This window comes from Zea mays, chromosome 8 (assembly GCF_902167145.1).
Source record: "Zea mays cultivar B73 chromosome 8, Zm-B73-REFERENCE-NAM-5.0, whole genome shotgun sequence".
In the NCBI taxonomy this organism is placed as follows: domain Eukaryota; kingdom Viridiplantae; phylum Streptophyta; class Magnoliopsida; order Poales; family Poaceae; genus Zea; species Zea mays.
Window position 1 is genome coordinate 163,845,795 of NC_050103.1, and position 71,101 is coordinate 163,916,895.

At 45.7% G+C, this 71,101-nt stretch overlaps 4 protein-coding genes across 9 annotated transcripts; 1 reads left to right on the forward strand and 3 right to left on the reverse strand.

The window, feature by feature from the left end:
* Positions 1 to 7,328: 7,328 nt before the first annotated feature.
* Positions 7,329 to 13,269, reverse strand: LOC103636274 (protein CLT1, chloroplastic). Of its 4 annotated transcripts, none has more exons than XR_004852180.1 (10): positions 12,466 to 13,260; positions 10,981 to 11,126; positions 10,629 to 10,666; positions 10,427 to 10,542; positions 9,688 to 9,787; positions 9,555 to 9,590; positions 9,388 to 9,428; positions 9,188 to 9,308; positions 8,666 to 8,791; positions 7,329 to 8,375 (listed from the first exon to the last, which is right to left on the reverse strand). XR_004852180.1 is itself a non-coding variant. In XM_008658633.3 (10 exons), the coding sequence occupies exons 1-10, from the start codon at positions 13,236 to 13,238 to the stop codon at positions 8,209 to 8,211; spliced, it is 1,674 nt and encodes a 557-aa protein (XP_008656855.1). In that variant the 5' UTR covers positions 13,239 to 13,253; the 3' UTR covers positions 7,329 to 8,208. The 4 variants fall into 4 exon arrangements, 2 of the variants coding, with proteins under 2 accessions (XP_008656855.1, XP_023156605.1); XM_008658633.3 differs by having other exon boundaries at positions 9,388 to 9,438; positions 12,466 to 13,253; XR_002749032.2 differs by lacking the exon at positions 7,329 to 8,375 and having other exon boundaries at positions 8,699 to 8,791; positions 9,143 to 9,308; positions 12,466 to 13,269.
* A 13,345-nt stretch (positions 13,270 to 26,614) lies between these two features.
* LOC100276819 (uncharacterized) lies at positions 26,615 to 27,868 on the reverse strand. Of its 3 annotated transcripts, none has more exons than XM_035961386.1 (4): positions 27,764 to 27,868; positions 27,412 to 27,625; positions 27,231 to 27,303; positions 26,615 to 27,066 (listed from the first exon to the last, which is right to left on the reverse strand). In XM_035961386.1, exons 1-4 carry the CDS (start codon positions 27,816 to 27,818, stop codon positions 26,740 to 26,742), a joined length of 669 nt encoding a protein of 222 aa, XP_035817279.1. In that variant the 5' UTR covers positions 27,819 to 27,868; the 3' UTR covers positions 26,615 to 26,739. The 3 variants fall into 3 exon arrangements, with proteins under 3 accessions (XP_035817279.1, XP_035817280.1, NP_001144000.2); XM_035961387.1 differs by having other exon boundaries at positions 27,412 to 27,645; positions 27,764 to 27,837; NM_001150528.2 differs by having other exon boundaries at positions 26,674 to 27,077; positions 27,764 to 27,842.
* Positions 27,869 to 28,732: 864 nt separating this feature from the next.
* On the reverse strand, positions 28,733 to 29,556 carry LOC103636275 (putative calcium-binding protein CML19). Its single transcript, XM_008658636.3, has one exon. The coding sequence runs from the start codon at positions 29,348 to 29,350 to the stop codon at positions 28,895 to 28,897; it is 456 nt and encodes a 151-aa protein (XP_008656858.1). The 5' UTR covers positions 29,351 to 29,556; the 3' UTR covers positions 28,733 to 28,894.
* Positions 29,557 to 60,028: 30,472 nt separating this feature from the next.
* Positions 60,029 to 61,730, forward strand: LOC103636276 (protein ASPARTIC PROTEASE IN GUARD CELL 2-like). The gene has a single exon (NM_001346844.1). It carries the CDS (start codon positions 60,094 to 60,096, stop codon positions 61,447 to 61,449), a length of 1,356 nt encoding a protein of 451 aa, NP_001333773.1. The 5' UTR covers positions 60,029 to 60,093; the 3' UTR covers positions 61,450 to 61,730.
* Positions 61,731 to 71,101: the final 9,371 nt, after the last annotated feature.

The window sequence follows — 71,101 nt, forward strand, 5'->3', positions numbered from 1 at the left end:
AGATCCAAAAATTATGACAAAAATCATGGGAGTTTTCATTGCATGCGCGCAAATTACGAACAACATAAATTAAGGAATTGTCTTTTCAATGTGTATGCAGTAAACTGATATACGAACTCTGTGTTTAAGCATAAAATCATACAGTTTTTGGCGTAAATAATACATGTGGTAGGCATAAAACACAATAATCGAAAAGAAAACTGCGCCGGATCGGAAGATGTCACGCGCGATCATCGTTGCGCGCATCTCGGACCTTCCGTGACGTCGCTCGCTCGAACATCGCGCCTCATGCGTCGCCGTCGCTACTCGCACGTCGACGGACGTCGCTTGCTCGCCGGCCTTGGAAGTGCCGCCTCTTCGGGACCTCGGGGACGCCGCCGCTTGCCCGCACAAAGGCCCTGCTGTCGCTCGCCCTCTGGATCGGGGAGCCGCCGCCACCGACCTGGGAAACGCCGCCACTACTCCGGATCGAGGAACCTCCGCCACCGCGCGTCGAGGTCATGGAGTTGCGGCCGCCGGCTGGGGGTCCACCGCCGCGCACGCTATGGGGCAACCGCCGTCGTCGCTAATGAATCGGGGTGGAGCGTAAAAAACTGAACCCTAGCACTCCGGGTCCTGTTTTATAGACGTCCGGATGTGGTCCGGCTCGACCGGATTGCACCGTCCGACCTGGGCTTCCTCTAGTTATTGGAAGCCCAGGGCTCCTAATATATAAACTATATATATATATGAAACTATACACATATGCACCTAACTTAATATCTTGATGTTGATGAATTTTGTGATATAGAGTTTATCTCGAAGAATGTTTTTGTTTAGAGTTGCAATTTGAGACCTGAACTTGATTATATGGATTATGTGATCAGGCCTTGTAATAGTGTTCAAACATGTGATATTGACTTATAATGGTGTTCAAATATGTGCTCTTGTAATATTGTTTAAATATTTGAGTATTTGTGAAATCTACACGTATTCATTCATCTTTTACGGTTGATTTGGTGACGGAGAATTTGAAGGAGTCCATAGAGGTGGAAATCCTTGCTATTCAAAATTGAATAGTAATAAATTTTCTCTCTCACAGAACCACTAAAATTCTCTTATCACGAAACCAGCCCTAAAAGTTAGTTTGGAAAGTTAAATCCTCTTTGAATTAGAGGGCCTCCAAATCTGAAGGGATTTAAGTTTTCAAACTAGCCCTAATGGGCCACTCGAACCGACCAATTCGATCCGCAAAAAAAAATCTTACAAAGCCCGACCCGATCGATACAATGAGCGAGTATGTATCACAGTTTTTAACCTGCAATAATCCATGTGTTAGACACAAGACATGATTTTTGACCCAAAAACCAATCTAACCTAAAAAAATCTCAATACAAAGCCCAAAAATCTAACCCACCCTGAAAAAACAAGACCTAAGGCTAGCTCCAGCAAGAGACCCTAAAGGGTTCTGTACTCTAAATATAGAGGATCAAATGGTCCTCTATGCTCTCCAGCAGCGTCCTCTAAACGGTCCTATAAATTTAGAGGACGCTGCTGGATTCTCTATATATAGAGTTTCTCTAAACGGTCCTCTATCTATTTGAATATTTTAAATAACCGGTTTAGCAAAACTAAAATATGTACAATACATTTGAGAGTATGACAAACACGTATGTACAAAAAATAAAAATAAAAAATGTCTCTAATATAGATATTTGAGTATAGAGGACGTGATTTAGATGATGTTGTTGGAGAGAAAGGAGATATAGAGGATAGAATCTTTTAGAGGAGACTGTAAAAGACGAATATAGAGGATGGATATAGAGGACGTTGCTGGAGACAGCCTAACACGGAGAGGCATGTGCAAACTCAACACGACCACCCAAACGACACGACCGTACCAAAAAACCCACGGTCCTACATTGATCCGATCCAACGTTTAAACAGTTCTAAGCTAAGCTAACCTAACCTAGCCCTGCCCCCATGGCCCCACCTAAACCCTTCGATGGCTACCGCAGTCCGCAGCACCAGGGGACCAAGGGATTCCTCGACGTTTCATAAAGACTAGTGGCTGGCGCGCCCCTGCGCGCGTAAGTTTTGATTGTAGGATACTTTTATATGAAGAAGGGATATAACCAAACTTGAATTATAACAATATACATGGTAAAGAAAGTTTGAAAACAACAAATTGGATCATTAACAAATATGTGGAAAAAGATATTAGTTGAACATGTCTGCAGCCACATAAGCCTTTACAAGCATAATACCTGTTTTTTCAAAAAAAAATCTTGTTTTTGCGCCACGAGGTTCAGCGGCTGTTGCTACGAAGGTTCTAGAAGCATAACAGACCTGATACATGCACAAGTAGTGAACATTGTAAAAAAGACAACAGTTATATGTTACAATGAGTTGCTCACAATTTGAGTTTAATGAGTTGTTCACAACTTGAGTTTAAAGTACAGTCAACAAAATCGCCACATGTCATATCTAGGTGCAGGCATTGAATCATTGATCTCACTGTTCCTACACAGTTGAACACTTATTTTTTAGCTTGTAAATATCGGAGAAAGAAGCTATAAAATACATTGTTAAATGTATATTATATATAAAGGAGGCAAACTATATACTGACCAGTTTCCTAGTGAAGGACATAATAGTATTGTTTGAACTCATTAGTTATTCCTTTTTTTGTCCATTGTTAGAAACGGAGTCTGATGAAATCTCAAAGAGGATGAACATCACATAAACTAACGGTTAGTGTTTTTAGAAACAATATGCCGAGTTACACTTGGTTTCAATTTGTATATAGTGAAGTATGTGTTCATATATATAGGTAACGAAACACCCTTTTTTATGGTCATTCTTAATAAATAAATTCAGATAATGAAACAAACTGCTGTTGTATTCACGTAATCTTGCTTATGTACGATACATTAGAGGTGTATGTCAATCAAATGCTACATTGTGGCCATTCTTAATTGGGATAGACAATAAAACTAATTGCTATTGTGTCCACACATATCCATATGGTAAAAAACTGAGTGCTTGAGGGCATGATATTAAAGGTCATGCTATAGTCATTGTAACTAAACAAAATTGTGGTCATTGACAGCAAGAACCTGTTGTGAAAGTAAAAGATTGTGATCTAGCATATACTAACACAATCCATATTTAAAAAAATCATATTGGCATGTAGAGATACACTATTTTGAATTTGGGCGATTCAGCTCACTTGAACTACAAAGTGGTTACCTGATGGTTCTACTAAGTATTAAGTGGCTCCCTTCCATACACTGTGATTCATTCATATATGAACTTGATCAAGAGTCGCTAAGAATATCTGGCACTCATTATCAAAATGTTTTAAATTATTGAAATCCACCATGGCAAAGGAGATTGCAGGTCTAGGAATAAGAGACCTAAATAAAGTTGGTAGAGCATTTTAACTACAGTGTCTACAGCAGGACTGGGTGGACCAAACGAAAATTTGGGCTGGAATCGACGTTCACTATTTTTTGTGTGAAGCGAACAGATCAACAGTGAAAGGACATATGCTACAATATAGGTAGAACAATGTAACAGGAAATTTAATAGTCTTGTACATGTTGATGTCTGTTCTAGGGTAGAGATAGTAGCAGTTCATGTAAGAAGAGCATGTATTCATAAAATTCGTAGAAAAAAATGAAACATTATTTCTGAACTTACCTACTGAAGAAGTGGACAGTACAATTAGAAGTTTTGAAAATGAATGGGTGCAGCTCCGCGTAAATTGTTGGTATATCCATAAATATAAAAATATATTAGTGCCCATATAATTTACTGAGTTGACATAACGATGAATATGGAACTACACATTTGACCATGCAATTTAATATGTACTTGCATAAGGGTGTACTGATGAATTTTGTAGTGTTCATAACAGCCCGTCGAGCAGAAGCTGCAATGTGAACTAATCTCAATGTTGATGAGCTGGTTGAGCGAGCTGCAAAATTAGAATTAGTATGCATTGTTAGTAAGCTACAACATTTAATCTGTGTGGATCTATATAATATGTAAGGTGAATGATGTAACATTTAGCGAGACAATCTAAATCTATTGCAGTAGTGTATGCATCAAGCAAACTCTGTAATGGTGTTAACTAAAAAATCTATTTGGGATGTTTAAATAACAACAAATGTGGATGTACATTATGGAAAACTATAACTTTCTGTGCACAACAATTAAGGTTTAATAATCTGCATTGCAACAACATCATTTGTAATTAAAAAATAATACAATAACTAAGCTTTAACAATCGACATCATAGTTGACATAAAAGCAAAACATGAGGTTAAATGTCGTCTACGGAGTTGAAATATGGGCTGCAAAATTTAACATGTGTGCAAGGGATTGCTGCTTATGACAAATAAGAATAGTGGACTATCAACGGGAATACATGTATGCAAATTTTTCTGAGCTTACCTACAGAAGAAGTGGACAGTACAATTAGAAGCTTGAAAATGAATAGGCGTAGGTCCTCGCAAATGGTTGGTTTTATCATAAATAAAAAAATATGTGGGTGCCCATATAGTCAGCTGATTTCAATATGAAAGTACACATTGGACCATGCAATTTAATATGTACTTGTTGTATAAGATTGTATTGATAAATTTTGTATTTCGGATAACGGCCCACCATACAGAAGTTGTTGCAATGTCAACCAATCACAATCTTGATGAGGTTAATGAGCGAGCTGTAAAATTACAATTAGTACATATTGTTAGTAATATGCAACATTTAATCTGTGTGGATAAATATGATATGCATGTAAGGTGAATGATGTAACAATTAGCAAGATAGTCCAAATCTATTGCAGTAACGTGGCTGATGGGCACATTGACTTTCAGTTAAATGTGGCTACCTGTTATGAACAGAGGAATGGTTTTAAAGAGAAGTTCCAGGATAAGAACTGTGCTGAAAAACTGAACTTTAGATTGAACATTCGTGATTAAAGTGCTCAAAGCATTGACTTTTCAAGTCCTGTATCATTCGCGTCAATCTCCATCCAATTCTTCTGGCTTATACAATAGAAGATGGTGCACAAATAATACTAAGAATACAAAAAAAAATTATATGTTTTGATAGTTAAGAACACAAAATATGGTTAAGCTGAACTAAACGTATCTCTATAGCTTCTGCAGTTCTGGTACAATATAATTCAGCACATGAACACATCTGAATTCAGCACATGAACACATCTGAATTCAGTAAAAAAAAGGAGGAAGAATTTATGCATACCAAAGAATTTCCTATGATGCAATACCTGGATGAGGAGGCTGGTCCATCTTGTGCGCCTTTAGTTAAGCCAGCAGATTCTAATGTTCCATTCCGGCGAAGGAAATACAGTTCACTAAGGCCATTTAGCACAATAGCAACTAAGTCAAACATATTTGGAAGTACTTCAAATTCTAATGCTGATGTTCCAGTTTGTCAGCTTGAGAGATTCACACCCATTGTACTAAATAAGAATGTGCAGCGTGTGCAAGCTGCTAAGGAATTCATAGAAAATAGTGCTGGAGCTGAAAATTTGGAAGATTTCTCTGCAGTTTGGAAGCAGACATATTATCCTCAGGATGGCAGTGAGGATCAAATCAGGGAGCTACAGGTCCCACGGGAAGTCTTTCCGCCAACAGAGAATTTGGTTGTTAAACAGCACCTTAAAAGAAAAAAGGGTCCAATTTTCAGAAGCAAAGCGTAGTAGCAGAAGAACCAAGAACAATAGAAGGATCCTGACTAAATCAAGATTCAGTCGTAAGTTTTTCTTTGTTAGTGCTCAGTATTTTGAAGGATATACTCTGATATATCTGCAAAAAATATTAGTTTCTTCTGGTAATCCTCACAGGTTATATAAAGGCCTAGAAATACAGAAGAGGTCACAAAAGATACTCAATTTACCTTGTATACGGATCTTGGAAGCCCAAGTTCATCCACCGTCCTGGTTTGACAGCGGGCAACTCAACATTAACTGAGATTATTGGAAGAATGTTAGCATCTAGATTTTGCCAAAAGCAAAGAAATATTCCACAGAGCTAAATAAAAGTCTAAAAGAAAATCAATCAAGAGCAGTGCGAAGCGATCAGTACCAATGTGAGACCGCGAAGGAACAAGGCGGTGCCAGAGGCGAAGCAGCTCACTGAGATTATTGGAAGTATTCTGAATGTTAGCGTCTAGATTTTGCCAAAGCAAAGAAATATTCCACAGAGCTAAATAAAAGTCTAAAAGAAAATCAATCAAGAGCAGTGCGAAGCGATCAGTACCAATGTGAGATCCCGAAGGAACAAGGCGGTGCCAGAGGCGAAGCAGCTCATCATACGCGAAAGCGGAGGTGGCATCGTGCCTCGGGCTGCTTGGCATGGATCATGCCTTCCTCGGCGTGGGCACCGACGGTAACCCGAGCCTGCGGCACAAGAGTAGGTGCAACGCGACGATGAGGTCGTCGGAGCTGCTCACGAGCGATGGTGGCGTGGACGTCCCACGGCAGACGCAAGCATGGCGGTCCAGAGCCTCGGTGGGGGAGATGGGGCGGGGTCGCGCGCCCTAGCTCGTCCCCGACCGAGCCCCGGCATATAGGTTGCAGATCCAGCGCGTGCTAATGTTTGAGAGGGAGAGAGGACTCCAGCCCACGACGCCACAGTGACATCGATGGTGCATCCATGTTCAGAAGGAATCGACGAGGGACGGGGAGGGCAGGATGAGGAAGAGCAGCAGAAGCCGGAGGGGAGGTGGCGCCAGAGCCCGACGAGGTGGCGGAGCGAGCATAAGAGTCTGCGAGTGTTGGTGGGGCAGGGGGCGGCTGGGATTAGCGGGGCGAGACGGCGGTGGCAGCCTGAGCCGGAGCGTGAGAGTGAGCGGAGAGGCGAGGACGAGTTGGTGGCCGGAGCATGCGGTGGCAGCGGCAGCGAGCAACACAAGGTGGGCGAGGATGCACAATAGGAGCGCGTCGTCATCCGATGCCGTGCAGGACTCAAGAAGACGCTGGGACTAGGGGTGGTAATGGATCGTGATACAAATAGTTCTTCACAAAATGTCAAGGCCCTAAATAAATTATAGTTTAAAAATGACTAGAAATAAAGCCCGATCCTAACCCGCTTCGATCCTTAAATCTTATAGTGCAAAAATTATAGCCCATTGTCAGCCCTAGCTGGGACAGAGCGAGCGAGATGGCGGTCTCCGGAGGCTTCCAGCAAAACGTCGATGCCGTATACAAACCGATAGACGTTTCATGTGCAGCGTTGATGTGGCATCGAACGACTGATATTTAGAAGACGACGTGGCGCTCTGTATAGTCAGGTTTCCATCCGGCTTTCATATAATAATAATATATAGAAATTCATATAATAGATAGAAATACGGTCCGGGTCCGCCAAAAGTACAGCTTTCTACTGGAAATGGAAGCACACATGCTTAAAAGGATAAAAAATTCAAACATGCCCAGTCACATGGACACACATGCCAAAACACCCCATCTGGCCCATATATAGCTTCCCAGCTCCGTAGGGTACAACGTTTTCTTTCTCTCACACATGGTACAACGGTCCGGGTCCGCCAAAAGTACAGCTTTCTACTGGAAATGGAAGCACACATGCTTAAAAGGATAAAAAATTCAAACATGCCCAGTCACATGGACACACATGCCAAAACACCCCATCTGGCCCATATATAGCTTCCCAGCTCCGTAGGGTACAACGTTTTCTTTCTCTCACACATGGTACAACAACTTCCTCACAACAAACATGAAAACCTAGAAAAAAAAGACAGGAGCCGGGGAGCCAGAGGAGGGCAGGGCGGTGGCGTCGACGATGAGCAAAGGAGTACTGATGATGTTGCTGGCAGCGACAGTGATCCTCCTGTGGCTGTCATTGGTGCTGCAACCGCTGATCTTTTCACTTCGTCCCTGCGGTGATGATGCTACTGCCCCCGCTGTGCATACTCTTCTCCGACCTTCACACTCAGTAACATCAAATGTCTGACTGCCAGATACTTAGTCCTCCTCTCGATCTTTATTCCCTATATATCAGTATGCTATTTCCTCGCCTTTATTGGTGGGTATACATATATATGATATGTACCATACAACATCGGAGTACATCAGTCAGGTGGCCCTGAGGAGAACTTCTGTTCTACCTTTCGAACCCAGCACCATCTTGGAATGAAGGGTGATAAATCAATGAAGAAATGGATGCTAACTAGTCATTTTTGTTGTGAAAAAGTATTTCCAAAATGTCGTGCCTGTGGTAGGCTGTACAGTAGTAAGCCAGCGGTGAGTACTGCTGCACCCGCAACAAAGCCAGGTGGCAGAGATGATGCCACACCGATATACGGCAGTGGTAGGGTGAAAGCGTAGATGGACAGCGGAACTGCACGAGAAAACCACCATTCCTGATCAGTTCATATACCATGCTACATCTTACATGCATACAATTATAAAAGGAATGTTGGTTTTCTGCTCTAAGCCAGCTTTTGAACTGTCCAAGGCTGAAGAGCTTTTCATTGTGTTCCTAATAAATGATATAATTCAACTGACTGCTGGCAGCACTAACAGGAAGCACCCAACATTGTGAAGTTAAATGAAACCAAAGCACAAAACTTGATGTGCTATCCGCTGATGTAAGTAAATTGGATGGTGCACTCAAGACAGTATGGAAACCTGAGAATGTAGAAGCCAAGGAAGATATGACTGCCGAGGAGATCTTTAGCAGGTGTAGTAATGATATATTGAATCCCATGTTAACCAACACAAATAGTAGTGGTAGTAGCGGCGCCCCTTCACAACCTGCACAGTTTAGAAGTTTATAACAATAAGTGAGATGCTTGTTCGGCATCCTTGTACGATTCCTTCTTATAAAAAAACAATTATAAGCTAATGCGGAAATTCAAATGAATCAGAATTGTGAAGGACAACTTGGTAGTAAAGAAACATCTTAACGAACATTGCTATTTTGAATCCATTGTTGTAACTACAACTATGAATTCTCACCACACTTATAAAGTTCAACTCAAACAAGCAGGTGGGTCTAGTTATTAACCACTATCAGAATGGTGGAAACTTCAGAAACTGAATATGAATGGTAAGAAAACATTAGTGATTTGTTCACTTTTAAGAAATGTCATGGTCTAAATTTACCTTACAAAGACAAAGATTTTTGAAGGACTAAAAAAGTAGCAATACCAGATATTGATCCCATATTTAAGAAGCAGGCTGCACCATCTTTAATGTACGTTGGTAACACACGGAATGGAACTCCCCATAACTTTGACAGGAAAGGAAGCAAGAGACACATAAAAAGAGCCTGAAATGGTAATTTGCTAATTATTATGGATGGATATATACTACAACCAAAGTATTAGATAATGGGATCATGTTCTTACTTGATAAGCAGAGCCGTATGAATTGACAACAAAAAGATCAACTGAGCCACACTAGAAACAAAAGAAGAAGAGTATCGAATTAAGAAAAAGGTCTGACAGAGATGAATGGCTATGAAGATTTGACAAATGGAAAGTCTACAAAATCATGGTAATTAATGGAAGTATACCTTCAGTTTCTTAGAAGCATCTAGAAATATGATTTCCTGCAAAATTAAACTTTAGTTGGATCAGGTGAAACTGATACTCTGGCAGCTAAAGCCCTGTGGTTAGGTAACTGATTTATTAAAATAGACTTGCTACCTTCAATACTGTGTCAGCAGCTTGGAGAAAGAACGATATTATCATTAGCAGTGGCCATAAAATTCCAGTACTTTTAAATGAAGCACTAGTACCAGATCCACTGCACATGGCAAAGTAAGATTCATGTTAAATCGTATTCATGTCAAGGCAAGAGATATCTGAATCAAAAGGAAGAATTCTGGTTTGACATTTGAAAATATAACTTGGCACAGCTTGCTCATGCTGCTGCTACACAGTTCCTTAATTCTCTATTATCTCGCTACAGCAGTGACAAGCAAATTAAGGTTTCTAAAACGATCCTGCGTTGAAACACTGTAAGCCATAACACAATTCCTTAACCCCAAATGCTATAGTTTCTAACCCTATTGCAATGAACAAAAAAGAAGCGTCCCAAATGTCAAAGATGATACTTTGCTGAAACATAGTATCAAAGCCTCCATCCGCAGGAGATATGGTTGAAAGATACTTTTTATAGCATGTGTGATTTCCATAATTGCAGATAGACGTTTTATTTTTCCAGCAGCAGAAATGTAGCAATTAATGAAGTATTGTGTACTGTAACACACATGCCACCAGATGGGGTATCTTCTGGATTTAACAGAAGGTTTGCTCAAGTGCCCTTTACGATGGCATCGTTGAAAAAAAGAACACAAGTTCATGGAATACAGCTGTGAAAATACATTCAGCAGCTTTGCTGGATGCTTAGAGACCCAAATGAGTTCATTAAGAGATTACTTGCCTTGCTACAGTTATTATGACACCAACGGTCACTAGAAAGCATCCTGCTATCTCATTAATTCTATAGCGCCTCTTCAAGAAAATAGCAGATAGAAGAAGCTGCCAGACAAGATAAGTCTGCAAAAAATTAATAAAGACATTAAGACAAGTGATTAGATCTGGCTAAACAAAGATTGTAATATAACACCGATAGTCTTCATAACCTGTGACAATATTGGTATTGAAGCCCCAGAAAGAACAGCTACTCCAACAAAAACAAAACAAATAAAACTGTGAGGAGAAACTTCATATAGTTCATGTCAAGTACACTTACTTTCACGAACAGACTACCTAACCAAACTCAAAAGCATCAGTACAGAAGTACAAGTGAAGGCGTGGAACTGTTAACCTCAAATTGACTACAACAATGTTCCTAGTTTTTTGTGCACATTGAGTGGCATAAGTTATTAGAAAATCTCTAAGAGCATAGAGTTAATTGTGACTAACAGGTAGGCGGATGTTGCTTCAGTCATTACATGGCCACAAAAAAGACGAATCTGGTCTTGAGAAAATTACCTCCAGCTGCCATTCCTGCTGCTGCCGCAAAAGCCTCTAAGAGTCCTACAACTAGAAAAGGTTTCTGTGGTAGAGACAGCATCTCATCGGTGACAATGCCCGCTTGATATCGAAGATACAGGATCGAGAAATAGACAACTACATATCTGCCAAAATTAGAAGATTCAGAGCATGTTGTCAGAAACCAAGAAATAGTTCAAACAGAGTTTCACAGAAAAGATAATTTCAAATAATTAGTACACGAGTAAAATGTGTGATGTTGAACTATAACGGTAATGCCGGTCGATAATTGCTCTGGTGTCATTTTCTTTGATATCACAGTACCATCGTTCCAATTGCAGAGTAACAACCACAAAACCGTTAAGGAAGTACTGGTATTGTACACAACAGAGGTCAACGGTGCAGTTCAGATATGCAGACAATTTTATGCATTTTAAATACGGTAAGGGATTAGTCAGGAAATAGAATTATCGCAGCATGAGTAATTTTGTATATTGTGGCTAGGGGTGGTAATGGATCATGATCCAAATGCACCTTCACAAAAAGTTAGGGCCCTTAAATAATTTTAATTCAAAAATGAATAGGAATAGAGCCCGAATTTAATCCGATTTGATTCTTAAAGTTTGTACTATAAAATCTAGAGGCCATTACCACCCTTAATTGCGGCTAATAAAAAACAATGCCATGTTTATGCAGACTATCAGCCTGATGGGCTGCACTCGTTCTGCTGCAGCTGCAGGCATGGTCCTACTCTACAGTACCAATACTTTGGATCGTTGAAGCTGCAGAGTATGTTGCAGCCAAATTATTCTAGTCATATTAGAAAGCTGAAATGTGAGAAATGTCAAATGGCATTGCGGAAGGGCAACGCATCCTGTTCTCAAAAGGGTTAATGTGCACATTTTAAATCTCGTTGCTTCACTTGATAAACAAAAGCATATGCCCAGATTTCTGGGTAGCGTGAACTATGAGTGTTGTTCTCTGTGCTACCGATGCATGCTTGTGCTCATTGGTTCACTAGTCGCTGATGCATAAGCATAACAATAAATCAATACAGTAAAGTTTCTGCTGCTATTTATGTACCGTATTTACATTATTTGCTTATACCCCAATTAACATGATATGAGGCCAGCTCATGAGCTATGTCTGGCACGAGGGAAAAAAAACACGGCAGCTTGCTGTCGCAGGACGGCATCCAGATTTAGCAACAACCAAAAAATCTCGCCCCGTTATTTATTCCACGAGGCACGTGGGACCCGAAATGATTCGCCATCAACAATAGCGCACGGCTTGACTTGACGGAGACGAATCTCTACTGTTGAAGCTTCCAAGCCCAAGCGAGCACTGCTCGATGCCTCGATCCGATCGGGCACAGCAGCAGCCAGCAGCACAGCGTGTGCGCCACATCTAGTACCACGACCGATCAATGCGGGCGCAAACGAAGCGAGAGGAAAGGGGGGAGGGGGGGGAGGCGCACGGACGCACCCGAACGTGGCGAACTGCGCCAGGAAGAAGGGGTACTCCCGGAGCGGCACGAGCGCGAGCTTGTAGAGGACGCGGTTCCCCGTGCCCATGGCGACGACCGCAGCGGCGGCGATGGCCACCTCCATCCCGGCGCTCCTCCCGGCGCCCGCGCTGCTGCTCCCCGCGACCCGCCCCGCCGCCGCGCACCTTGTCGCGTCCCCCCTGCCCCTTCCAGGGCTCGTCCAGGCGTGTGCCGACGCCCACGGGTCCGCCGCGATCCACCGCGCGTGCGGCCGCGCCGCTGCGGCCAGCAGCGCCTCCCTCCTCCGCAGCGGCAGCGGCAGCATCAGCGCCGCCCCGTCGGCAGCGCGCGGCGCGGGGGCGCGGACCAGCAGCGGGCGGTGCCGCGCCGCGGAGGGGCGGCACGTGACGGGGGACGGCGCCATCCTCGGCGGGGTGGGTGGGAAGAGCCGGGACGGAACCGCCTGCCTGCGCGGCGGAGTGGCGCGATCGCTGCTGATTTTTTGTATGCGCCGGTGGTGGAATGGAATGCCTATAATGAAATGGGATGGCTGAGGAGGAAGATTCCCAGCGGGGGCGGAGGCGGAGGCGGCTCGTGCTGTTCTGCTTCGCCCCTGCTGCTTGTGTTCCCGTCCCGTTCTAAGTGCTCGTTTACTTTTTTTGTTTTTGGTGGTGGGTGCAGGCGTGGCGTGGAGGGGGCGGCGCGGCAACGCGAGCTTATTGGAGGGGAAAGCTTGTTTCTCTTCTGTTTCAATTTTGGCAGACTCGTTCATGTTTGCTGTCAGGTCCTTAGAAATTTTTTATTTGCATACATGAGGCCTGTTTGGTTCGGCTTTTTCTGAGTAGCTTTTCTGAAAAGCTGGCTGTGGGAGAAAAGCTGGCTCTGGGGAAAAGCTGGTGGTTAGAATTTACGTGTTTGGTTGGCCTGCTGTGGAGAAAAACTGTTGATGAGAATCTAGGTGTTTGGATACGCGGATTCTCAGATTGCAGATTCTGTTTCAACAAACGATACACATAAACACCGAACCAACAAAAGGTCATTACATTATAATTAGTAGAGTTCATTACAACATAACTACCGTTACATGCACATATAAAACTACGACACTAATGCATTAGCTAGTGCATCTCGAAATGCACTCATATCTAACTCATCAGATGTGGTACTACTACTCTCACCTACGGGTACATCATGACCAAGGCTATTTGGTACAAGTTGATCAAAGTCTCTATCGTGTAGAGCACTGTCCCTAATGAAGTTATACAATGTCATACAAGCAATAATTATCTTCGATTGTTTCTTCAGCGAAAAAGAAGGGAGACTTAGAAGAATTCTCCACTTCATTTTCAGCACCCCAAACGATCGCTCTATAACGTTGCGTAGCGAAGAGTGTGCATAGTTGAATACTTCTTTACTACCAATAGGTTGCCTCACATTTTGCCATTCTGAAATGTGGTACTTCTAACCCTTATAAGGTGCAAGGTACCTCTTTCTATTTGGATAACCAGAATCCACAAGATAGTATTTACCTGCTCAAAACAAATATGAACTTAAATACATATGACATCAATTAATAACGTATGATACAAAAGTACATCATACTGATATACCTTCCGGTGGATGCGGGAACCTGTCTCCACAAGTTATCAAAGTATCTTGTAATACTCTAGTGTCATGCACTGAACCTGGCCAACCCGTGACAACAAATGTGAACCTCATATCGAAGTCACAAACGGCCATTACATTCTGTGATGTGTACCCGTGCCGACCAATATATTTGGCTTGCTCCGTGGCTGGGACAGACGCGGGAAAATGACTTCCATCAATTGCTCCTATGCAATCCTTGAAATGGGGCCAAAATCTTGTCTCTCGCAACCTAGGGTGAATCTCTATGAAATTTGGGTCCTTCAGCTTGATTACGTCTGAAGACATCTTATATAGTGCATTAAGGACTTCACTATACTTGCGACTAATAGTTTCCAAGGAGTGACCAAACTTATTCCTTATCTGCCTAAATGATTGTGGACCCCCACATGCCCACAAGAAAATACCTAGAGCTTCCGTTGTACTGACACCACGACTTGTGACTTCGATATAAGCACAATATATAAGACACATATTCATGTATCATACATCAAACAAAGTTCACAGATTGACATTGTTCACAAACATACAACTCTGATTATTGAAATACATGTTCAACTCGAATAATTGGAAAATTGTGCCATGCGGAAAAGATGCGTACGACATGTTTATTTTGTAACACGGCTGCACCACGACAAGACTCATAATAGTGACGACAGTTTTACACTATAACATGAACAACAACATAGTGAAAGGGAAATGTGCCTTTGGGCCATTTCTAAGTATTTTGGTGATTGAGTGCAAACACAAGTGCTTAAATGTGAAAATGTGCCCATGGTTGAACAAAGTGCAAATCACAAGTAAAGGTATGTTTCTAAGCCTTAGTACATTGGTTTTTGTGTACTAATATCTTGTCTAAGTGTTAGAAACAGGAAGAAGAAGAAAAGAAAAGAAGTGGAGAGTGGCTCTGTACAGCCAAAGGCTGTTTCGGGCTGGGGCACCGGGCGCGGAGCAAACCAGCCGCTCTCGGGTTTTTCTCCGGCGACTTCGGCTAAAATTCACCGGACTGTCCGGTGTGCACCGGACTGTCCGGTGAGCCAACGGTCGGCCGGGCCAACGGTCGGCCGCGCGATCCGCGCGCGACACGTGGCCGGGCCAACGGTCGGAAGGAGGCACCGGACTGTCCGGTGTGCACCGGACTGTCCGGTGCGCCAGATCTGCAACGGTTGGCAACGGTCGGCTACGACTGTTATGGAAACAAATCGGGCACCGGACAGTGTCCGGTGTGCACCGGACTGTCCGGTGCGCCCGACGACAGAAGGCAAGGATGGCCTTCCAGATTTGTTCTCAACGGCTCCTAGCTGCCTTGGGGCTATAAAAGGGACCCCTTGGCGCATGGAGGAGTACACCAAGCATTCCTACAACATTGCTAAGCACCAAGACATCGATTCCGCGCATTTGATTCATTGTGATAGCATCTAGAGCTCTTGTTGAGTTGTGAACTCATTGTGTTGCGTTGCGAGCTCTTGTTGCTGCTTGTGTGCGTGTTGTTGCTCTGATTTTGAGTCTTGTGTGTGTTGCTAGTTCCCTCCTTACTCCGTATTTCTTTGTGAATCTCAAGTGTAAGGGCGAGAGGCTCCAAGTTGTGGAGATTCCTCGCAAACGGGATATTGAGAAGAAAAGCATAACACTGTGGTATTCAAGTTGATCATTGGATCACTTGAAAGGAGTTGAGTGCAACTCTCGTCCGTTGGGACGCCACAACGTGGAGTAGGCAAGTTTTGTACTTGGCCGAACCACGGGATAAATCACTGTGTCTTCTCTGTGTTGAACCTCTTGTGATTATCATCTTGTGAAAGATCTTTGCTCTAGCCACTTGGCATCAACTGTGCTAACGCTTAACAAAGTTTTTGTGGCTATAAGTCTGAATTTTACAGGATCACCTATTCACCCCCCCCCCTCTAGGTGCTCTCAATTGGTATCAAAGTCGTTCTCTTCAAGAAAGGGACTAATCGCCCGAAGAGATGGATCCTAAGGGAAAGGGGATGGTGGTCGACAACAACGAGAAGGAGTCCATCTTCAACGAGCCAAAGAATGACAAGTCTACCGACTTGGGTTCAAGCCACAAGCGAAAAGATGGGAAGAAGAAGAAGACAAGGCGCATCAAGGAGATCGTCTACTACGACAGCGACGAATCCTCTTCTTCCCAAAAGGACGACGACCACAACGACTACGAGAAAAGGAAACCGGTTAATTCGAACTTTTCTTTTGACTACTCTCGTATTCCGCAAAGTTCAAATTCGCATTTGCTCCCCATTCCACTTGGCAAGCCCCCTCACTTTGATGGAGAGGACTACGGATTTTGGAGCCACAAAATGCGTACTCACTTGTTCTCTCTCCATCCTAGCATATGGGAGATTGTAGAGAGTGGAATGCAATTTGATAGCTCGGATAGCCCTATGATTATTAATGAACAAATTCATAAAAATGCACAAGCTACTACTGTTCTCTTAGCCTCTTTGTGCAGGGAAGAGTACAATAAGGTGAGCGGCTTGGACAATGCCAAGCAGATATGGGACACCCTCAAGATCTCTCACGAGGGCAACGACGTCACCATGCTCACAAAAATGGAATTGGTGGAAGGCGAACTTGGGAGATTCGCTATGATAAGGGGGGAGGAGCCAACCCAAACATACAATCGGCTCAAGACCCTTGTCAACAAGATAAGGAGCTATGGAAGCACGCGATGGACGGACCATGACGTCGTCCGCCTAATGCTAAGGTCCTTTACCGTTCTTGATCCTCACCTCGTAAACAATATTCGTGAGAATCCCAGGTACATGAAGATGACGCCCGAGGAGGTACTCGGAAAATTTGTAAGCGGGCGGATGATGATCAAGGAGGCGAGATACGTCGACGACGCTCTAAACGGTCCAATCAACGAGCCTCAACCTTTTGCTCTAAAAGCAACACGAAGCAAGGAGGCGCTACCTAGCAAGGTGGCACAAATTGAGGCGGCCGGACTTAATGATGAAGAGATGGCTCTCATCATTAAACGCTTCAAGACGGTACTAAAGGGTCACAAGGGGCAGCCAAGCAAGACCAAGACAAAGGGGAAGCGCTCATGCTTCAAGTGCGGTAAGATTGGTCATTTTATCGCTAACTGCCCCGATAATGATAGTGACCAGGAACAGGGAAATAAGAGGGAAAAGAAGAAAAATTACAAGAAGGCAAAGGGCGAGGCGCATCTAGGCAAAGAGTGGGACTCGGACTGCTCCTCTTCCGACTCCGACAATGAAGGACTCGCCGCCACCGCCTTCAACAAATCAACCCTCTTCCCAAACGAGCGTCACACATGCCTTATGGCAAGGGAGAAGAAGGTATGTACTCGGAACTCTACCTATGCTTCTTCAAGTGAGGACGAATCTAGTGATGAGGATGAAGTAGATTACTCATGTTTGTTTAAGGGCCTAGATAGAACCAAGGTAGACAAAATTAATGAATTGATTGATGCCCTGAATGAGAAGAACATACTTTTAGAAAAGCAAGAGGATTTATTGTATGAAGAACATGATAAATTTGTAGAAGCTCAAAGATCTCATGCTCTAGAAGTTAAAAGAAATGAAATGCTTTCTTGTGAATTATCTTCTTGTCATGATACAATTTCCAAATTAAGGAGCATTAATGATGATTTGAATGCTAAGTTAGAGATTGCTAGTAAATCCACCTCTTGTGTAGAAAATGTTGTAGCGTGCACTAGGTGTAAAGATATTAACATTGATGCTTATAGTGAACACCTAGCTTGCATTTCAAAATTAAATGAAGAGGTAGCTAGTCTTAATGCCCAACTTAAGACTAGCAAAAGTGATTTTGAGAAACTAAAATTTGCTAGGGATGCCTACACGGTTGGTAGACACCCCTCAATTAAGGATGGGCTTGGCTTCAAGAGGGAAGCCAAGAACTTAACAAGCCATAAGGCTCCCATTCCCGCTAAGGAAAAAGGGAAGGCACCTATGGCTACTAGTGCTAAAAAGAACCATGCCTTTTTGTATCATGATAGGAGACATGCTTATAGGAGTAACAATGCTTATGATGTTTTTGATTCTTATCACATGATTGCTTCTAGCTCTTCTTATATGCATGGTAGAAATATGTCTAGGAAAAATGCTATTCATCATGTGCCTAGAAAGACTGTTATTCATGCTCCTAGGAAAGTAGTGAATGAACCTTCAACAATTTATCATGCCTTGAATGCTTCCTTTGCAATTTGTGGAAAGGATAGAAAGGTAATTGCTAGAAAGTTAGGGGCTAAATGCAAGGGTGATAAAACTTGCATTTGGGTCCCTAAGGACATTTGTGCTAACCTTGTAGGACCCAACATGAGTTGGGTACCTAAAACCCAAGCCTAAATTTGCCTTGCAGGTTTATGCATCCGGGGGTTCAAGCTGGATTATCGACAGCGGATGCACAAACCATATGACGGGGGAGAAGAAGATGTTCACCTCCTACGTCAAAAATAAGGATTCCCAAGATTCAATTGTTTTCGGTGATGGGAATCAAGGCAAGGTAAAAGGTTTAGGTAAAATTGCAATTTCTAACGAGCACTCCATATCTAATGTGTTTTTAGTTGAGTCACTTGGATATAATTTGCTATCTGTCAGTCAATTATGTAATATGGGGTATAACTGTCTATTCACAAATGTAGATGTGTCTGTCTTTAGAAGAAGTGATGGTTCACTAGCTTTTAAGGGTGTATTAGACGGCAAACTTTATTTAGTTGATTTTGCAAAAGAAGAGGCCGGTCTAGATGCATGCTTAATAGCTAAGACTAGCATAGGCTGGCTGTGGCATCGCCGCTTAGCACATGTGGGGATGAAGAACCTCCATAAACTTCTAAAGGGAGAACACGTGATAGGTCTAACTAATGTTCAATTCGAAAAAGATAGACCTTGTGCAGCTTGTCAAGCAGGGAAACAGGTGGGAGGCTCTCATCACACCAAAAATGTGATGACGACATCAAGACCCTTGGAGATGCTGCATATGGACCTCTTCGGACCCGTCGCCTATCTGAGCATAGGAGGAAGTAAGTATGGTTTAGTTATTGTTGATGACTTTTCCCGCTTCACTTGGGTGTTCTTTTTGCAGGAAAAATCCGAAACCCAAGGGACCCTCAAACGCTTCCTCAGGAGAGCTCAAAATGAGTTTGAGCTCAAAGTGAAGAAGATAAGGAGCGACAACGGATCCGAGTTCAAGAACCTTCAAGTGGAGGAGTTTCTTGAAGAGGAAGGGATCAAGCACGAGTTCTCCGCTCCCTACACACCACAGCAAAATGGTGTGGTAGAGAGGAAGAACAGGACGCTCATCGACATGGCGAGGACGATGCTAGGAGAGTTTAAGATCCCCGAGTGCTTTTGGACGGAAGCCGTGAACACGGCTTGCCACGCCATCAACAGGGTCTACCTTCATCGTCTCCTCAAGAAGACTTCGTATGAGCTGCTAACCGGTAACAAACCCAATGTATCTTACTTTCGTGTATTTGGGAGCAAGTGCTACATTCTAGTGAAGAAAGGTAGAAATTCTAAGTTTGCTCCCAAAGCAGTAGAAGGGTTTTTGTTAGGTTATGACTCAAATACAAAGGCGTATAGAGTCTTCAACAAATCATCGGGTTTGGTTGAAGTCTCTAGCGACGTTGTATTTGATGAGACTAATGGCTCTCCAAGAGAGCAAGCTGTTGATCTTGATGATGTAGATGAAGAAGATGTTCCAACGGCCGCTATGCGCACCATGGCGATTGGTGATGTGCGACCACAGGAACACTTGGAGCAAGATCAACCTTCTTCCTCAACTATGGTGCATCCCCCAACACAAGACGATGAACAGGTTCATCAACAGGAGGCGTGTGATCAAGGGGGAGCACAAGATGATCATGTGATGGAGGAAGAAGCGCAACCGGCACCTCCAACCCAAGTTCGAGCGATGATTCAAAGGGATCATCCCGTCGACCAAATTCTGGGTGAAATTAGCAAGGGAGTAACTACTCGATCCCGATTAGTTAATTTTTGTGAGCATTACTCCTTTGTCTCTTCTATTGAGCCTTTCAGGGTAGAGGAGGCCTTGCTAGATCCGGACTGGGTGTTGGCCATGCAGGAGGAGCTCAACAACTTCAAGAGGAATGAAGTTTGGACACTGGTGCCTCGTCCGAAGCAAAATGTTGTGGGAACCAAGTGGGTGTTCCGCAACAAACAAGACGAGCACGGGGTGGTGACGAGAAACAAGGCTCGACTTGTGGCAAAAGGCTATGCCCAAGTCGCAGGTTTGGATTTCGAGGAGACTTTTGCTCCTGTGGCTAGGCTAGAATCAATTCGAATCTTGCTAGCATATGCCGCTCATCATTCTTTCAGGTTGTACCAAATGGATGTGAAGAGCGCTTTCCTCAACGGGCCAATCAAGGAGGAGGTGTACGTGGAGCAACCCCCTGGCTTCGAGGATGAACGGTACCCCGACCATGTGTGTAAGCTCTCTAAGGCGCTCTATGGACTTAAGCAAGCCCCAAGAGCATGGTATGAATGCCTTAGAGACTTTCTAATTGTTAATGCTTTCAAGGTTGGGAAAGCTGATCCAACTCTTTTTACAAAGACATGTGATGGTGATTTGTTTGTGTGCCAAATTTATGTCGATGACATAATATTTGGTTCTACTAATCAAAAGTCTTGTGAAGAGTTTAGCAGGGTGATGACGCAGAAATTCGAGATGTCGATGATGGGCGAGTTGAACTACTTCCTTGGGTTCCAAGTGAAGCAACTCAAGGACGGCACTTTCATCTCCCAAACGAAGTATACGCAAGATCTGCTAAAGCGGTTTGGGATGAAGGACGCCAAGCCCGCAAAGACTCCGATGGGAACCGACGGACACACCGACCTCAACAAAGGAGGTAAGTCCGTTGATCAAAAAGCATACCGGTCAATGATAGGGTCTTTACTTTATTTATGTGCTAGTAGACCGGGTATTATGCTTAGCGTATGCATGTGTGCTAGATTTCAATCCGATCCTAAGGAGTGTCACTTAGTGGCGGTGAAGCGGATTCTTAGATATTTGGTTGCTACGCCTTGCTTCGGGCTCTGGTATCCAAAGGGGTCTACCTTTGACTTGGTTGGATACTCAGACTCCGACTATGCTGGATGTAAGGTCGATAGGAAGAGTACATCAGGGACGTGCCAATTCTTAGGAAGGTCCCTGGTGTCGTGGAACTCTAAGAAACAAACATCCGTTGCCCTATCCACCGCTGAGGCCGAGTATGTTGCCGCAGGACAGTGTTGCGCGCAACTACTTTGGATGAGGCAAACCCTCAGGGACTTTGGCTACAATCTGAGCAAAGTCCCACTCCTATGTGACAATGAGAGTGCTATCCGCATGGCGGAAAATCCTGTTGAGCACAGCCGCACAAAGCACATAGACATCCGGCATCACTTTTTGAGAGACCACCAGCAAAAGGGAGATATCGAAGTGTTTCATGTTAGCACCGAGAACCAGCTAGCCGATATCTTTACCAAGCCTCTAGATGAGAAGACCTTTTGCAGGCTGCGTAGTGAGCTAAATGTCTTAGATTCGCGGAACTTGGATTGAATTGTAGCATACATGTGTTTATGCCTTTGATCATGTTCATTCTGCATTTTGTTGCCTACTGTGGTGCTCAAGTTGTACAAACACTCCCTGGACCTCACAAGTCCGTTGCAAAGTGATGCACATGTTTAGGGGGAGTTGTATTACAACTTGACCCTTTGAGACTAACCATATGCTTGAGTTTGCTTGATTTAGTCTCGAAGGAGTATTGAAAGGGAAAAGGTGGACTTGGACCATGAAAGACTTCCACTGCACTCCGATGAGAGGGTAACTTATTCCAAGTCCATCTCATGAACTCTAGTTGCCATTTGCTCTTAATTGAAGATTTTGGTGAGGCAATGGGGTTAGAGGGCCAAGATTGATCCCGTTTTGGTGCTTGATGCCAAAGGGGGAGAAAATAAAGGCCAAAGTAATAAATGGATCAGCTACCACTTGAGAGATTTGAAAATAGTAGAGTAAAGCTTTTGGTTTGTCAAAACTTTGTTTATTGTCTCTTCTGTCAAAAGTTGGCTTCTTGTGGGGAGAAGTAGTGATTATGGGAAAAAGGGGGAGTTTTTGAAATATTTGATCAATCTCTTTTGGAATGACTCTCTTTATGCTTCAACATGTGTGTTTGACTTAGAGATAGAGATTTGAGTTTAATTTGCAAAAACAAACCAAGTGGTGGCAAAGGATGATCCATATATGCCAAAAATGAATCAAATTTATTCTATTTGAAGTGATTTTGCACTTGTTCTAGTTGCTTTATGTTGTGTTGGCATAAATCACCAAAAAGGGGGAGATTGAAAGGGAAATGTGCCTTTGGGCCATTTCTAAGTATTTTGGTGATTGAGTGCAAACACAAGTGCTTAAATGTGAAAATGTGCCCATGGTTGAACAAAGTGCAAATCACAAGTAAAGGTATGTTTCTAAGCCTTAGTACATTGGTTTTTGTGTACTAATATCTTGTCTAAGTGTTAGAAACAAGAAGAAGAAGAAAAGAAAAGAAGTGGAGAGTGGCTGTGTACAGCCAAAGGCTGTTTCGGGCTGGGGCACCGGACTGTCCGGTGTGCACCGGACAGTGTCCGGTGCGCCAGACCAGTGCGGAGCAAACCAGCCGCTCTCGGGTTTTTCTCCGGCGACTTCGGCTAAAATTCACCGGACTGTCCGGTGTGCACCGGACTGTCCGGTGAGCCAACAGTCGGCCGGGCCAACGGTCGGCCGCGCGATCCGCGCGCGACACGTGGCCGGGCCAACGGTCGGAAGGAGGCACCGGACTGTCCGGTGTGCACCGGACTGTCCGGTGCGCCAGATCTGCAACGGTTGGCAACGGTCGGCTACGACTGTTATGGAAACAAATCGGGCACCGGACAGTGTCCGGTGTGCACCGGACTGTCCGGTGCGCCCGACGACAGAAGGCAAGGATGGCCTTCCAGATTTGTTCTCAACGGCTCCTAGCTGCCTTGGGGCTATAAAAGGGACCCCTTGGCGCATGGAGGAGTACACCAAGCATTCCTACAACATTGCTAAGCACCAAGACATCGATTCCGCGCATTTGATTCATTGTGATAGCATCTAGAGCTCTTGTTGAGTTGTGAACTCATTGTGTTGCGTTGCGAGCTCTTGTTGCTGCTTGTGTGCGTGTTGTTGCTCTGATTTTGAGTCTTGTGTGTGTTGCTAGTTCCCTCCTTACTCCGTATTTCTTTGTGAATCTCAAGTGTAAGGGCGAGAGGCTCCAAGTTGTGGAGATTCCTCGCAAACGGGATATTGAGAAGAAAAGCATAACACTGTGGTATTCAAGTTGATCATTGGATCACTTGAAAGGAGTTGAGTGCAACTCTCGTCCGTTGGGACGCCACAACGTGGAGTAGGCAAGTTTTGTACTTGGCCGAACCACGGGATAAATCACTGTGTCTTCTCTGTGTTGAACCTCTTGTGATTATCATCTTGTGAAAGATCTTTGCTCTAGCCACTTGGCATCAACTGTGCTAACGCTTAACAAAGTTTTTGTGGCTATAAGTCTGAATTTTACAGGATCACCTATTCACCCCCCCTCTAGGTGCTCTCACATAGTTCGGACCACCAGGCTCTGTTGTCGGACGACCACCATCTAACTGGACTTAACATTCATCTCGAAAGCACGGCGCAGCCAAGCGTTCCTTCCTTCTTTGGTCTTCAGTGTTGCAAATACATCTCTATACTTTTCTCCATCAACAAATGAGTGGCAAAGAAATGTAAGTCGCTGCCTTCCGGTGAACCATCTTCGATCACTTGTTGCAACTGAGCAGCAACCTCAACACGAACAGGGTCGGTCTCAGCAGAGGTGATGGACTTGTTAGTGGTCATGGAACGCGACTCAAAAGCCTCCACTAGGTGTTTCATGTATTCTTCCCTCGTATCTTTTTTCTTCTTAGGTTTAGGAGAATCATGGCGCACCTTACGCTTCCCAGACGCATTTGAGCATGGGTCAGGTGTGCTGTTTTCACCCCCACCTAAATTGGCTTCGACATGATCATCAAATGATGAATTTGCATCCTCGACGCCCGGAACAAGGGTTGTTTCATTTGTGCAGACAATGGGTCCAAACATAACCTTTAGCTCGTCCTCATTCTCAAGGGGGGCTGTTTTGAACATAATACACCCTGGCATTGCCTGCAGCAACATGGTATTTCCTACTTCCAGATGGCCATTACTATTGTTAATCTAAAAAATAAAAAATTAAGTCTACTTACTTCATTTTGCTTAGCCCACCACTCATCTGGAGCACTGATTGAACCAGTATGAGGGTCTTGACCAAGACCTGTAGCCCTTTCATTAAGTGTTTTCCACTGGGTGAACATTCTCTTTAAGGAGTCCCACCTATTCTTCATTTGATCCCTGGTGTAAGTGTGACCAGTGTGTTCCTTAAACTTCCTTATCAGGTTAGCATACCCTTCTGCATTTAGAAACTGTTGTGGCCTGTTCCGAGCATTGACCTCTTCTACACAAATTTCTGTGTAAATTTTGGTTGCTCTACTATCCCACTTTGCAATCACTTTGCCAGACTTGTCCATCTAGTGCAAAACAAGTGTACAGTATTGAAAATATGTATTGAAGTGCACTTACTAAGAAAACAAAATGAACACGTAAGGGACCATAATAACATAAGGTATTATCATAAGGAGTCACATTCGGTTTGCCATAATTACATATATAGACTTCAGGAATTCAAGTGCTGGTGGACACAAAAGCACAGGGAACACTTTACAACTACGCATTAAGCAAAAGGCTGATCTATCCCTGTTACCCTAACACCTGACTCCAAGGTTCACCATGTTATAACTTAAACCTCATTGTCACTAAACGAAGGCATCTGATCGGAGTCATATTCAAGACCCCTGAAGTTTTCGAAGTGCTCCGCAAAGTCCCAGTCTGGACTAAGGTCGTCGTCAGCAGGGGGTGGTGAGGACAAGGCTGACGGTTCGTAGCTGCTGTTACCCTGGTTGTTTACGTTGTTGACGTTGTCCAAATTCTCTTGCAACACCATAGAGTCTTGCTCTAGCATGCAAGCTATATCCTCCAATGCTACACGAAGTTTGGTAGCGTCAAATGAGGTCAACCCGCGTCCAGGACGGATTGTTTCCCTCGCTACGGAAAAAATCTTGTCCGCAATCTCTTGCATCCTTCCAATTGCCTTGTCGGCTATGGAGTCTGCTGAATCCATCTGATGTGGATTTATTAGGTCGTTAGTATACCAGACATGGGGACTATCTACACAAATTTGGCGTAGTGACATGTCCAGTGCCTCGGCTGCTTATAAACTAGGGTAGAAGTACCAAAATTAACTAGGAACATGTGTACTAATAAAAGTACTAACACACTGTGAATGGATTCCCCAAAAACGTGAACATATTTGCAACTCGATCTTCGAATACATACACACCAAGTAAAGCAGTAAAAAGGACAAAGAAAATGATGTGAACATCACCTTCGTAGGAGTGGAGCTTCTGATGCAACAGGAAAAAACCGCTGACTCGCCGAAATCTGAACATCAAATGTCACACGATAATCGTTAGTAACCAGTTGTGAAATAGTCTTGATTAGAGGGGGAAGTATTAACCACGGGCGTGGATGCAACCTAAACCCTAATCAGTACATGGGGGAGGAACGAATCCGTAACAGCACATGGGGGAGGAGACCTGTACAAATGGAAGTTACGAATGTACCTGCGAAGACGAGGAGTTCAGATACGGGAGGAGTGCAACCTTGACGACGAGTTGCGATACGGGAGGAGTCCAACCTTGCCGACGGAGTTGCGGCGGCGCGGGCAAAACCCTGGCGACGTCAACAGTCAGGGACCTTTTCCAAACGAGGCAGCCGGGGGAGGACGACGAGCGGATACGGAACGGAATGGAGGAAATGAACCGCGTACCTGAGAAGACGAGAGGAATGTGGCGGATGAGCAGAGGGGAGTGTGCTCGAGGCCCCCGACCCGCTGCGGCGGAGGAGGCGGCGGCGGTCGTTGCGAGGGGAGAGAGCTGAGACGCGGGCGCGGTGGAAACCCTATCGCGAATTAACCCCAACTTCCAGAGGACACGTGCTTCGGGTGGCTTTTCGTTTCCTGTACGCGGGCGGCTTCTGTGAGAAGCGCGGTGGGCAAAAGCTGCCCCAAAAGCTACGCGTTTGGCCGCGGCTTCTGCTTTTGGCGGCCAGAAGCCGCCCAGAATCTCAACCAAACGGGGGCATGACCGCGTGAGTTTTTTTGTAAACAATACGGTTTCCACTTTCCAAGATGGTCGCCGCTAGACATGTGTCTCTTGCTTACTATACAATATTGTCTTGTTGTCGAATATTTATTGTCGAATAATTTATTTTTTAACTAAAACGTGATAAATAAAAAAGAATAAAAAAATTAAGAATTTTTATCGAATTAATATTAGTTAGTGTTTTCTATATGATACTCACAATTATATACCTGCCATCACAAAAACTGCCCATTATCTATTTTGGGATTAGATTTCTGATTAAATTGACTAAATTTCTAACACATATCATACATATTCCATGCTTATATATATAATTCTTTGCTTGTTTCAGCTGCAGATCGAGTCCTATCCACTGCACGTACGTGTGCAAATTAATCTCATAATACACATCAGAACCCTCTCTTGGTCCACAGAGACAGTCACAGCTAGGCTCACAGCCTCTTGGACTTGATGAGGTAGGCGACGGAGCCGGAGGTGGCGAGGGGCACGACGACGTCGTCGGACAGCCAGCCCAGGCCCGGCAGGATCCTCTTGGCCAGCAGCGCGCACGCCGGGGCGCCGAACAGCAGCGCGCCAAGCTCCAGGCTCGCCTTCCCCACCCTGAAGCTGCCCGCCTTCACCACCTCCCTGCTCATCGCCTCGAACTCCTCCTTCGTCACCTTGCCGTCCGACCTGTGGTGCTTCTGCAGCAGCATTAATTCAGATCCATGCACTATCGGTGAGAGCTAGCTAGCTAGTGTCTTCCATTCCATGCCACGGCGGGCGGATGGAAACAGAAAAGAAGAAGAAGAAGAAGACGGGAAGGAAAAGAACACAGCATGCATCATCGTACGTACGTTGTATGCCTCCTCGAGGGCTTTCTTCTCCGCTAACCTGTACTGCAGCTGCCCACGTTCCTCGCAGAACATCCTGCATGCATACGCAGAGAAATGTTCAGTGCTCGCAGGTTTCCATGCATGCCGCCGCGCAATCGCGCATGCAGTGGATGGATGCAATGCGACGCTAGCTCTAGCTTACTCGATGAGCTCGAAAATGGCGTGGTAGAACTCGTCGAAGGATTGCACGCGGGCAACGACGTCGTCGTAGTGGTCTTCCATGAACGCAACAAGCTTCTCTGCGTCGTCGCTAGGCTTTAGGCGGTTCGAGACTCCGGCCGCCGGTGGCTCGGCGCCCTTTCCATCGGCGACCTTTTGGGATGACGATCTCTCATCACTCGTAGCAGCTCCACCAGCTACGTACGAGAGATCATCACTGTCATTAATTATTCGTTACGAACAAATCTCGATCGCAACGCAATGCAGAGGTCAGCTCACATGGCTGAGACATGGTGGTAATTGAAGCTTTGCAGATAAAACGCATGCGTACATACCTTGCTTCTCCTCAATAATGTCCTCTCCTCGTTCCATCCCCGATGATATATTCATTCATAGGACATAGGTTACGTCTATATATATATATACGGCAGGATCATATATATGCCAGACTTGTTGTTCCTTGAGTAGGACATGGACGATGGCATTGCCTGGACAGTAAGCAAGAGCAGATCGAAGGCAGACAAATTAAAAACGCTAGCTACAAGACACGAATCGGCTAACCTCTGCGAGAACCTACACCATGTGTGTGATATATAGCTCCCTCACTGCAAGCATTTGGATTAATTTGGGCAAAGAATACTGCACGTACGCAAGGCCCAGGGGCAAGACAATTTTTTCGGTCGCTTCAAAGAAAAGTAAATCACGGCTAGTAGTAATTTGGATTTGGGCAAGAGAATTTGGCAGCCGTGCGGGACAATTTGGTGGATCAAGTTTTTCGATCATATATATTCTATAGCACTGGAAGGGCACAGCTGAGAAAAAACATGACTAAGGGGATATAGGTGAGCACACCACAAAAACTAAGGACAACAAATTAAAAAACCCTATATAAAACCGGAACAAAGGAATACTAGAACCGAGACAGAAACTGAAACAGATTTCCTGGGTGTGTGTAGTACTTACACTGACACAGGGAAACTGTTTTCACTGACGGTATGGAGATCGCGCAGAGATTTTTTTTTCTTCATTTTCTACTGTCGATTAAGTAATTGTCCTGTCGGTCTGCCTTGCCATTGAGATACAGTGCTCATTGATCTTGGGTTATGTAAGTCAGATCGCTTGTAGTGAAAAAAAATAAAGAAAGAAAAGTGCTAGAAATGGTCTGACCTATCAGTACGTCGGATGAGGCTCGTGTCAAAGGACCAAATACTTTGACCCAATCGTCTTTCTTTTCTTTTCTTTTCTTTTTTGCCGGCCTGACCGAACATAATGTTTGATCAGGTCATCCGTGAATTAAACGAAAGTGTTTAAATGTGATGTAAATACGTTTGAGCAATGCAAGTCACATAGATGAATCTGACACAGAAACAAACTAGTAGTAATTAATTGACGTTTGAATTCGGACGACAGGCAAAAACAAGCAGCAAGTAAATAATCACACGTATTCACACAACACAATCCGTTAGCTATGCATCCATCATGACCCTGAATTCCTCGAAGCTGAGCACGCCGTCGCCGTCGAGGTCGAACCTGCAGATCATGGCCGTGCACTCGGCAACGTCCTGGTGGGAGCCGAGCCTGGCGAGCATCCGCTTCAGGCTCAGCGGCGTGATGCAGCCCTGCCCTTCCACGGCGTACATCCGGAACGCCTCCCTCAGCCCCCGCCGTCGCTCCTCCTCCTCCTCCTCCTCCGCCGCCGTTGTCCCCGCCAGCGCCAGCAGCTCCTCCTGGCTCAGCAGCCCGTCGCCGTCGCCATCCGCCGACGCCACCAGGCGGTCCGCCTCCTCCGCCGACACGTCCTCGCCCAGCGCCGCCCTCATGCACGCCCGCAGCTCGGCCGCCGACAGCTTGCCGTCGCCGTCGCGGTCCAGCGCCGAGAACACGCGGCTGAACTCGGATGGTGCGCGCGCCGCCGGAGCCATTGGCACGGTTCAGCGATTGGTTACGTTTTCTTCTCAGGCGCGCGGCTATGCGTTGCGGATGACTAGAGGGAGGCGGAGTGGGAACTGTCTCTGCAACTGCAACTGCAGTGGTTCTCTTGCAGGTTGCAGCTACATATAGAGAGAGAGAGCTGTATGTATGAGCAGCAAGCAATCATGCGTGCGTGCCAATGGTGGACATGGACATCGTGTTGATGCATTCAAGGCATAAATAAACAAATGCCTGATGGAGAGGAACGGGTCGGTCACTACGTACCTGCCAAGAAAAATTCATACCCGCACGCACAGCACACCATGGGCCGCCTCTCCCTTTGCAAATTGCAATGCAATAATCAATTGAGCTGCAATCGATTCCGACAGATAGGTACTTGGTCAGCTGCTCCGGCCTTGATGATGATTTTACATTGGGACGCCAGCCAGTCTCTTTCATACGGCCGGCGTGCAAGAACTTGAGCCAGTGTTAGCTGTTTGACCAAACACACAGCCGAGAGTGATTGAAACCCGCCGATTACTTCTCCAGTCAAAAAATGTTTGCTTCCTTTTATCTATCGCATACTGCGTGTTCTCAAGAGGCTGCCCTCCCCTCAGTCACAGGCTCACAGCCGTATTGGATTGCCGAGATTAGGCCATCATTGAAAACACAACCGTTTGGTTCCCAAAATGTAACGTAAATGGTAATAGTAATGGTTTGCATTCGATTACCAGCGGTAACAAGTTTGAATAGGCTGGTATCAATTTCTAGTGTGGTATCCGATTACAGTTAGACTTAAACAAACATGATCTAACGTTATTTGTTACATATTATATTACAAACATATAAACCAAACAACACCAATTTTTTTAGTCCCAACATAATACCACGATATTTGAGTGTATCATAATATTTTAGATTAAAAGGTGTTTGAAAGCACAAATAAAAACTAAAAGGGAATTAGGCTTACACCTAGTTCCTAATTGATTTTGGTGGTTGAATTCACCAACACAAATAATTGGACTAACTAGTTTGCTCCAGTCTATAAGTTATACAGGTGCCAAAGGTTCACACTGTAGGAAACGGGTGACGCCTAAGAGGGGGGTGAATTAGGACTTCTAAAACTTTCGCTAAACTAGGCCACAATTAAATCCCTAGAGCAAAACCTATGCAAATAGTCAAACTAGAATGTGCAAACTAGGTTTTGTCTAAGTGTTGCTATCTCTACCGCAAAGGCTAAGTTTCAATCTACACTAGATATGTATGAATACAAGATTGAAACTTAAATGCTTAATATAAATGCGGAAACTTAAAGAGCAAAGTAGAGAAGCAAACTCTCGTGGATGACGCCGGTATTTTTACCGAGGTATCCGGAACCGTGCAAGGTCCCGACTAATCCTCGTTGGTGCCCCTACGCGAAGGGAAGCCCACGCGAGGGCCAAGCACCTCGGTCGAGTAACTCCTTAGAGAGTCGCGGGCCTTCTCCACACGCAAGTGGTGCTCCGCTTCCGGCTCCTCTCGGACGCTCCCCGCCGTCTCCACTATCGAGCTTCCGGCCGAAACGCCGCGGGCCTCGTTCCCTCCGGTACACGGTGGCGGCCGTGACACAAACGCGGTTGTCACGGTCTCGCAAGACTCTCGCCCCACTCGGTACAATTACAATGGCTCACGCAAGAGCCGAGGGGTTGTGAGGTTTATCTAAACTCACTCAACAATCTAGGGTTCACCTAGAGCAAGCGCTAAAGCGGTCTAACTAACCTAAGCACTTCGCAAAGCACCTACGCTAATCACCGAGTGATTCTATTAAGCACTTGGGTGTTTGAGCACTTGGAAATGTCTACAATATGCCTTGGTATGTTGCTTGGGCTCCCACACCTCCAAATGGTCGGTTGGGTGAAGTATATATAGGCCCCAACTCAAATATAGCTGTTGGACAGAAAGCAGCAGCTTTCTGTCGTCGGGTGCACCGGACAGTCCGGTGCACCACCGGACACTGCACAGTAGATGTCCGGTGCACGCCACGTCAGCCGACCGTTGGCGCCTGTAGCAGTCGACCGTTGGATCCGACCGTTGCCGTCTGCCCGTGGCACACCGGACAGTCCGGTGCACACCGGACAGTCCGGTGCTACAGCCAGAGAACGCCTGACTGCGGCCTCTTTGCGCAGACTGTCCGGTTGTCCCACCGGACAGTCCGGTGCACACCGGACAGGTACTGTTCACTGTCTGGTGCGCCACCAGGCGCTGGCTGACAGCCCTCTTCTGGGATTTCTTCGTTGATTCCTTCGGGCTTCTTTTGTTCTTGAGTCTTGGACTTCTATGCATCTTCTTATGTCTTCTTTTGAGGTGTTGCATCCTCATTGCCTAGGTCCAATCCTCACCGCATCCTGTGGACTACAATTATAAACACTAGCAAACACATTAGTCCACAAATTGTGTCAATCATCAAACACCAAAACTTACTTAGCCAAATGGCCCGGGGTCCATTTTCCTTACAATCTCCCCCTTTTTGGTGATTGATGACAACACAACCAAAGCAAGCAAATAATACAAGTATTTGAATGTAAATATGCAATCTACTTGCTAGGATGCATGATTGTCCCCTTAACGTGATATTATGGACTTAAGCCTCCCCCTAAATCCATAATTCACATACTTCCTATTTTTGGACCAAATAACCAAAACCACTTGAAAATCATTTGGATATATAAAATTTTAAATTGGCGGTGTTTGGTGTTTGATACATTTTTCATTGCTTTGGTCCCTACAAATTCTCCCCCTTTGGAATCAACCACCGAAAAGGAAGACATTTAAAAGCATGTAGGAAGTAAATAAAACTTGCCCTTATAAGGAATTCTAGTAGAACAAAAACATATGAAAACTCCCCCTAAATGAGTGTTCTCTTTTAGAAAGAAATTTCTCCCCCTTTTTAGAGACGAAGAAATACTCCCCCTGACAGAGATCTTCTACTTAGGAAAAAGCATGTGAACATTAGAGGAGCAAGTCATGATTTGAATAGACTAACTTCCCTTATGCATAGGTAACAAAATATGATTGAACCACTTATGCATTTATAGCAACAAGGAAGTATAAGATGTGAAATAATAGTCTAACCAAATGTCGGAGAAGACATGTAAATGATGTAAGATGACAGTTCTTGGAGATATGCAGTGGAAGATTGTTGTCTTTCTCCGGGGACCTCATTTTCCTTACAATGAGACTATCACATGAAATAGACTTGAAAAGGTGTTAGTCTCAAAGTATTAGATTATAGAGTAACATCCCCCTGAAGATGTGCATACAAGTTTTGAATACTTGTTGGAGACATGCACTTTGATTTGATATCAAGAGGGGCAAATTATCTATAATCCGAACTTTGGCACATATAAGTTAAATGATACAACTTGTAGAAATCAAAGTTTTCAATTGATGCATCATTTACTATGGAGTGATATAGAAGCTATGTGTCGTGCTTAAATAAATATTTTAAGCCATGTAGGTTTGCTTAAGTGTATGAATTTAAAACAAGCAATCCTACCATATGATTCACCTAGTATGCATAATTTTAAGCAAAGGTAAATAACAAATGTAATACTAGGCAAGAAAGGTAAACTAGATACAAGGTAAATAGATACGCATATCTAAAAACAAGTGATACAATAAATCTAGTTACCTTAGTCATGGGTGGGAAATTTGGGTCCAAAATTTTCACTAACACACTTGGCAATAAACTTGATCCAATATGATGTATCCCATGATATACATCCCAACTTTGCCAAGTCTCCAAATTTCCCGATATCTTCGGTCCACTCACTTCCCTTTCGGGATCCAAACCTTCTTGGTGCTTTTCATGGTTGAAATTATTTCTTTTGGCACCCAGATGCGTTTGGCTCCCTTTCCTTTGTTGGCTTGCTTGTTGGCCTTGATAGCTATCACCTTTCCATCCTTTTTCTTTTTGATCAAATATGGTGTAGCAGTCTTTTTGTCCACCTTTTTGATGTAGGTGTTGGAGATTTTGCTTGATGGCTTTTGCTTGAGCTTTTTCCTTTGCTTATCCCCGGTCATCGTCTTGCATTGGAAAGACTTGTGGCCTTCCTTGTGGCATAACCTACAAATCACGGTTTCTCCCTCCATAGGCTTGTTCACTCCCGCAGTGGTGTTATCCTGTGGAGGTTGGATTTGTTTGGCTTTGCCTTTCTTTTCATACAAAGCCTTGCCAAGACGAGCCACTTCTTGCCTTAATTGCTCATTTTCCTTTGCAACCTCATCCGAACATGTTTCTACAACAATATTCTCAACAAAAACTTGGTTGCAGGGGTTAGAATCATCAATTAAATCAAAGCAAGAAGTAGAAGCATCCTTTTTAATAATTTCAGAAATTTCAACTAAAGAGGCTACTGGGGTGCTACCAATGTTTTCTAGCTTAGTAGTTAGCTCATCATTGTGTACGCTAAGAATTTCCATTTTCTCTAGCAAATTTTCAATAGTATTTTGGGAGCTAGCTAACTTAGCCTTAAGTTTTTCATTCTTTTTAATAAGGCCATCATCGGTAGCAGTGGATGGAGCACTAGACTCTAATAGCTCAATTTTAGTTGATAACTCACTATTTAAGTTTGCAAAAGTTTCAAATTTTTCTAGCAAACCTTTGTAATCATTTTGGGAGCTAATCAACTTATTTTTCAAAGTTTTAAGTTGGGCTTTTTGCTTAGTGCAAACATCCTGGAAAAATTCAACGACTTCTGCAAGCTCATCTACGGAGGGCTTTCCCTCACCTTCATCATCACTACTACTTTCATCACTAGAGGATGGAATGCTTTTGTTACCTCTTGCCATAAGGCACTTGTGTGATGACCGTGATGAGCGTGATGAGGACCGGTGGCTGCGCGTCCTTGGAGGTTCATCTTCACTTGAAGAGTCATCCCAAGTTCTAACACTTGTTAGCGCCTTGCCTTTGCTCCTCTCCTTTTTGGGTTTGGCCATAGTTGGACAGCTGTCCCTGAAGTGGCCCTTCTCCCCACATGCGAAGCATCCTCTCTTTCTTTGTTTTTTCCTGTCAATGTTAAAGAGAATATCTTCGACCTGCAGGGGGACACCCATTAGATTAATCTTGCGGATCATCCCCATTAACTTTCCGACGCGTCGGATTGTTTCTTCGTCCTCGGAGGATGATGTGCATGGTTGATTATCTTCATCATCATCACTCTCTTCTTCCTCTTCTTCTTCACTTGAGGAACTTGGTGTGGAAGCCTTCTTTTTACCCTTCCTCTCATCACATGCAAAAGCATATGGCTTTGAGGAAGTTGGCTCCTCTCCCCGACACATTTTTCGCGACATTTCAAAAGCCGCGATTTTCCCAATCACAATGGTCGGGGTCATGTTGCTCAAGTCATCCATGTTGTGAAGGATGGTGATGATGCTCCCATATCTTCGTTGAGGTAGCAGGGAGATAATCTTCCTCACAATGTCCGCATCACCTAGCTTATTAATGCCAATAGAGTTGAGCTCATTTATAATTAGATTCAAACGAGAATACATATCTCTAACAAGCTCATCATCTTTCATAGCAAAAGAATTGTACTCATTTAAGACTAGGCAATGTTTTTGCTCACGGACATTAGTTGTGCCGTCATGAAGCTCATGCAATTTTAGCCAAATCTCATTAGCAGTTTTCAAGGTAAATACTTGATTAAAAATATCCATGCTAAGAGATTCATACAAGCAATTTTTGGCTCTAGCATTTAAGTGAATTTCTTTTTCCTCACTCGTGGTTGGTTTCTCGGGATTCTTGAGGGGTTTCATCCCGTCACGAGTGACTCTCCAAACACCTAGATCAACGGCCTCTAGGTAGCAAGCCATTCTAGCACTATAATAGGGAAAGTTAGTGCCGTCGAAATGTGGTGGCCTATGGGTATCCATCCCTTCCTCTAAAAAGCGTCGGCTCTTTTAGCGGTGAAGCTAAAACGTTTCAAATGAGCCAAACCAGGCTCTGATACCACTTGTAGGAAACGGGTGACGCCTAAGAGGGGGGGTGAATTAGGACTTCTAAAACTTTCGCTAAACTAGGCCACAATTAAATCCCTAGAGCAAAACCTATGCAAATAGTCAAACTAGAATGTGCAAACTAGGTTTTGTCTAAGTGTTGCTATCTCTACCGCAAAGGCTAAGTTTCAATCTACACTAGATATGTATGAATACAAGATTGAAACTTAAATGCTTAATATAAATGCGGAAACTTAAAGAGCAAAGTAGAGAAGCAAACTCTCGTGGATGACGCCGGTATTTTTACCGAGGTATCCGGAACCGTGCAAGGTCCCGACTAATCCTCGTTGGTGCCCCTACGCGAAGGGAAGCCCACGCGAGGGCCAAGCACCTCGGTCGAGTAACTCCGTAGAGAGCCGCGGGCCTTCTCCACACGCAAGTGGTGCTCCGCTTCCGGCTCCTCTCGGACGCTCCCCGCTGTCTCCACTATCGAGCTTCCGGCCGAAACGCCGCGGGCCTCGTTCCCTCCGGTACACGGTGGCGGCCGTGACACAAACGCGGTTGTCACGGTCTCGCAAGACTCTCGCCCCACTCGGTACAATTACAATGGCTCACGCAAGAGCCGAGGGGTTGTGAGGTTTATCTAAACTCACTCAACAATCTAGGGTTCACCTAGAGCAAGCGCTAAAGCGGTCTAACTAACCTAAGCACTTCGCAAAGCACCTACGCTAATCACCGAGTGATTCTATTAAGCACTTGGGTGTTTGAGCACTTGGAAATGTCTACAATATGCCTTGGTATGTTGCTTGGGCTCCCACACCTCCAAATGGCCGGTTGGGTGAAGTATATATAGGCCCCAACTCAAATATAGCCGTTGGACAGAAAGCAGCAGCTTTCTGTCGTCGGGTGCACCGGACAGTCCGGTGCACCACCGGACACTGCATAGTAGATGTCCGGTGCACGCCACGTGAGCCGACCGTTGGCGCCTGTAGCAGTCGACCGTTGGATCCGTCCGTTGCCGTCTGCCCGTGGCACACCGGACAGTCCGGTGCACACCGGACAGTCCGGTGCTACAACCAGAGAACGCCTGACTGCGGCCTCTCTGCGCAGACTGTCCGGTTGTCCCACCGGACAGTCCGGTGCACACCGGACAGGTACTGCTCACTGTCCGGTGCGCCACCAGGCGCTGGCTGACAGCCCTCTTCTGGGATTTCTTCGTTGATTCCTTCGGGCTTCTTTTGTTCTTGAGTCTTGGACTTCTATGCATCTTCTTATGTCTTCTTTTGAGGTGTTGCATCCTCATTGCCTAGGTCCAATCCTCACCGCATCCTGTGGACTACAATTATAAACATTAGCAAACACATTAGTCCACAGATTGTGTCAATCATCAAACACCAAAACTTACTTAGCCAAATGGCCCGGGGTCCATTTTCCTTACACACACTTAACCAATAAAAAGACCAAGAAAAGGGTTCAACATAGAGAGCAAGGGATAACCGAGGGCTGCCCTGGTCTGGCGCATCGGACTGTCCGGTGTGCCACCGGACGGTGTCCGGTGCACCAGGGAACTCCAAGCCAAACTCTTTAGCTTCGGGAAATCTCAGAGGCGCTCCGCTATAATTCACCGGACTGTCCGGTGTACACCGGACAGTGTCCGGTGCTCCAGAGGAGAGCGACTCTGAACTCGCCAGCTTCGGGAATCCGCTCCGCTATAATTCACTGGACATGTCCAGTGTACACCGGACTGTCCGGTGAGCCAGCGGAGCAACGACTACTTCGCGCCAACGGTCACCTGCAGCAGCAATTAATGCGCGCCAGAGCGCGCAGAAGTCAGGCACGCGCGAAGTGGCACACCGGACACTCTACAGTACATGTCTGGTGCGCCACCGGACATCCAAGCGGGCCCAGCAGTCAGAGCTCCAACGGTCGGAATCCAACGGCCTGGTGACGTGGCTGGCGCACCGGACACTGTCCGGTGCGCCATGCGACAGCAGCCTCCACCAAACGGCTAGTTTGGTGGTTGGGGCTATAAATACCCCCAACCACCCCACATTCAAGTCATCCAAGTTTTCCACCTTCCAACTACTTACAAGAGCTAGGCATTCAATACAAGACACACTCAAGTGATCAAATCCTCTCCCAATTCCACAAAAGCTTTAGTGTTAAGTGAGAGTGATTTGTTGTGTTCTTTTGAGCTCTTGCGCTTGGATTGCTTTCTTCTTTCTCATTCTTTCTTGAGATCAATACTCACTTGTAACCAAGGCAAGAGACACCAATTGTGTGGTGGTCCTTGCGGGAAAGTTTTGTTCCCGGTTGATTTGAGAAGAGAAAGCTTACTCGGTCCGAGGGACCGTTTGAGAGAGGGAAGGGGTTGAAAAAGACCCGGCCTTTGTGGCCTCCTCAACGGGGAGTGGGTTTGCGAGAACCGAACCTCGGTAAAACAAATCTGCGTGTCACACTTCTTATTTGCTTGCGATTTGTTTTCCACCCTCTCTCGCGGACTCGATTATATTTCTAACGCTAACCCGGCTTGTAGTTGTGATTAACTTTGTAAATTTTAGTTTCGCCCTATTCACCCCCCCTCTAGGCGACTTTCAATTGGTATCAGAGCCCGGTGCTTCATTAGAGCCTAACCGCTCGAAGTGATGTCGGGAGATCACGCCAAGAGGGAGATGGAGACCGGCGACAAGCCCACTACAAGCCACGGGAAGGCTACATCGGAAGAGTCCTGCAACAAAGGGAAGGGGAAGGAGAAGAAAGCCTCTTCCCACAAGTCGCATCGGAGTGGGGACAAGAAAAAGAAGATGAGGAAGGTGGTCTACTACGAGACCGACACCTCATCGCCATCTACCTCCGGCTCCGACGTGCCGTCCATTACTTCTAAGCGCCATGAGCGCAAGAAGTTTAGTAAGATCGCCTTACACTATCCTCGCACTTCTAGACATACTCCATTACTTTCCGTTCCATTAGGCAAACCGCCAACTTTTGACGGTGAAGATTATGCTAGGTGGAGTGATTTGATGAAATTTCACCTAACCTCACTCCACAAAAGTATATGGAATGTTGTTGAGTTTGGAGCACAGGTACCATCCGTAGGGGATGAGGATTATGATGAGGACGAGGTGGCCCAAATCGAGCACTACAACTCCCAAGCCACAACTATACTCCTCGCCTCTTTAAGTCGAGAGGAGTATAACAAGGTGCAAGGATTAAAGAGCGCCAAGGAAGTTTGGGACGTGCTCAAAACCGCGCACGAAGGAGATGAGCTAACCAAGATCACCAAGCGGGAGACGATCGAGGGGGAGCTCGGTCGCTTCCGTCTTCGCCAAGGGGAGGAGCCGCAAGACATGTACAACCGGCTCAAAACCTTGGTGAATCAAGTGCGCAACCTCGGGAGCAAAAAATGGGATGACCATGAGGTGGTTAAGGTTATTCTAAGATCACTTATTTTCCTTAACTCTACTCAAGTTCAATTAATTCGTGGCAATCCTAGATATACACTAATGACTCCCGAGGAAGTAATCGGGAATTTTGTGAGCTTTGAGTTTATGATCAAAGGCTCAAGGAAGATCAACGAGCTTGACGGTCCCTCCACGTCCGAAGCTCAACTGGTCGCATTCAAAGCGACGGAGGAGAAGAAGGAGGAGTCTACACCGAGTAGAACACCCATCGACGCCTCCAAGCTCGACAACGAGGAAATGGCGCTTGTCATCAAAAGCTTTCGCCAAATCCTCAAGCAAAGGAGGGGGAAAGGTTACAAGCCCCGCTCCAAGAAGGTTTGCTACAAGTGTGGTAAGCCCGGTCACTTTATAGCAAAATGTTCTATTTCTAGTGACAGTGACAGGGGCGACGACAAGAAGGGGAGAAGAGAGGAGAAGAAGAAGTACTACAAGAAGAAGGGCGGTGATGCCCATGTTTGCCGGGAGTGGGACTCCGACGAGAGCTCCACCGACTCCTCCTTCGACGAGGACGCCGCAAACATCGCCGTCACCAAGGGACTTCTCTTCCCCAACGTCGGCCACAAGTGCCTCATGGCAAAGGACGGCAAAAAGAAGAAGGTTAATTCCAAATCATCCACTAGATATGAGTCCTCTAGCGATGATAATGCTAGTGATGAGGAAGATAATTTGCGTACTCTTTTTGCCAACTTAAACATGCAACAAAAAGAAAAATTAAATGAATTGATTAGTGCTATTCATGAGAAGGATGATCTCTTGGACTCCCAAGAAGACTTCCTTATTAAAGAAAACAAGAAGCATGTTAAAGTTAAAAAATGCTTACGCTCTAGAAGTAGAAAAATGTGAAAAACTATCTAGTGAGCTAAGCACTTGCCATGAGATTATAGATAACCTTAGAAATGAAAATGCTAATTTGTTAGCTAAGGTTGATTTAAATGTTTGTGATGTTTCAATTCCCAATCTTAGAAATGATAATGATAATTTGCTTGCTAAGTGAAAGGGAAATGTGCCCTTGGGCCATTTCTAAGTATTTTGGTGATTTAGTGTCTAACACAAGTGCTTAAATGTAAAATGGTGGATAAAGTACAAACCAAGGATAAAGGTATGTTTCTCAGACTTAGTACATTGTTTTATGGACTAATGTATTGTGTCTAAGTGCTGGAAACAGGAAAAATCCAATTGGAGATGTCTTGGCTCGAGCAGCCAAGAATCTGCTCAGTCTGGGAGCACCGGACTGTCCGGTGGTGCACCGGACAGTGTCCGGTGCGCCAGGCTGGTTCGAGCGAAGTGGCCGCTCTCGGGAATTCACCGGCGACGTACGACTATAATTCACCGGACTGTCCGGTGTGCACCGGACTGTCCGGTGAGCCAACAGTCGGTCGGGCCAACGGTCGGCCGCGCGATCTGCGGGACACGTGGCCGAGCCAACGGCTAGAAGGGGGCACCGGACATGTCCGGTGCGCCAACGGCTCTCTGGCTGCCAATGGTCGGCTGCGCCAGTTAAGGAAAGAAATCGGGCACCAGACAGTGTCCGGTGTGCACCGGACTGTCCGGTGCGCCACGCGACAGAAGGCAAGGATTGCCTTCCCAGATTGCTCTCAACGGCTCCTAGCTGCCTTGGGGCTATAAAAGGGACCCCTAGGCGCATGGAGGAGCACACCAAGCATCCCTTGAGCACTATTGATCACTCACACATCATTCTTGCGCACTTGTTCAACATTCTAGTGATTTGAGCTCTATTCTAGTGTGCTAGCCATTCGAGCTTAAGTCTGGGTTCTGTGTGTGCGTATTTGTTGTGATCTTTGTGTCTTGTGTGAGTTGCTAATCCCTCCCCTTACTTCGTGCTTCTTTGTGAACATCTTTGTAAGGGCGAGAGGCTCCAAGTTGTGGAGATTCCTCGCGAACGGGATTAAGAAAAGCAAAGCAAAACACCGTGGTATTCAAGTGGGTCTTTGGACCACTTGAGAGGGGTTGATTGCAACCCTCGTCCGTTGGGACGCCACAACGTGGAGTAGGCAAGCGTTGGTCTTGGCCGAACCACGGGATAACCACCGTGCCATCTCTGTGATTGATATCTTTGTGGTTATTGTGTTTTGTTGAGACTCCTCTCTAGCCACTTGGCAATTATTGTGCTAACACTTAACCAAGTTTTGTGGCTTAAGTTTTAAGTTTTACAGGATCACCTATTCACCCCCCCTCTAGGTGCTTTCAATTGGTATCAGATTTGTTCTCTTCAAGAAGGGACTAATCGCCCGAAGAGATGGATCCTAAGGGAAAGGGGATGGTGATCAACAACAACGAGAAGGAATCTATCTTAAATGAGCCGAAGGATGACAAGCCTACCGACTCGGGCTCAAGCCACAAGCGCAAAGACGGGAAGAAGAAGAAGACAAGGCGCATCAAGGAGATCGTCTACTACGACAGCAACGAATCTTCCTCTTCCCAAAAGGACGACGACGACTACGAGAAAAAGAAAACGGTCAATTCGAACTTTTCTTTTGATTACTCTCGTATTCCTCAAAGTACAAATGCTCATTTATTATCTATTCCACTTGGTAAACCTCCTCATTTTGATGGAGAGGACTACGGATTTTGGAGTCACAAAATGCGTAGTCACTTGTTCTCTCTCCATCCTAGCATATGGGAGATAGTGGAAAGTGGAATGCATTTTGACAGTAGTGATAGTCCCATGTTTATCAATGAGCAAATTCATAAAAACGCACAAGCTACTACTGTGTTGCTAGCCTCATTGTGCAGGGATGAGTACCACAAGGTGAGCGGCTTGGACAATGCCAAGCAGATCTGGGACACTCTCAAGATCTCACATGAGAGCAACGACGTCACCATGCTCACCAAGATGGAGTTGGTGGAAGGCGAACTCAGGAGATTCGCGATGATAAGGGGAGAAGAGCCAACCCAAACGTACAATCGGCTCAAGACCCTTGTCAACAAGATAAGAAGCTATGGAAGCACGCGATGGACGAACCACGACGTCGTCCGCCTAATGCTAAGGTCTTTTACTGTTCTTGATCATCATCTTGTAAACAATATTCGTGAGAATCCTAGGTACACCAAGATGACGCCCGAGGAGATACTTGGAAAGTTCGTGAGCGGGCGAATGATGATCAAGGAAGCAAGATATGTGGACGACGCATTGAATGGTCCAATCAATGAGCCTCAACCTCTTGCTCTCAAGGCAACAAGAAGCAAGGAGACGCTACCTAGCAAGGTGGCACAAATTGAGGCGGCCGGACTTAATGATGAAGAGATGGCTCTCATCATCAAGAGATTCAAGACGGCGCTAAAAGGTCGCAAGGGGCAGCCAAGCAAGACCAAGACAAAGGGAAAGCGCTCATGCTTCAAATGTGGTAAGCTTGGTCATTTTATTGCTAACTGTCCCGATAATGATAGTGATCAGGATCAAGGGAACAAGAGAGAGAAGAAGAAGAACTATAAGAAGGCAAAGGGCGAAGCACATCTAGGCAAGGAGTGGGATTCGGATTGCTCCTCGTCCGACTCTGACAATGAAGGACTCGCCGCCACCGCCTTCAACAAGTCATCCCTTTTCCCCAACGAGCGTCACACATGCCTTATGGCAAGGGAGAAGAAGGTATCTACTCGAAACTCTACTTATGCTTTTTCAAGTGAGGACGAATCTAGTGATGAGGATGAAATAGATTATTCATGTTTATTTAAGGGCCTAGATAGAACCAAGGTAGATAAAATTAATGAATTGATTGATGCCTTGAATGATAAGAATAGGCTTTTAGAAAAACAAGAGGATTTGTTGTATGAAGAACATGACAAATTTGTAGAAGCACAAAAATCTCATGCTCTAGAAGTTAAAAGAAATGAAATGTTTTCTTGTGAATTATCTTCTTGCCATGAGACAATTTCTAGCTTAAGGAGCATTAATGATGATTTGAATGCTAAGTTAGAAATAGCTAGTAAATCAACATCTTGTGTAGAAATTGTTGCAACGTGTAATAGGTGTAAAGATTTTGACATTGATGCTTGTAATGAACACCTAGTTTCAATTTCCAAATTAAATGATGAAGTGGCTAGTCTTAATGCTCAACTTAAGACTAGCAAAAGTGAATTTGATAAGCTAAAATTTGCAAGGGATGCCTACACGATTGGTAGACACCCCTCAATTAAGGATGGACTTGGTTTCAAGAGGGAAGCCAAGGACTTAACAAGCCATAAGCCTCCCATTCCCGCCAAGGAGAAAGGGAAGATCCCTATGGCTAGTAGTGCTAAAAAGAACCATGCTTTTATGTATCATGATAGAAGACAGTCTCATAGGAGTTGTAATGCTTTTGATTCACATGCCTATGATTCTTATGCTATGTTTGCTTCTAGTTCTTCCTTTATGCATGATAGAGATATGTCTGGGAGATATGTTCATCATGTGCCTAGAAAGAATATTGTTCATAGGAAAGTTATGGATGGTCCTTCTACAATATATCATGCTTTAAATGCTTCCTTTGCTATTTGTAGAAAGTATAGGAAGATAGTTGCTAGGAAATTAGGGGCAAAATGCAAGGGTGATAAAACTTGCATTTGGGTCCCTAAGACAATTGTGACTAACCTTGTAGGACCCAACAAGAGTTGGGTACCTAAGTCCCAAGCCTAAATTTGCCTTGCAGGTTTATGCATCCGGGGGTTCAAGTTGGATTATCGACAGCGGATGCACAAACCATATGACGGGGGAGAAGAAGATGTTCACCTCCTACGTCAAAAACAAGGATTCCCAAGATTCAATAATATTCGGTGATGGGAATCAAGGCAAGGTAAAAGGATTAGGTAAAATTGCTATTTCAAATGAGCACTCTATCTCTAATGTGTTTTTAGTTGAGTCTCTTGGATATAACTTGCTATCTGTTAGTCAATTATGCAATATGGGGTATAACTGTTTATTCACAAACATAGATGTGTCTGTCTTTAGAAGAAGTGATGGTTCATTAGCTTTTAAAGGTGTATTAGACGGCAAGCTTTACTTAGTTGATTTTGCAAAAGAAGAGGCCGGTCTAGACACATGTTTAATTGCTAAGACTAGCATGGGTTGGCTGTGGCATCGTCGCTTAGCACATGTAGGGATGAAGAACCTTCACAAGCTTCTAAAGGGAGACCACGTGATAGGGTTAACTAATGTGCAATTCGAAAAAGATAGACCTTGTGCAGCATGTCAAGCAGGTAAACAAGTGGGAGGAGCACATCACAGCAAGAATGTGATGACCACATCAAGACCCCTAGAGCTGCTACATATGGACCTCTTCGGACCTGTCGCCTATCTAAGCATAGGGGGGAAGTAAGTATGGTTTAGTTATTGTGGATGACTTTTCCCGCTTCACTTGGGTATTCTTTTTGCAGGATAAGTCTGAAACCCAAGGGACCCTCAAGCGCTTCCTAAGGAGAGCTCAAAATGAGTTTGAGCTCAAGGTGAAGAAGATAAGGAGCGACAACGGGTCCGAGTTCAAGAACCTTCAAGTGGAGGAGTTTCTTGAGGAGGAAGGGATCAAGCACGAGTTCTCCGCTCCCTACACACCACAACAAAATGGTGTGGTAGAGAGGAAGAACAGGACGCTCATCGATATGGCGAGGACGATGCTTGAAGAGTTCAAGACCCCCGAGTGCTTTTGGTCGGAAGCCGTGAACACGGCCTGCCACGCCATCAACAGGGTCTACCTTCATGGCCTCCTCAAGAAGACGTCATATGAGCTTCTAACCGGTAACAAACCCAAAGTATCTTACTTTCGTGTATTTGGGAGCAAATGCTACATTCTAGTGAAGAAGGGTAGAAATTCTAAATTTGCTCCCAAAGCTGTAGAAGGGTTTTTGTTAGGTTATGATTCAAATACAAAGGCATATAGAGTCTTCAACAAATCATCGGGTTTGGTTGAAGTCTCTAGTGACGTTGTATTTGATGAGACTAATGGCTCTCCAAGAGAGCAAGTTGTTGATCTTGATGATGTAGATGAAGAAGATGTTCCGACGGCCGCTATACGAACCATGGCGATTGGTGATGTACGACCACAGGAACAAAAGGAGCAAGATCAACCTTCTTCCTCAACTATGGTGAATCCCCCAACTCAAGACGATGAACAGGTTCATCAAGAGGAGGCGTGTGATCAAGGGGGAGCACAAGATGATCAAGTAATGGAGGAAGAAGCACAACCGGCACCTCCAACTCAAGTCCAAGCGATGATTCAAAGGGATCATCCCGTCGATCAGATTTTGGGTGACATAAGCAAGGGAGTAACTACTCGGTCTCGATTAGTTAATTTTTGTGAGCATTACTCTTTTGTCTCTTCTATTGAGCCTTTCAGGGTAGAGGAGGCCTTGCTAGATCCGGACTGGGTGTTGGCCATGCAAGAGGAGCTCAACAACTTCAAGAGGAATGAAGTTTGGACACTGGTGCCTCGTCCTAAGCAAAATGTTGTGGGAACCAAGTGGGTGTTCCGCAACAAACAAGACGAGCACGGAGTGGTGACAAGGAACAAGGCTCGACTTGTGGCAAAAGGTTATGCCCAAGTCGTAGGTTTGGACTTTGAGGAGACTTTTGCTCCTGTGGCTAGGCTAGAATCCATTCGTATTTTGCTAGCATATGCCGCTCACCATTCTTTCAGGTTGTTCCAAATGGATGTGAAGAGCGCTTTCCTCAACGGGCCAATCAAGGAGGAGGTGTACGTAGAGCAACCCCCTGGCTTCGAGGATGAACGGTACCCCGACCACGTGTGTAAGCTCTCTAAGGCGCTCTATGGACTTAAGCAAGCCCCAAGAGCATGGTATGAATGCCTTAGAGACTTTTTAATTGCTAATGCTTTCAAGGTTGGGAAAGCAGATCCAACTCTTTTTACTAAGACATGTGATGGTGATTTGTTTGTATGCCAAATTTATGTCGATGACATAATATTTGGTTCTACTAATAAAATGTCTTGTGAAGAGTTTAGCAGGGTAATGACGCAGAAGTTCGAGATGTCGATGATGGGCGAACTGAACTACTTCCTTGGGTTCCAAGTGAAGCAACTCAAGGACGGCACCTTCATCTCCCAAACGAAGTACACGCAAGACTTGCTAAAGCGGTTTGGGATGAAGGACGCCAAGCCTGCAAAGACTCCGATGGGGACCGACGGACACACCGACCTCAACAAAGGAGGTAAGTCCGTTGATCAAAAGGCATACCGGCCAATGATAGGGTCTTTACTTTATTTATGTGCGAGTAGACTGGATATTATGCTTAGCGTATGCATGTGTGCTAGATTTCAATCCGATCCTAAGGAGTGTCACTTAGTGGCAGTGAAGCGAATCCTTAGATATTTAGTTGCTACGCCTTGCTTCGGGCTCTGGTATCCAAAGGGGTCTACCTTTGACCTGATTGGATATTCAGATTCCGACTATGCTGGATGTAAGGTCGATAGGAAGAGTACATCGGGGACGTGCCAATTCTTAGGAAGGTCCCTGGTGTCATGGAATTCTAAGAAACAAACCTCCGTTGCCCTATCCACCGCTGAGGCCGAGTACGTTGCCGCAGGACAGTGTTGCGCGCAACTACTTTGGATGAGGCAAACCCTCAGGGACTTTGGCTACAATCTGAGCAAAGTCCCACTCCTATGTGATAATGAGAGTGCCATCCGCATGGCAGAAAATCCTGTTGAACACAGCCGCACAAAGCACATAGACATCCGGCATCACTTTTTGAGAGACCACCAGCAAAAGGGAGATATCGAAGTGTTCCATGTTAGCTCCGAGAACCAGCTAGCCGATATCTTTACCAAGCCTCTAGATGAGAAGACCTTTTGCAGGTTGCGTAGTGAGCTAAATGTCTTAGATTCGCGGAACTTGGATTGATTTATAGCATACATGTGTTTATTCCTTTGATCATGTTCCTTATGCATTTTGTTGCTTAGTAACGGTGCTCAAGTTGTACAAACACTCCCTGGACCTCACAAGTCCGTTGCAAAGTGATGCACATGTTTAGGGGGAGATGTGTTACAACTTGACCCTTTGAGACTAACCATGTGCTTAAGTTTGCTTGATTTAGTCTCAAAGAAGGATTGAAAAGGAAAAGGTGGACTTGGACCATGAAAGACTTCCACTGCACTCCGATGAGAGGGTAACTTATTCCAAGTTCATCTCATATACTCTTATTGCCTTTGTATTCTTATTGAAGATTTTGGTGAGGCAATGGGGTTCTAGGGCCAAGATTAATCCCGTTTTGGTGCTTGATGCCAAAGGGGGAGAAAATAAAGGCCAAAGCGATAAATGGATCAGCTACCACTTGAGAGATTTTGAAAATTGGTAGAATAGAGCTTTTGGTTTGTCAAAACTCTTTTATTGTCTCTCTTGTCAAAAGTTGGCTTCTTGCGGGGAGAAGTGTTGATTATGAAAAAAGGGGAGTTTTTGAAATCTTGAATCAATTTCTCTTGGAATGACTCTCTTTATGTCTTAACATGTGTGTTTGACTTAGAGATAGAAATTTGAGTTTGATTTGCAAAAACAAACCAAGTGGTGGCAAAGAGTGATCCATATATGTCAAATTTGAATCAAAAGAATTTGAGTTCTTATTTGAATTGATTTTGTATTTGTTCTACTTGCTTTATATTGTGTTGGCATAAATCACCAAAAAGGGGGAGATTGAAAGGGAAATGTGCCCTTGGGCCATTTCTAAGTATTTTGGTGATTTAGTGTCTAACACAAGTGCTTAAATGTAAAATGGTGGACAAAGTACAAACCAAGGATAAAGGTATGTTTCTCAGACTTAGTACATTGTTTTATGGACTAATGTATTGTGTCTAAGTGCTGGAAACAGGAAAAATCCAATTGGAGATGTCTTGGCTCGAGCAGCCAAGAATCTGCTCAGTCTGGGAGCACCGGACTGTCCGGTGGTGCACCGGACAGTGTCCGGTGCGCCAGGCTGGTTCGAGCGAAGTGGCCGCTCTCGGGAATTCACCGGCGACGTACGGCTATAATTCACCGGACTGTCCGGTGTGCACCGGACTGTCCGGTGAGCCAACAGTCGGCCGGGCCAACGGTCGGCCGCGCGATCTGCGTGGGACACGTGGCCGAGCCAACGGCTAAAAGGGGGCACCGGACTGTCCGGTGCGCCAACGGCTCTCTGGCTGCCAACGGTCGGCTGCGCCAGTTAAGGAAAGAAATCGGGCACCGGACAGTGTCCGGTGTGCACCGGACAGTGTCCGGTGTGCACCGGACTGTCCGGTGCGCCACGCGACAGAAGGCAAGGATTGCCTTCCCAGATTGCTCTCAACGGCTCCTAGCTGCCTTGGGGCTATAAAAGGGACCCCTAGGCGCATGGAGGAGCACACCAAGCATCCCTTGAGCACTATTGATCACTCACACATCATTCCTGCGCACTTGTTCAACATTCTAGTGATTTGAGCTCCGTTCTAGTGTGCTAGCCATTCGAGCTTAAGTCTGGGTTCTGTGTGTGCGTATTTGCTTTGATCTTTGTGTCTTGTGTGAGTTGCTAATCCCTCCCCTTACTCCGTGCTTCTTTGTGAACATCTTTGTAAGGGCGAGAGGCTCCAAGTTGTGGAGATTCCTCGTGAACGGGATTAAGAAAAGCAAAGCAAAACACCATGGTATTCAAGTGGGTCTTTGGACCACTTGAGAGGGGTTGATTGCAACCCTCGTCCATTGGGACGCCACAACGTGGAGTAGGCAAGCGTTGGTCTTGGCCGAACCACGGGATAACCACCGTGCCATCTCTGTGATTGATATCTTTGTGGTTATTGTGTTTTGTTGAGACTCCTCTCTAGCCACTTGGCAATTATTGTGCTAACACTTAACCAAGTTTTGTGGCTTAAGTTTTAAGTTTTACAGGATCACCTATTCACCCCCCCCCCCTCTAGGTGCTCTCACTAAGATTGAAGGATTAAACATTACTCTTGCTAGCCTTAGGAATGAAAATGAAAAATTGCTTGCTAAGGCTAAAGAACTTGATGTTTGCAATGTTACAATTTCCGACCTTAAAAGTAAAAATGATATATTACATGCTAAGGTTGTAGAATTAAAATCTTGCAAACCCTCTACATCTACCGTTGAACATACTTCTATTTGCACTAGATGTAGAAATGTTGATATTGATGCTATTCATGATCATATGGTATTAATTAAGCAACAAAATGATCATATAGCAAAATTAGATGCTAAAATTGCTGAGCATGACCTTGAAAATGAAAAATTTAAATTTGCTCGTAGTATGCTTTATAGAGGGAGACGCTCTGGCATTAAGGATGGCATTGGCTTTCAACAGGGAGGCAATGTCAAACTTAATGCCCCTCCTAAGAAATTGTCCAACTTTGTTAAGGGCAAAGCTCCCATGCCTCAGGATAACGAGGGTAACATTTTATACCCTGCCGGTTATCCCGAGAGCAAGATTAGGAGATTTCATTCTAGGAAGTCTCACTCTGGCCCTAACCATGCTTTTATGTATAAGGGTGAGACATCTAGTTCTAGGCAACCAACCCATGCTAAGTTGCCTAAGAAGAAAACTCCTAGTGCATCAAATGATCATGACATTTCATTTAAAATTTTTGATGCATCTTATGTTTTGACTAACAAATCCGGTAAAGTAGTTGCCAAGTATGTTGGGGGCAAGCACAAGGGGTCAAAGACTTGTGTTTGGGTACCCAAAGTTCTTGTGTCTAATGCCAAAGGACCCAAACCATTTGGTTACCTAAAGTCAAGAACTAAACTTGTTTTGTAGGTTTATGCATCGGGGGGCTCAAGTTGGATTATCGACAGCGGGTGCACAAACCACATGACAGGGGAGAAGAAGATGTTCTCCTCCTACGAGAAAAACCAAGATCCCCAACGAGCTATCACATTCGGGGATGGAAATCAAGGTTTGGTCAAAGGATTGGGTAAATTTGTTATATCTCCTGACCATTCCATTTCCAATGTTTTTCTTGTTGATTCATTAGATTACAATTTGCTTTATGTATCCCAATTGTGTCAAATGGGCTACAACTGTCTATTTACTGATATAGGTGTCACTGTCTTTAGAAGAAGTGATGATTCAGTAGCATTTAAGGGAGTGTTAGAGGGTCAGCTATACTTAGTAGATTTTGATAGAGCTGAACTCGACACTTGCTTAATTGCTAAGACTAACATGGGCTGGCTCTGGCACCGCCGACTAGCACATGTTGGGATGAAGAATCTTTATAAGCTTCTAAAGGGAGAGCACATTTTAGGATTAACAAATGTTCATTTTGAGAAAGACATGATTTGTAGCGCATGCCAAGCAGGGAAGCAAGTTGGTGCTCACCATCCACACAAGAACATCATGACGACTGACAGGCCACTAGAGCTCCTACACATGGATCTATTCGGCCCGATTGCTTACATAAGCATCGGCGGGAGTAAGTACTGTCTAGTTATTGTGGATGATTATTCTTGCTTCACTTGGGTGTTCTTTTTGCAGGAAAAATCTCATACCCAAGAGACCTTAAAGGGATTCTGAGACAGGCTCAAAATGAGTTCGGCTTGAGGATCAAGAAAATTAGAAGTGACAACGGAACGGAGTTCAAGAACTCACAAATTGAAGGCTTCCTTGAGGAGGAGGGCATCAAGCATGAGTTCTCCTCTCCCTACACGCCACAACAAAATGGTGTAGTGGAGAGGAAGAATCGAACTCTATTGGACATGGCAAGAACCATGCTTGATGAGTACAAGACTTCGGATCGGTTTTGGGCCGAGGCGGTCAACACCGCCTGCTACGCCATCAACCGGTTGTATCTACACTGCATCCTCGAGAAGACATCATACGAACTCCTAATCGGTAAAAAGCCCAATATTTCATATTTTAGAGTCTTTGGTAGCAAATGCTTTATACTTGTTAAAAGAGGTAGAAAATCTAAATTTGCTCCTAAGACTGTAGAAGGCTTTTTACTAGGGTATGATTCAAACACAAGGGCATATAGAGTCTTTAACAAGTCCTCTGGACAAGTTGAAGTTTCTTGTGACGTTGTGTTTGATGAGACTAACGGCTCTCAAGTAGAGCAAGTTGATCTTGATGAGATAGGTGATGAAGAGGCTCTGTGCATCGCGCTAAGGAACATGTCCATTAGGGATGTGTGTCCTAAGGAATCCGAAGAGCCTCCAAATGCACAAGATCAACCATCCTCCTCCACGCAAGCATCTCCACCAACTCAAAATGAGGATGAGGCTCAAGTTGATGAAGGGCAAGATCAAGAAAATGAGCCACCTCAAGATGACGACATTGATCAAGGGGGAGATGCAAATGATCAAGACAAGGAGGATGAAGAACCAAGACCGCCACACCCAAGAGTCCACCAAGCAATCCAACGAGATCACCCTGTCGACACCATCCTCGGCGACATTCATAAGGGGGTAACTACTAGATCTCGTGTTGCACATTTTTGTGAGCATTACTCCTTTGTTTCCTCTATTGAGCCACACAGGGTAGAGGAAGCACTACAAGATTCGGATTGGGTGGTGGCGATGCAAGAGGAGCTCAACAACTTCACAAGGAATGAGGTATGGCATTTGGTTCCACGTCCTAATCAAAATGTTGTAGGAACCAAATGGGTGTTCCGCAACAAGCAAGACGAGCATGGTGTGGTGACAAGGAACAAAGCTCGACTTGTGGCCAAAGGATACTCCCAAGTCGAAGGTTTGGATTTCGGTGAAACCTATGCACCCGTAGCTAGGCTTGAGTCAATTCATATATTATTAGCCTATGCTACTTACCATGGCTTCAAGCTTTATCAAATGGACGTGAAAAGTGCCTTCCTCAATGGACCAATCAAAGAAGAGGTCTATGTTGAGCAACATCCCGGCTTTGAAGATAATGAGTACCCTAACCATGTATACAAACTCTCTAAGGCACTTTATGGGCTTAAGCAAGCCCCACGAACATGGTATGAATGCCTAAGAGATTTTCTTATTGCAAATGGCTTCAAAGTCAGAAAGGCCGATCCTACACTCTTTACCAAAACACTTGAAAATGATTTGTTCGTATGCCAAATTTATGTTGATGATATTATATTTGGGTCTACTAACGAATCTACATGTGAAGAGTTTAGTAGGATCATGACTAAGAAATTCAAGATGTCTATGATGGGGGAGTTGAAGTATTTCTTAGGATTTCAAGTGAAGCAACTCCAAGAGGGCACCTTCATTAGCCAAACGAAGTATACTCAAGACATTCTAAACAAGTTTGGGATGAAGGATGCCAAACCCATCAAGACTCCCATGGGAACCAATGGGCATCTCGACCTCGACACGGGAGGTAAATCCGTAGATCAAAAGGTATACCGGTCGATGATAGGCTCTCTACTATATTTATGTGCATCTCAACCAGATATTATGCTTTTCGTATGCATGTGTGCAAGATTCCAAGCCGACCCTAAGGAAGCTCACCTTATGGCCGTAAAACGAATCTTGAGATATTTGGCTTATACTCCTAAGTTTGGGCTTTGGTACCCTCAGGGATCCACATTTGATTTACTTGGTTATTCTGATGCCGATTGGGCGGGTTGTAAAATTAATAGAAAGAGCACATCGGGGACTTGCCAGTTCTTGGGAAGATCCTTGGTGTCTTGGGCTTCAAAGAAGCAAAATTCCGTAGCTCTTTCAACCGCCGAAGCCGAGTATATTGTCGCAGGCCATTATTGCGCACAATTGCTTTGGATGAGGCAAACCCTTAGGGACTATGGTTACAAATTAACCAAAGTTCCTCTTCTATGTGATAATGAGAGTGCAATCAAAATGGCGGATAATCCCGTCGAGCATAGCCGCACTAAACACATAGACATTCGGTATCATTTTCTTAGGGATCACCAACAAAAGGGAGATATCGAGATTGCATACATTAATACTAAAGATCAATTAGCCGATATCTTTACCAAGCCACTAGATGAACAAACCTTTAACAAACTTAGGCATGAGCTAAATATTCTTGATTCTAGGAACTTCTTTTGTTGATTTGTACACATAGCTCATTCATATACCTTTGATCATGTCTCTTTCATGTGCTATGACTAATGTGTTTTCAAGTCTATTTCAAACCAAGTCATAGGTGTATTGAAAGGGAATTGGAGTCTTCGGCGAAGACAAAGGCTTCCACTCTGTAACTCATCCTTCGCCGTCGCTCCGAGCATCTCTCCGGCTTTGGTATAATCTTCACTCATATGTTATATTTGCCAAAGTGGAGAAAGTAGTTACAATAAGGGCTCTAATGATTCCGTTTTTGGTGATTCATGCCAAAGGGGGAGAGAGTATGAGCCCAAAGCAAAAGGACCGCACCACCACCAATTTCAAAATTTTAGTTTTTCAAGAAGTATTTTCAAATTGGTATCTTACTTATAATATAATTTCAAATTGGTATACCCTCTTCAAAATTAATATCAAAACCCTCTTGAACGCTAAGAGGAGGATTTCATTAAGGGGGAGTTTTGTTCAGTCAAAGGAAAAGCATTTGAAACAGGGGGAGAAAAATTCAAATCTAGTGAATGCTTCTCAAAATTCTTATTCATTTACCTTTGACTATTTGCAAAAGACTTTGAAAAGGATTTACAAAAGAATTTGCAAAAACAAAACATGTGGTGCAAGCGTAGTCCAAAATGTCAAAAATTAAAGAAACAATCCATGCATATCTTATTATATTGGCTCAATTCCAAGCAACCTTTGCACTTACATTATGCAAACTAGTTCAATCATGCACTTCTATACTTGCTTTGGTTTGTGTTGGCATCAATCACCAAAAAGGGGGAGATTGAAAGGGAATTAGGCTTACACCTAGTTCCTAATTGATTTTGGTGGTTGAATTGCCCAACACAAATAATTGGACTAACTAGTTTGCTCCAGTCTATAAGTTATACAGGTGCCAAATGTTCACACTTAGCCAATAAAAAGACCAAGAAAAGGGTTCAACATAGAGAGTAAGGGATAACCGAGGGCTGCCCTGGTCTGGCGCACCGGACTGTCCAGTGTGCCACCGGACGGTGTCCGGTGCACCAGGGAACTCCAAGCCAAACTCTTCAGCTTCGGGAAATCTCAGAGGCGCTCCGCTATAATTCACCGGACTGTCCAGTGTACACCGGATAGTGTCCAGTGCTCCAGAGGAGAGCGACTCTGAACTCGCCAGCTTCGGGAATCCGCTCCGCTATAATTCACCGGACATGTCCGGTGTACACCGGACTGTCCGGTGAGCCAGCGGAGCAACGACTACTTCGCGCCAACGGTCACCTGCAGCAGCAATTAATGCGTGCCAGAGCGCGCAGAAGTCAGGCACGCGCGAAGTGGCACACCGGACACTCTACAGTACATGTCCGGTGTGCCACCGGACATCCAAGCGGGCCCAGCAGTCAGAGCTCCAACGGTCGGAATCCAACGGACACCGATGCGCCATGCGACAACAGCCTCCACCAAACGGCTAGTTTGGTGGTTGGGGCTATAAATACCCCCAACCACCCCACATTCATGTTATCCAAGTTTTCCACCTTCCAACTACTTACAAGAGCTAGGCATTCAATACAAGACACACTCAAGTGATCAAATCCTCTCCCAATTCCACAAAAACTTTAGTGTTAAGTGAGAGTGATTTGTTGTGTTCTTTTGAGCTCTTGCGCTTGGATCGCTTTCTTCTTTCTCATTCTTTCTTGAGATCAATACTCACTTGTAACCAAGGCAAGAGACACCAATTGTGTGGTGGTCCTTGCGGGGAAGTTTTGTTCCCGGTTGATTTGAGAAGAGAAAGCTTACTCGGTCCGAGGGACCGTTTGAGAGAGGGAAGGGGTTGAAAAAGACCCGGCCTTTGTGGCCTCCTCAACGGGGAGTAGGTTTGCGAGAACCGAACCTCGGTAAAACAAATCCGCGTGTCACACTTCTTATTTGCTTGCGATTTGTTTTCCACCCTCTCTCGCGGACTCGATTATATTTCTAACGCTAACCCGGCTTGTAGTTGTGATTAACTTTGTAAATTTCAGTTTCGCCCTATTCACCCCCCTCTAGGCGACTTTCAAAAACTCTGTATTTAGATTATGGTTTCATCAATATATACTACTCTATTAAAAGTGTAGTGTCAGAGTCCACACCTTGCCCCCGCCCCTCTTGCGTGGCCCGCATCTGCCGCGTCCGCACGGATGCCCTCGTCCGAGCCCCCGTCTCTAACCACACACTGACAATCTGGCCCCGCGTCCACGCGCATTGGTGCTCCCCTGCCCCACGTGCAATGCATCAGAGTCGTTCCCCAACCAACGTTCTCCAAGCCTACACACCGGTACCCCCGCTCCACTCGCCTCGACGCCGAGCCGCCTGCCAGCGCCGAGAATCCGTGCGCCCAAGCCCCACGGCCGTTCTTCGATGGTGCTCCTGTCCTACGTGTCGCTACCCACGCTCTCCCCCCCCGGCTTCGAGCCGCATGGTCATGAAGAGAATTCGCCAGCCCCGCGACTCCGTTTTCCGATTTGGAAACACCCGCTTTCTCGTTCCACGATTGGCAACTTCCCCGTTACTCGAAAAAATTGCAATTGGAGATCGATGTGATTTGGCAATTCGAGATCGACGCCGACTTGACAATGCCGAGCGCACCTTCCAAATCACGCTGACATCTACACACCGAGCCACCTGGCAGCACCGAGAATTCGTCCGCCATACGCCCCACAGATCTGTTCTCCGATTTGGAAACTTCAACTTTCTCGTTCCACGATTGGCAACTTCCCCATTACCCGCAAAATGGCAATTAGATATCGATGTGATTTGGCAATTCAAGATCGACGACGACTTGACAATGTCGAGCGCACCTTCCAAATCACGCCGACATCTGCGCACCAAACCACATGGCAGCATTGAGAATCTGTCCGCCATACGCCCTACGGATTTGTTCTTCGATTTGGAAACTTCAGCTTTCTCATTCCACGATTCGTAGCTCCCTCGTTACACGCAAATTTGCAATTGGAGATCAACACAATTTGGCAATTCGAGATTGACACCGGTTTGACAATGACGAGCACATCTTCCAAATCACATTGACATCTGCGCACGCCAACCCCGAGCGGTAGACACAGTCATGCCTCGCCAGAGGTCAACCTCGGACGGGAGACGCAGTCAGGACTCGTCCGATGCCAACCTCGAGCGGGAGACGCAGTCATGGCATGCTCGAGGCCAACCTCGGCCGCGAGACGCAGTCACGGCTCGCCCGAGGCCAACCCCGACCGAGAGACGTAGTCACGGCTCGCACGAGACCAACCCCGGCCCGGAGACTCAGTCACGGCTCGTTCGAGGTCACCCTCAGGTGGGAGCGCTGTCACGCCTCACCCGAGGTCGACCTGGGGCGGGAGATGCAGTCACGGCTCGCCTGAAGCCAATCTCGGGCAGAAAAACGCAATCATGGCTCGCAAGAGGCTGCCCTTGGACGGAAGAACGCAGTCACAGCTCGCCCGAGGTCACCCTCGGGCGGGAGACACAGTCACGACTCGCCTGAGGCCAGCCTTGGGCAGAGACCCAGTCACAGCTCGCCCAAGGGTGGTCTCGGGCGGGAGACACGGTCACGCCTCGCCCGAGGCCAACATTGGGCGGGAGACGCAGTCACGACTCGAGCAGGAGACACAGTCATGCCTCGCCCGAGCCATCCTCGGGCGGGAGACACAGTCACGGCTCGCCCGAGTCATCCTGGGGCAGGAGACGCAGTCATGGCTCGCTCAAGGCCACCTCGGACGGGAGACACATGTTCTTATGACTGATATTTATAAAGGGCACTTCTTTGCAATTCTAACGACTTATATTTTGCAGGTTCTTATACCATAGAAATTCAACAGTTTAAATGAGGTAATCAGTCTATCACGCCGCTCCAAGAACATAGATATGTGTAGGTAATAAGCAACTAGCGAATAGTTTGTGTTCTGTTGCAACGCACGGGCACCATAATAATATCATTATATTTTTGGGTCTAAAAAACATTGGTTCGAACCAAAGTTTTTACACTTACACGTGGTTGTAGTCTACCATGCTCCTACACTGCAATATAACAGGAGAGAAGCAACAACGTCGTCAGCCGCCCCGCGCCCCACTAGCCACACCGTCGGCCCTAGCTCACGGCCACGGGAGAAGAGGATGCCGGTAAAGTTTTGCCAAAAAGTTCATCAAAACATTTTCTACTCTACTGCCGGTAGAATGCTCATAGAAATGAAGGGAATAAAACTATTTTTTTGTTACGTGGAGAGAATCCCACATGAATTCATTGATTCAATGACCTCGATTTACATAATTTTGTGATAGACAATAGATTACAAACAGCTAACAAGTACTTCAACGACAAAGAGGGAAAGAAAGCAAACACAACATGAACAGACTTGACGCGAGCAGAACAACAACAACCGAATTCTTGAGGACCTGACCATCAAACAGCGTACTTGTCGGCTAGCTCGTACCAATGTAAACCACACTACCTATCGCACAAACGCTGCATAGTTGTCTCCCTCCATTGCGCACATCAAGGGCAGAAATCCTTGAAGGGATGAGGGACCAGCCAACTAAGGGGGGTTAAGAGTGAAGAAGCACATCAATTGAAACTTGCCAAAGAACAACCATCTCCCTTGAAATTGACGACGAGCACCCCATAAACATCACATCCAAGCATCATAAATCGTCATCCAACTCCCTTAAAGGGAGGACACCTCTAAGTAGAGAGGGCAAGATCATAGGTCCACCTGGCATAAGAATGATGTCATCACCAATAGGAGACGTATGACGAAGCAAAGGTGTGACGAAGCAAAGGTTTGAATGGCCACGCAACAGCCACATCTAATATCGTCTGCAAGGCCAAGGCCAACAAAGAAGACAACAAATAGGCAACCATAAGGCGAGCAGGGACGATATAGGGCACCTCCCGACGCATCGGGCGTGACGTTTTCACTGCACAAATATCACATTTGCACATATTCCAGATGACCTCGAGAACCGCCACCCGGCGCATCGGGCGTGACGTTTTCACTGCACAAATATCACATTTGCACATATTCCAGATGACCTCGAGAACCGCCACTAAGATCGGCTAGACAGAGGAGACACAGGCATCCCGACTTTGCCTGCAATAAGGACTAGAAGTGCCATCAAGTTGATGCTTGTAGAAAGCCAAGCAAGGCTTTCGCCCAAACCAACATGGTTGTTGCTACATGACCACCCGAACCTAAGGACACAAGGGTCGACGCAGCGGTCTGGGTGGTCGGAGGGCAAGGATTCGGCGAAACAATCATAGAGATCTTACCGGAGGTCAAGGGAAAAAGAACCTCTATGGAGAAGACAGGGAACGGAGACAACAACTACAGTGGAGCACCGGTGGCATAGGTCTATTGCCGTAGGGAAGAACACAAAAGGTGGAGGGTAGGGGCTAGCAAGGTCTAGGCACAACCATAAAACCGAAACCGATGCGCGCAGAAGGTCCCTGCGAAGAGCCCATCTCTGCTGACGAGCGCGAAGTCGAAGAGGGCCAGGAAGGTCGCGTCATCGAGGAGCGCCACCACGCAGCAGTCGCGCGCCACAAAGGGCCCTGGCAACATGTTGAGCCACACCACTACACCAGGGGGGGAGTCATGCACGCGCGGGGGAGGTGGGGGTGGTCGTGGCCACCGGTCCTGCAGAAGAACACAAACCGGGCGACGGGGAGGAGAGGAGGTTGACGTGGCTTGATCTGCTCGCAAATCAGGGCAAAGGGCGCGCCGAAACAGTCAACGACCAAGGGGGACCAGAACCGCGGTGGCATACCAGATCCACCCACTGGTGGGTCGGATCCACTCTATGGCGCTTGAACTAGTCGTCGTCGAGGCACCGGCGACGAGGCGACAGCCGGGGCAGAGCTTGATGGGGCTGGGCTGAGCCCCGCCACCACCCTCCTAGCACCGACGCGGGCCTCCCGGCCGCGTGCTCAGACGACAACGAGGTGGTGGTGGAGGCCGAGGGGTGTGGCAGCGGTGGCGCAAGATCTCCGTCTGAGTTGCCCTTGGGAACGACGCGAGCGGCTGGGCCGGTGAATGTTGCCCTCTTTTCGAATCCAAAAACTATTTTGGTAGAGTGAAACTTAGTTGTGCCAAGACGTATCAAGAAACCAAACTGGTTTTCTTGTAGCGCAAAATTGAAATCACTTTTAGACCTGCTTTTAGAGTTGCAGGCAACCAGAATTCTTTATGCAGGCAGAACACATAGGAGACTAGCATTTCGTTACTAATGTATAGTGGCTTGTATTCATCAGACCAAATCGATCTAGCTCGGTCAATCTTCAACGGTTAGTCACTTGATGTAAAATGCCATGAACCATACTGAAGTACTGAACTGAACCATGCATTAATAACCAAAAAAAAACATCCGTCATCTCTAATGAGATACATGCATACAGGATTAATCGATGATGTCCTTTTGCACTTGCTTCTGCGAGTCCTATATTCAGACACATTCGACCTCTAGACGATCTCAAATGACTCTGGATCTTAAGGACGGGCATGTTTTGTTTGGTCCAACGAGATAGCCTCATCGTCTCATCTCACCTCACGCAATGTTTTTCCTCTTCCTTTTGTTTTGTTCCATTAATTCATTGTTGTTGGAGAATGGAGACGGCGAGACGACGTGGTCACCTATGCTGACATGCATGCATGTGCGGCTCCCGTGCTCATGCCTGAGCCCAACAACGCGGCAGCCATAGCTAGCAAGCACGCACACGCCGGCGGGCCGGGGCAGCACCTCGTCGTCTGCCTTTCAACTCGTCATCCTCGTCGCAGCACTACCTCCTGCCTCCCGCAAACACACAGGGATCTGCGGCGATGCATGCCAGCAGCTCCAATCGACGACGATCGTCGTCGTCGTCGCCTTCCATTCCAACCACCGAAGCGACACTATAGAGTGCACTTTTCGTGGTGCGCCATCGTCAGCCTCCAACGCGTCTAGCGATCGCAGAAAATGGAGGGTTCAGATTTCAGAACAGCAGAAACCACATGACCTGTGCATGCGTCTAGATCTGAATGATGCGTCCTCCATTGCCGACCGACCCTCGGAGGCTCGGAGCTCTTCATCGCACAGACACAGCCAGGTCTCGGTCCTCACGCGGCAATGTACGTAATGATTTCCCCTTGAAACATTTGATGCAAGAAATATATGCGTCCCCTCTGTCAATCAAGAGAATGTGCTACTTTCCCATCTCTAAAAAATAAAATAAAAAATCTGTTGGCAGCGCCTATAAATACAGACGCTTGCATGTCGTAACATCCAGAGCCCGACTCGTACCGCATCACCCTACCTCCGATACTGGGAAGAAACTTGCTCGGTCGGAGTCGGAGCTGCCAACAATGTCGCCGCTGAGGCTGTCAGTCCTCCTTGTGCTCCTGTCCAGCCTCTTGGCCCCTTCCACTGCCCTGCGCAGCTCGACGCTGCTCCTGGCGCGTTCTCCTCAGTCCGTGTCGCTCAGTGCCGTTCCCGGGACACCGGTCACCGCATGGGCGGCCACCCTCGCCGCCCAGACGGCGTCCGACGCGGCGCGCGCAGCCACGCTCGCAACGGGACCCCGGGACCCGCCGCCGGCCAGTGCCGTGGACGCCGCCAAGAAAGGGCCGCGCCGGTCCTTCGTGCCGATCGCTCCGGGCCGGCAGCTTCTCAGCATCCCCAGCTACGTGGCCCGCGCGCGCCTCGGCACGCCGGCGCAGGCGCTCCTCGTGGCCATCGACCCCAGCAACGACGCCGCGTGGGTGCCGTGCGCCGCCTGCGCGGGCTGCGCCCGGGCGCCGTCGTTCGACCCGACGCGGTCGTCCACGTACCGCCCCGTGCGCTGCGGGGCGCCGCAGTGCTCGCAGGCTCCCGCCCCGTCGTGCCCAGGGGGCCTGGGCTCGTCGTGCGCGTTCAACCTGTCGTACGCGGCGTCCACGTTCCAGGCCCTGCTCGGGCAGGATGCGCTGGCGCTCCACGACGACGTGGACGCCGTCGCGGCCTACACGTTTGGGTGCCTCCACGTCGTCACGGGTGGCTCCGTGCCGCCGCAGGGGCTCGTCGGCTTCGGCCGCGGGCCGCTCTCGTTTCCGTCGCAAACCAAGGACGTGTACGGCTCCGTCTTCTCCTACTGCCTGCCGAGCTACAAGTCTTCCAACTTCTCCGGCACGCTCAGGCTCGGCCCCGCCGGGCAGCCGAAGAGGATCAAGACGACGCCGCTGCTATCCAACCCACACCGTCCTTCCCTCTACTACGTCAACATGGTCGGGATCCGCGTCGGCGGCAGGCCCGTGCCAGTACCGGCGTCGGCCCTCGCGTTCGACCCGACCAGCGGCCGCGGCACCATCGTCGACGCCGGGACGATGTTCACGCGGCTGTCCGCGCCCGTGTACGCCGCCGTGCGTGACGTGTTCCGGAGCAGGGTGCGAGCGCCGGTGGCAGGCCCGCTCGGTGGCTTCGACACGTGCTACAACGTGACCATCTCCGTGCCGACCGTCACCTTCTCGTTCGATGGGCGGGTGTCGGTGACGCTGCCGGAGGAGAACGTGGTCATCCGAAGCTCCTCGGGCGGCATCGCGTGCCTGGCCATGGCTGCGGGACCACCAGACGGTGTCGACGCTGCGCTCAACGTGCTGGCCAGCATGCAGCAGCAGAACCACCGCGTGTTGTTCGACGTCGCCAATGGCCGCGTCGGTTTCTCGCGCGAGCTCTGTACGGCCTGAAATCAGTGGAGCCAGGCTATGGATTGGATGGAGTATTGTGTGTACTACTCCAGTATAAAAGCATGTTTGGTTCACTACCTTAGTTGTCACACTTTGTCCAACTTTTCTGTCTAAGGTTAGTTATTCAATTCGAACGACTAACCTTAGGCAAAGTGTGACACATTTAGCCACAAACCAAACAGGCCCTAAGTGTTTCAGATTCCTGTGGCGCACTAGCGCCGTGAGTTCAATGTCTCGTTCGTTGCTGTCAGTGCTTGGAAAGTGGATTTACTGAGTTGTTGGGTTCTGCTGACTACAATTTTGTGTCACACCGGTTGTTTAAATATTAATTAGATTAATTAAAAATAATTACATAGCTAAAAACTAAACAACGAGAGTAAGAGACAATTTTTAAAAGCCTAACTAATATATGATTAATACATTTTTAATGTAGCATCACATTGACTAATCATGGAATAATTAAACTTAATAGATTCGTCTTCGTCTATATTCGAGAAAAAACATTTCTATTCTAGGAGTTTCGATAACAATACACTACAAAGATACTAACTAAATCTATATAGTCTAATAAATATAATCCTCACTGGAAGTTATATCTCTTTATACAAGGTGTCCATATCATCCCCCCCCCACTAAATGCCTCACCAACTTGCATTCCTTTCACCAAGCTATCCATAATTATGTATACCATCTTTATTATGTACAATATTAATTTGAAATACAGCTTGTAATAAAAGTATAGTGCACTGTAATATAATGTACATAGTACTTAGGGCACTCCTAGTTTCAATGTTTATTAATTTTCATAACAATTAAGACAAGCAAAATGATGATGTAGCATTATAATTAGGGAAGAAAAGAAGGAAATCGTCTCTTGAATAAGAGATTATATCAACACAAAACAAAGATATAAATAAATGTGACGGGTCGATAATATTAGAGAGACCAAATGTAATTGGATAATTTTTTTTAAATATGGTTTTTCTATGTAGTACTTAGATATATTTGTGGCTAGGGCTGTTCTTGTATAACAGCCTAGCCAATAAGAGTTTGGATTCATCTGGGAAATAGTTTGTCGTCTAATTTTATCATCTTTGTCGTCTAATTTTATCATCTTTGACTCCAAACAGGCTGGTTAATAAGTTAGATAATTGTTACCCGGAGGTCTGATAAATTATTTGCCCATTAACCATTTGACCTTACTAATAGGTGCTAATAGGTCATGAGAAGAGAAAAATGACATCTATAAACCAAGACTCTAAATATACCTTAGCCAATTGTTGGTAGCTAATTATTTGCCGGCAAATTGTTAGCCAGTGACAAAAAAATATTTAGAAGGATCCAACATGGCCTTGATTTTATGAAACAATACATTACTTTAATTGACAAATCAGTGGAGACTGTCCAAGACTAGAATATTCATCAGTGCGACTTTAGTGTAAAAGTCTGAATACCTTTTGGGCATAGAGATGGCATGTTTAGTGTAAAAGTCTGAATATCGGTCAGCAGCTCGGTTAAATTCATGGGCCTTCGGACGTTCATGGCCTAAGTAGACTTCTATCTGGGCCTAGGCCTGGGACACTACCGCTGCCTTGGTTTTGGTTCGGATGATTCTGCAGACCAGGCCTGGCTTAAACCCATGGGCTTTATGGAAAGAGAATAAGAATAAAATTTATGTTTCTATTAATTATCAGTATCAAAATAAAATCCGGTACCGAGAGTTTTTAGGCAAGGAGTAGATCAGCCTGCACACAAGTCTACCGATAGTTGCGTTTCCAGCAACCCTCTAAAAAATTTGAATTATCTATATCTTTTCCATCTCCAACAACGTCATCTAAATTTAATCCTCTATATCTTATCTCATATATTTTACCCACGATATTAATAGAAAATATCAGAAATTGATTCTTGTTTGGACGTAACCCTATCCCCAAATTCCCCAAACCAGTGTATGTATTCTTCTCCTAGTTTGTTCTCCAAGTCCCAACTACAGCTTGCTGCTCCAAAATCTGTTGCATCGAGCTTCTTCCCCCGGCAGCAATGGCGTCCCTTTGCGGACTCCACACTCGGCGAGGCCAGGACGTTCATGGAGGCCTACCCAAGCTTCATGACCATGTCGGTGCTGCCTCCAACGTGCGGATGCAGATGCTGCGGTCAGGTGCGCGCGACACAGCGGGGAAGCTCTGCCCTGACGGCCATGGCGCGATGGTTCTCCTGCTGCCTCGAGTGTGCGGTTGGGCTCCCTCTATATTTTAGAGGACATTTTACCGTTTGTTGTTAGAGGCATAGAGAACACTAACAGCCGCTAAATTTACCATAGCGGATGCTTTAGCGTCCCTTGCTGCAGACAACATAAAGTTGTGGCCTTGCACTGAGAGCAAATATAATAAGGTAATATCGGCAAACTATAAAAGATGTCAGATCCGTTTTTTGACGATACGGAAGAAAAATAATAAAAGACAGAAATAAAGTGAGATACTCATCACTAATAGCCATAGACTCCAAGACACTTTGTGAGAGTAGGAGATAGAGCAATTATTAAATGTATAGCTTGTATATCAAGAAAGGCTGTTATATGGTAGCTTTTAGTTGGCTATATGTGGTGTGGTAATATCATAAAGGGACCATATCTTGTGTACAAGCCGCACCCTCGGTGAATAAATGCACAAATCCGATTTGGACCCTCAATCCAACAATCAACGATTATTAGCGTAGTTTGTTTCCTTGCAAATATGCAGATGGGCACGAGGAGAGAAGCGTGGATGATTTTTTTTTGTTGCAAAAAACACATCAGTCAATGATTGTTGGATGAAAGGTCTGGATTTGATTTGCGCATTTGTGCACTATGGTGCCTTGTGTATAGGACACGGTGCTTATCATAAAACCTATTAAACTTGCTCTCAGGCAACTGCAGGTCTCAGGTTATGTACAAACTAGATATTATGTTGCGATTCTCTAAGCAGTAGATACACATAAGAAACGCATTCTTACAATCCAGTATATCTAAGCCTCATATCTTATTAAGTAGAAACCCTTAAGATACCTTTCATTTATATGGTTTGTATGAGTGTAATTGTATTTTAGATATGAAGAACCGTGCTAGAGACGTTCATTCACCAAAATAGGATCTCTTGGCATTAGACGCCTCTTAAGATACAAATCATGTGGGTTGTACATGCCCTCTCGGAGGTTCTAAGGAGGAGTTAAGGGGTGTTTGGTTTGAGGAATCACTTCATCCAAAATGTGGTGATGTATCATAGGTCCATTCCTCAAATTTGGTGGGATGACCTCATTCCTCATATTAGTACTAACTAAATAACTATAAGGAATGAGGTGATGACGGATCAACTCAATCCATTCCACAAACCAAACAAAAAAGTGAGGAGTGAGAAGACGATGGACTAGATCATTCCTCAAACCAAACATCTTATAAAAGACCGGGGTAGGCAATCCTAATTATCTTAAGATGAAAGGATATTGCGGGTTGTTTCAGACATGGTTCTAACATATGAGCCCTTGAAGTCGGCCACTCAGCGATAGTTTGATAAAAGAGTTTTATACAACATATTACACTCCCTCTGTACGCATGAGTTGGTCTTTTTAGTTTTATCCTAAATCAAACTAATTAAACTTTGACCAACAACATGTATAAGAATATATTATGTTGAACTAAATCATTACATATTACGGTAGTTCAAGTTATGATAAGTCTATTAATTTTAATTTTATGTTGTACAATCTTATAAAATGTTTTATATACTCGGCCATAGTTGATAGTGATTAATTTAGTATAAACCCGAAAAGACAAACTCACGTGGAGGAAGTATTTCAGTTATTCTAACACTAAATCAGTAATTGGATGGGAAGCGGGAGTAGCTCAAGTTTAAAAAAAAATAGCCAGCTTCGTCGATACGGTGGATTAATAAAGACAGGAAAACTGCTGTCCGGAGGGAGGGCAATATAGAGCGGTACCGGGCGTCAGTGGGTAGCATAGCAGCAGGGTCCCGGGCGGCGCTGAGACGACGCCGGCGGTCACGTGACGGGGGACAGGCACTGAGGCAGGTTATCGTGGCGCAGGAACGCCGTCCGTACCGTACGGTGGGGCGGTGAGGGGAGGGGGGACTCGCGAGGCCGCGCAGCACGGAGGAGCCGGACGGCCGAGCGCAGAAGCAGCGGACAGGACAGGCCTGCGCTGCCTTGCCCTAGCCCTAGGTAGGGTAGCCTCATGTCTCATGTGGTGTGCACTAGGCGGACCGCGGACGAGGCCCCCTCGGCAGCGTGCAGGACCAGTAGCAGCGAGCCGCTGGGCTGCAATCCCGCAGGCCTGGCCCGCTGAGCGCTGACACCGCCCCCGTCCAGAGCAGCGTTGTCCTTGTCCGCCGTGCACGCGGCTCGCCGCGCCTAGTCACGCGCGCGTGCCGGGACACCGGTGCGCGGCGTCGGATCGGGCGGTTGACTCGAGGAGAGCGCCAGGCCGCCAGCCATGGCGGTCTTGTCTTGGAAACGGGCGTCGGCGTGTTGGTTCGTCTGCCGGCCCAGCCCAGGAGTGGCATGGCATCCAGAGAGCGAGCGAGAGACGCGGGTCGTCACGTGGGGATGGGGGGCACGCGGCTCCGGCGCGGACGGCGGACGTGTCGGCGTTCGGGGAGGCGACGAGGCGGGATTGGGGCTGGACCGGCCGTCCCGTGCAGTGCAGTGCAGTGCAGCACGGCAGGCTTTCATCGTTGATATAATAAAAAAATAGAATAAAATTAAATATAAAATAAACGGCGTCGAGGCGTGGCCTGGCACTGGCAGTGCAGTGCAGGCTGTGTGCCTGCCTGCGGCTGTGGGCACTGCCCGCGCCAGGGGTTTAGTTATTGTGGTCGTTGTCCGGCTGGGGGCATGCGTGGCTTAGCTGGCCTGCCCGCGCGGGGCTCGAGGCGCTGCTCCTCAAAAACCGCGGCACCCATCCAAAGAAACCGCCGCGTCTGCCTGCCCTCTGGACTGCACTGCCACCGCCGCGTCTGCCGCTTGTCACAGCCGCCTGCCCACGCTGCCGTGGCCGCTTGGCCCTGCTTGGCTGCTGGCTGCTGCCAAGTTGAAGAGGGGGAAAAAAAGTAGCGCGTCAGGTTCAGGTACTAGTGCCCGAAATGCAATGACGTTTCTCTTTGTCAACAATGTCCCGAGAAATCATGATTTCATAACACTATATTTTGTAATTGTCATGTTAATACTATAATTTTAGCAGCTTCAAAAATTACTATAGTTTTAAGAAACATTATTTGGATATAACATTGTAAACCATTGTATTAAGCAAAATCTAATCATGTTATAAAAACTTTAAATTGGAGTAGAGTTTTGAATACACCAAAGATATCATGGTATCTAGAATATCATAGTTTTGAAAACATAGATTTAAAAAATGCCATCAAACGTCTCATGACATAAAATACTATATGGTATTAGTATTACATAGAAACTGTAAGAATACTCCCAAATGGACCCGAAGTGTACTGATTCCAGCTTAGAATGTTTATTTTCAACACCCATCTCATTCTCTATCTCATAAAACAATATTTACACAATCATAAATACGATTTGCTGGACATAGCCTTATGCAAATGCAAAATGCCACGTTCGTCTGGCTTTAGAGACAATTAACACCCCCAATAATTGTACAGTGCTACTTACAACCCCACATCCATCTATGCTTAGAAGCTAACTGGCGAATATTTTTTTTGTTCAAGTTAGCTTACATAATCAACTTCGTGTTAGATAAAATAGTAAAATGAAAAAGAAAGGAGAATAAATAAATCTACTCAGATTCATGCAGGCTTTTCGTCAACAAACAGAGGCAATATACGTGAATCTTCATATTACGAAGCACCAGGGGCCAGGGCACACGCCAAGCTTAGACTTTGTGCGAGGTCACATGACCGACGAAACCTCAACAGAGGGAGTTGCGTTGCGTCCACGTGCAACCAAGCGCAGATGTCAAAGAATCTTTGGTACAAGTATGAATATGTCCGTAAAGACTGATCATCAATGAGACTCGATGGCTGATAAAGACGTACTATTATGAACCAAATTATCTTTGCACGGACAAGAAATCGTAAGTAGACGTCCACATTTTTGTGTTTGGATCAATTTACTCCTCCTCCATTGCAAATTATATCGAACCAGTGCCAATTGCAGTTGCAGCGCACCAGTGCATGCCAATTGCAGTTGCAGCGCAGGCGAGTGCACTCGAAGCCAGAGGGTCCAAAGGAGAAGCACAGCTCGAGCGCTTCATGCTTGAGTGGATGGACGTGTGTGTGTGTGACAAAAACGCTTTGTGACATGTACAGCAACCCCCCTGCATGTCTGGGGCATACATCTTACATGAGATCTATGCATATATCCATGCCGACCAATGCAGGTTTTCCGTAGTATATATTCACATATGAAAGCCTGAACTCCGCAGCTGTTCTGTTGCAGCGCCATCACCGATGGGGGGCATATGGCAGTGGCAGCACCGAGTAATAGCTTCCCCTCGTTAATCGAAACGGGCAAAAGTCGTCACATGCACGAAAGCGGGCGCGACGACCTCGATAGCAAGATGCAGTAGTGCAGATGCCACAACCTTCTTCCTCCAGGGACAGCGCAGCGCTACGCTTGCCCACACCCACACACATCTCGAGTACCTTTCCCCGGATCAGCGACACTTGGACAGACCTTCTTTTGGTCAGGCGACGCCGACCGCCACGGAAAAAGGGCGGCGGGCTGGCAGGCTTCCCGACGCCCATCGCCCAAGAGGCAAGAGCGGCGTTTGGAACCTGGCAGTGGCAGCGACAGCACGCCGACCGGAAAGGATGGGCTTCGCCGCTCGGCGCGGCAATTTCCCGGTTTATTTTCACCGGGAAAATGCTTTGCAACAACACATCACGGTCCACAGTGACCGACATGAGGTCTAGTATCCTGCCTAGGTATTTACCCTTGCAGTGGTACAAGCACGACATGACTAGGTAATCCGTAATCGACACGATTAGGCACGGGTGTGGATGTGATTATTAATTATGATTTGTTATAGTTTTAAATATAATAAATCTGGTCTATATTGGTATAAATATTCATGTTTTAAAATTATATTTGTGACCTTAAAAATAGTGACTAGACTGGCTCTAGCACAAGGTTTACAAAACCGGTAAAAACCGACGGTAAACCGGTCGGTTTACCGAAACCGCCGGGGTGCGGTTTCGGTTAACCAACGTTTTTTTCAAATTCAAAAAAATTGAAAAAAATTCATAAAAACCAAAAATCGTCGGTAAACCGTTTTTTTGGACCGGTAAACCGCCATTTTTTACCGGAAAACCGGATTTAATGTCATAATTAAGTATTTAATGATCAATTTAGGTATATATTAGTCTTGTTTAATGTTATATGCTATATGTGAATATGTTATATGCTATATATGAAGGTGAAACTCGTAGCTCAAATCAAGTTTAGACATTTAGTGTTCAATTTTGGTTTTATTTCCTGTCCAAGATAGATTCCATGGATCAAGTACCTTCAGTTCTTCTAATAAGTATTCGTCTGTACAAAACTCAATCTAGAACCCTTAGCTCCAGTTCTTCTGTATGTGTTCCTAAGATTTGCTGAGGAGGAGAAAAGTTCAACACTTGGTGAGGTACACATACAATACACAAACACCAAACACACATACCGGTATGTTTTTTTCTTTGTGGATAAGTATTTATTTGTCGTTCTTGTTTTCTCGATAATGTATCTAATATCTTTTATATATGGCTATCACTATGACTATGACAGATTGGAACAATATCACGATACTTTCAACATGCCTAAGTATTATCACTATGACTCGAGTTGAACATGTGAGTATTGTGAAATAAGTCGACCTATGTGTCGTTGCCTCGTTGGATAATTATAAAAGAACTTGTATTTGAGTATTGGGAAGTTCACTGGTTGTTTGTTGCATGAGAACTGGAGTTTGTGGTTGCATATGTATGTTGTATGTTATTTTGGTGAACACATATAGTGTAGATCAATTAATATTTACAGTGCAATGTGAATTTGAGCAAACCAATAATAAATCTTGTCAAAAAAATCATTTTTTCTGTAAAAAAACTACAAAACCCGGTTTGTTTCGCTGTTAACCGACGGTTTAGAGCGATTTCTCAATGGTTTTTCACCGGTTTTCCACCGGTATACTGATTCAAATTCATATTGATTTGAATTTGTCAAACGGTCGGTTTTTACCGGTTTACCGACGCTAAACCATTATCGGTGGGTAGCGGTTTTTGTAGACTAAACGGTTTTGTAAACCGTGCTCTAGCATTTGTTGTGCTAGTGGAATCCAATTAGGCACTATTATGACGTGCTCTGGCTAGACGCATTTAGGTGCTGTTTGGTTCAAGAAATGTAACGCAAATGGTAATAGTAATGGTTTACGTTCGATTACTGGCGGTAACAAATTTCAATAGGCTGGTATCAATTTTTAGTGTGGTATCTGATTACGGTTGGACTAAAACAAATATAATTTAACATTATTAGTTACTCATTACGTTACAAATTTGTGAATCAAACGGCACCTTAGAGGCACGACACAGCATAATCACTAACCGTATCTAACAGTATTATGCTTAATGGTGTCGTGTTTTACTGTGCCTGGGCACTGTTTGGCCAGCTATATGATGGGTTAATTAGCCGGGCAAAAAGGCTCATGATGTGTGCTGTACTCTCAGTCTGTTCCGTGCCTCTGGCTAGACGCCCATGTGATGCGTCAAGAGCTAGAGCATTGCTCTGTATATGTATACATAGGACTATTGTATCTGTATCCGGCATTCGAAGACGACAAAAATACCCCGTCAGGTCTCTGTACTCCAGCAGTAGTCGTAGTTTGTGCGTACTCCTACATCATGGAACACAGGACGACTCAGCAAGAATGAACCAGCAACCCAATGGTTTTCAGACTGACGGATGAGTTTTCAGCTTCGTCTGAGGATGTTCTCGTACGTACGTCCGGGATGTGCAGTATAACGGCATGCATGGAGCACACACGGCCGAATTTTTTGTATTTTAGCCCCTAAACAGAAGTAAATTTACGTTTAGACCTAAAAAAAATTTAAATGCAGTTTTGGACCCTTTGCTCGGCGCCATAGGCCGTGGCGCCGAGCTAACACAGCTCGGCGCCACAGCCTATGGCGCCGAGCTGTGACGTGGCCGCAACGGCTAGTTGCGTCCAGGGCTTACCTGGCTCTGACGTGGTGGCGGCGCGGCCTCGTAGCTCGGCGCCACAGATCTTGGCGCCGAGCTACGAATGCCTATAAAAACGCCCGCGCGGCTGGCCGAGAGCAGCTCATTTCATCCCATTTCCAAACTTCGTCAAAAATTGCTGGATTCAAAGATTTGAGTTGGTTCACTTCGTAGGCCAAGGTATGATTTCCAACTGATTCGTTTTGTATATTGGGTTGTTAGTTAAATAATTTGTATACACCTATTATATTATTATTTCGAATATTAGTTTGTGTAGACTTATTATTAAGCATAATAGGTACAAGTGATAATTATAATCGTTTATTAGATGAAAGACATGTACCGAGAGGCGTTGTGGCAGAAGAGAGGTCGTCCTCGGGAGTTATATCCGGACGTATCTAGTAAGGATGCTCCTGTT

What these genes read in the sequence shown, in the direction of transcription:
- LOC103636274 (XM_008658633.3), bottom strand. Translation starts at nt 13,238, where the DNA reads ATGAACGAGTCTGCCAAAATTGAAACAGAAGAGAAACAAGCTTTCCCC. An exon ending in AGCAGGAATGGCAGCTGGAG is followed by an intron (nt 10,667 to 10,980) that starts GTAATTTTCTCA and finishes TTGTTGGAGTAG; the next exon opens with CTGTTCTTTCTGGGGCTTCA. An exon ending in CTTGGCTTCTACATTCTCAG is followed by an intron (nt 8,376 to 8,665) that starts GTTTCCATACTG and finishes TTTCTCGTGCAG; the next exon opens with TTCCGCTGTCCATCTACGCT.
- LOC100276819 (XM_035961386.1), bottom strand. Translation starts at nt 27,818, where the DNA reads ATGAATATATCATCGGGGATGGAACGAGGAGAGGACATTATTGAGGAG. An exon ending in GCCATTTTCGAGCTCATCGA is followed by an intron (nt 27,304 to 27,411) that starts GTAAGCTAGAGC and finishes GTATGCATGCAG; the next exon opens with GATGTTCTGCGAGGAACGTG. An exon ending in CCCTCGAGGAGGCATACAAC is followed by an intron (nt 27,067 to 27,230) that starts GTACGTACGATG and finishes GAAGCACCACAG; the next exon opens with GTCGGACGGCAAGGTGACGA.
- LOC103636275 (XM_008658636.3), bottom strand. Translation starts at nt 29,350, where the DNA reads ATGGCTCCGGCGGCGCGCGCACCATCCGAGTTCAGCCGCGTGTTCTCG.
- LOC103636276 (NM_001346844.1), top strand. Translation starts at nt 60,094, where the DNA reads ATGTCGCCGCTGAGGCTGTCAGTCCTCCTTGTGCTCCTGTCCAGCCTC.